This window comes from Periplaneta americana, chromosome 14, assembly GCF_040183065.1.
Source record: "Periplaneta americana isolate PAMFEO1 chromosome 14, P.americana_PAMFEO1_priV1, whole genome shotgun sequence".
NCBI classification, from domain to species: domain Eukaryota; kingdom Metazoa; phylum Arthropoda; class Insecta; order Blattodea; family Blattidae; genus Periplaneta; species Periplaneta americana.
In genome coordinates, this window is record NC_091130.1 from 71,837,440 (window position 1) to 71,909,528 (window position 72,089).

The 72,089-nt window shown below is 35.8% G+C and overlaps 1 protein-coding gene across 2 annotated transcripts; it reads left to right on the forward strand.

The window, feature by feature from the left end:
* The first annotated feature begins 1,215 nt into the window (after window positions 1-1,215).
* LOC138713448 (trypsin alpha-like) lies at window positions 1,216-42,361 on the forward strand. 2 transcript variants are annotated; one of them, XM_069845557.1, is made up of 7 exons: window positions 1,216-1,293; window positions 9,888-9,976; window positions 13,996-14,087; window positions 16,305-16,446; window positions 21,814-21,927; window positions 27,839-27,997; window positions 41,831-42,357. In XM_069845557.1, the coding sequence occupies exons 1-7, from the start codon at window positions 1,233-1,235 to the stop codon at window positions 42,011-42,013; spliced, it is 840 nt and encodes a 279-aa protein (XP_069701658.1). In that variant the 5' UTR covers window positions 1,216-1,232; the 3' UTR covers window positions 42,014-42,357. The 2 variants fall into 2 exon arrangements, with proteins under 2 accessions (XP_069701658.1, XP_069701659.1); XM_069845558.1 differs by lacking the exon at window positions 21,814-21,927 and having other exon boundaries at window positions 41,831-42,361.
* The last annotated feature ends 29,728 nt before the right edge of the window (window positions 42,362-72,089 follow it).

The following is a 72,089-nucleotide window of genomic DNA, read 5'->3' on the forward strand; positions in this document are numbered from 1 at the left end:
TCCAAACCGCTTAACTGTCATGATATTTAATGCCAGGCATAATTTATTAAATTGGCTCAAATCTTTAATTGTAATATTCACTTCGTGTGCACGTCAAAAGTAAATTTATTTAACATCCCTGCGATGGCTGAGTAGTCAGAACTCCAGCCTGTTACGCAGGCTGCCCGGGTTCAAGTCCCGGTCAGGTCTGGGATTTTTCATAGAAAATCCATAGTGATACTTGTGGCGGATAAGGTCGCAAATGGGTTTTTCTCGGGATTCTCCCGTTTTTCTCCATTTTAGTCATCTACATAATTCTGTCACTATTTCTCCTTTTCGTCATCATTCCATAGCATTCCCCGATCGCTGGCTGACGGAGGGGTCTGGCCTAGGGACGAGGGATGTTACCTGCTTGAAACCTGGGTGCACAGCGAACCTTAGTGTTGTCAGCCGGTGTGGGTTAGAGAATGCGTCTAGCTTGAGAGTTAGTGCAATAGATCGAAATAGGTCGCAGTACTGGGCCATAGTGCCCCCTCCCGTAAATTCCATTCCATTCCAACTTTATTTAACAGTTTATTGCAAGGGGGAGGACGAAGCATAGAGATAACCCCGAATGAGTGCATTCTCACAGACATGATTTGACTGTGCTAAGGTTTGCGGCGTATCCAGTTTTCATCCAAGTATCTCTACATGTTCCTAGAAAAGCCCTTACATACGTCAACTACCAATGTTAAACAAGTAATGTTTGTGAAATGAATATAATATGAAGGGTACACGGGAAAAACGATCAAGGTCCATCAAAAATCGAAATTGAGTTAATAATGCCATCTTATAGTGGAAAAGAAGTACTATCATGTAGTCTGGCTAGTAATAAGAAATCATCGTTCTTGACATTCCACTACGTCAATTTCTAATAAATACACGCATAACAAAGTATTACGTGCTTAAACTTTAAAATTAGTTTTTTTTTTCGAAACTTTCTAAAATGGACCTTGATCGTTATTCCTGTGTACCCTTCATATATTTACAACCCGTGTAAAACAACCATATGTTCTCTATTAAATAATATAAATAATCTCTTCAGTTATATGAAGCTCTAAATGTCAGTCTTGCAATTTATTATGGAAAGAAACAGTTAATCACAATTGGAAAGAATTTATATCTATCATAATTCATGTCAGGGACCTACGTTTATTTAAAACCATTATATAAGTAACCAATGTGCCAAACTTGCAGTTCGCTTACATAGGGTGATGTTTAAAACGATGTTGGTATCTATTATTTTGTATTTAATTGCCGTCTTTGGATTATCAGGTTTGTAGTAGTAGTAGTAGGTTTATTTTTCCTGGCAGAGTTAAGGCCATGAGGCCTTCTCTTCCACTCAACCAGGTTTCAATAATATACATGAGATACAAATTTGATTAAAAAACAACACAAAAGAAAATACTTTAGAAATTACATAAAATATAGTAGGAAATTACAATAGACAAGATCAGTTACATAATATAAAATTACAAATGGTCAAGATCAGTTACATAATATATAAAATAAAGTAGAAAATTACACATAATCAAAATCAGTTACATAACATAAGGGGAATACACACACACACACACACACACACACACACACACACACACAATTTATAAGACCTAAAATGCCCGTGACAAATTGGACGATTAATTTACTTAGATATATTATTCAGTTAATATAGTAATTGGAGAATACATATGGGTGACAAGACATAAATGTTGATTAGCAAAGTCCTACTAAATGGCATACAAACACAAATGATTAAGTAATATATGAAGATAATAAAAAAAAGAAAAGAGAAAAAAAGAAGAAGAGAGAGGAGAAAAAAAATAACTTGGTCATTTAAGACTATTTAGAAACTTCCGCAAGAGTCTAGTTCTGTTCATTAAAGACATTTCTAAGTAGAGTGTACTTAAAAGATTTTAGACTCCGACTGCTCCTGATTTCCTGTGACAAGGAATTCCAGGAACGGGCTGTGTGTATTGTGAAGGAAGCAGAGTAGAGAGATGTTTGATGGAATGGAATTGATAGAACATGGTTATGCTGTGAACGTGTATCACGGTTGTGGTGGGATGCTAAAAGTGTGAAGCGAGGAACTCGGTAAATAGGTGTGGAATTATTTAAAATCTGATACAGCAAACAGAGTGAATGAACTGAACGTTTCTCCCGTAAACGAAGCCAAGATAATCGAAAGAAATACTCGGGACATGATCATAGCGACGGCTGTTAAAAATGAAACGAACACAAGCATTATGAACACGCTGAAGCCTCAATGACAATTCAACACTAAGATCACTATACAAAACGTCGCAAAAGTCGAAGTAAGGCATCACCAGTGTCTGTATCAAGATCTGTTTCAGTTTAGAAGGAAAGAAATTTTTCAGTCTTTTCAGAGAATGCAAGATTGAGAAAGTTTTCTTACAGACATATTTTACCTGTACATTCGAGCTGAGATTCGAGTCGAAATGGAAACCTAAGCTTTAACCGTAGTACTGAATGGTATTATAGTATTATTTAAAGTCACTGGCAAAAGTGTATTAATGTTGATGGAGAATAGTAATCTTTGATGTCCTAGTAGAATTACTTGCGTTTTCCCGGGATTAAGGTTCAGCCCGCATTTTCTAGCCCAGCTGCTAATTAACGTAAGATCATGATTTAATTTTGATAGGCTATCATTAAGTGAGTTTGGTCGTGAATTTATATATATCTGAAGATCATCTGCATAGAGATGATGCTGACAATGTTTAAGGGTAGTAGAGATGTCGTTAATGTAAATAGAGAAAAATAGAGGCCCTAGTACAGATCCTTGAGGGATTCCTGCCTTCGCGTCTCGCCATGAAGAAAACCAATTATTGTGAGATACACATTGATGGCGATCGCGAAGGTAAGAATCCATCCACATGATTGCCGTGTCTGACAAATGCAACATTTTCAGCTTTGCAATAAGAATATCAATATTTGTACGTAGTCTACAAGCAGTAGTAGCCGTACTTGAACTGTAGATATCACAAAATTATGTCCATTATCTCTGAATGCAGATATATCACCATCACCATCAGCACTAGTACCACTTTCACTAATACCATCATTATCACCATCGTGATACTTATTATTAAACAATATACTCAATGACATAGGCTAAGAAAACAATTTAGTTTCTTTCGTTAATTATTAAGCACAGTCTGAACTCTGAAAAACTTAGCACAAGACTCATATGACCTTCAATTGACGATGAAAAAATTACGTCAAAATTATCTGAAATGAGGCTGAAAATGAGTCTAAAATAGTGACAGGAGATTTATGAAATCCCTTGGATTGAGTAAAAACGTTTTTATTGTTGGAGGCCTTTGTAATTTTTAGATAGGCTGACCAGATATACCCCGTTTTTCGGGGACAGTCCCCGGTTTTAGTTGCTGTCCCCTGGAAGCAAATATCTCAGTTTTTGTTCAAGGAAATAAATTTTGTCCCAAGAAGTTTTTATCTTGTTTCAGTAACATTTTACACATTAAATATTTAAGTATCATGATGAAACTGCTACAATTCATGCGCATTTCTGGACGATTCTCAGTACGAGACAGAAGAACCAGCGAGCACAGTATGGGAAGATATTCTGCACTTTTTGCGAAAAACATATCATATTTGTCTTCATTAGCGTTGAGCGGAAATATTAGAACTGCCGCAGTGTCAATGTTTAAGTAGTTAAAAAAATGAGAAATTTTGTGACAAACCGACAGGCGAAAAGTGGTATGATGTTTTTTTCAACATTAAAAAATCCATTCCATTTGAAAATCTTCTCAAAATAGTGTCATTAATCATGTGTCTTTCAGTCGGTATTCATCATTTGAAATACTTTTCTCCACAATGAACTCAATCTGGACTGATGAAAATTGAAAACTGAAACAGTTAAAACTTTGTTACAAGTGGAAACAAACTCTCATTTCTCATGTGAAGAACTTAGTGAAGAACTCATGTGAAGAACTATGGGAATGAAGAGATCCTTAAAAAGATACATTCTTCAGAAAAGTACTTGTAAATTGTGTATGTTAGAGTTCAGTGTGTGCAATATTATGTGAAAGACGTCCATGCATGCGTCAGTACTAAAATTGAATTCTTAGTGAATGTGTTTATGCATTTAATTAAAACAGTTAAGATATTCTACAAATTTAGTGTACAAAGTACTATCATTGTATCTACTGTTACATGACTGTATTTTATGCAACATTTCAACGGAGAGTAACTAGATAAGCGTTTGTGGTTTTTCCTGAAATTGCCAATGTCTCCTACTGAACCATAAAAAATCTGGTGAGCTATTTTTGGAGTAAGTAAGAAAGTATTTTAGGATTAAATAAATACCACCACAGATATAGTGAACATAGAACAACTATGAACATGAGGTCGTGCTGGACGCGGTGCCTATTCTGCAATCAGCCGCTGAGATTGCTACAACATTGTCTAGTTAACGAAACGCTCTAGCTCGCTGAAGCGAAACCTTTTTATTTACTTCTTTACGCGCACAAAACGCATTACCATATAGAACTTTTTTGATAATGTCATGAGAAATAACTATTTTTATTGAGGATGACCGTCCAAATGCCATGTCTGATCCTCAGCTAGTGAGATAAAGACAGTGGAAGAAATAGCGGGGACTGATCATTCAACAATGGCGAAAATATTCAATAACGCAATGATGTTATTTTGGCCAGAGGGAATTAGCTATGAAAATGTAGTTTTGTTCTTATCTGATGCTGCCCCCTATATGGTTAAGGCAGGAGGAGGGCTAGAACTTCTTTATAATAAATTCATGTAACATGCACCGCCTGAGTAAAACTGTGGTCTTAAATTTTTCTACTGTTAATATCAAGCGTAAAAAAAGTTTTCCTTAAATCTCCGAGTAGAATCAATTTGTTTAAACAGTTGGCTCCAGAAATTCCACTTTCTCCTGAACCGATCGATCATTACGTGATAGGGGACCTGGTTACAGGCTGCCATAATACACCGCGTCCCTTTCAATCCTCCCACATTTTAATTAATCATTGCTAACAAAGTATGCGGAATTATGAAATGAAACTGGTATTACAAGAAAGAGAAACTCAAAGAATTGTTATTTCATTTGTTTGAAGTAGTTCATCTGTTACATGTTGAGCAACACTGTCATAAAACAAAATGGCGACTTCGCAGCAACGCGTATACAAACTGTTTTCTGGGTTACCAGTCATAAAATCCAGGATTAGAATGTCCTTGCGTCTAAATGGTCATGAAATAATGTCCATGTTGAAAATATCCATGATAAATTTTCCAGAGTCAAAATGTCCACTACACCCTATAATGTCCACTATATCCATTGTTCATGGTAGTTATAGTAACCTATGTAAAACGTTCAAGTACAATGGATAGACCAGCTGAAATTCATTGTTCATGGTAGTCATAGTAACCTATGTAAAATGTTCAAGTACAATGAATAGACCAGCTGAAATTCATTGTTCATGGTAGTTATAGTAACCTATGTAAAATTGTCAAATGGATAGACCAGCTGAAATCTTGAATTCATAAAAGGGCAAGCCTTTCCTATGTTTTCGTGGATACTTGTACCACTATCACGACTACAACAGAGGTAGAACAAAAATTTACTGGAGGTGTAGCGAAAGAAAAATTTGTAATGCTTCTATGATTACCGGCAGCAATCTTCAATTTGGAGGCTACAATGCTTAAAAATGAAGAAAACCAAGTATGGACGCAAATCATCCAAGTAAGAGTTGGACACACACAAATAAGGGGAACCTCTAAATAAAACATACATCACAAATCAAAGACAAATACTGCAAATTGTGAGGAACTATGGAAAAATTCTTACATATATACGATGAATTGGATATCACCTTTAATCTGGAGCTGTGCCCCAAGATGAAGAGCAGTAGTCCAGTTTTGACAAATGTAGGCAATAAGGTAAAAAATATCCTTTTCACATTTTTTCTCATTTAGTGTTATGAATATTATGATCTCATGGATATTTTGTGTATGGACATTTTGATCTCATGAATATTTTGTGTATGGAATTTTGATCTCATGGACATTTTGTCCTCTTGAAAATGTTGTCCTCATGAACATTTTAGTATATGGACAATATAAGGTGTAAGAGTTTTCTGATATGCAGAGACGAAATCAATATACAGTGCAAATAAATTACGGAATTTAATGTACCTCATGGGAAAATTATTAAGGCGTGGTGTGAGAAGTTTCTGGTGACTGAAAGTGCGAACAAACAATCCGGGCATGATCACGATAGACGTGTGGATTTTGTGCCAGGATCTTACATCCCACCGATTGACAGATCCTGATACATGAAACGCTGCCTCGTCTGAAAACAAGACGTTTCCAAGAAATTGAGGGTCCCTGTCAATACGATCCAGCATGTCAATAGCGAATGTCGTCGTGGCCAGTCATCTGGTTTTAATTGTTGAATAATTTGCACCTTGTAGGGATACAAACGAAGTTGCTTATGAAGTACTCGATGCATAGTTGATCTCGGCACATTGAACTGCCGGGATGCAAGACAATTTGATTTTTTAGGACTTCTCTTAAATCCTTCAATCTTCTCTTCTGAGACACGTCGACGAGAACCTCGAGATTATTTGTTTACACTTCCAGTCGCCAGAAACATCTCACATCATGACTTAATGGTTTTCCCACCAGGTGCATATCCTCTATATTCTCTTTGGTAATTTCTTTGCACTGTAATTATTGATTTTCACTCTTCGCGTTACTGCGGAGTCGCCATTTTGTTTTATACCAGTGTTGCCCAACATGTGACAGATGAATTACTTCAAACAAATTAAATAACAATTCTTTGAGTTTCTGCGGAGTCGCCATTTTGTTTTATGCTATTGTTGCCCAACATGTGACAGATGAATTAACCGTAAACAATTAATGAAATAGCAATTCTTTGAGTTTCTCTTTCTTTTAATACCAGTCTCATTTCATAATTCCGTACACTTTGTTAGCAATGATTAATTAAAATGTGGGAGGTTTGAAAGGGACACGGTGTATTATTGTAATAATTTTCAAATTATTGAGAACATACTAAAATAAATAAATGGAAATTAAGCAGTAAGCATTGTTGAAGCGAAGGGTGTTATATGTATGGATGGAATAAAGGAGAAATGAAGTCACATTTAAATTGTATTTCTACAGTCAACACAACGCTCGAACGAAATGATGTACCACTTGTCACAAATATAAGTCTAATAGAAAAGCTCTTACTGGAGATTAAATCTGCGCCAGATGAAATTCCAAAGAAAGTAGTAGAAAAATTTGATTACAGTATGTACTACAAAAAATTCGGGATACCATACATTGCACCATATTGCCAATATCTTGTTTGGTAAAACGAAGAGCAAATTATTGGACATTGAAGAAACATTGTCGCTGGAAGAAATAGCAAATTTAAATATACGCCTATAACGTCTGTTGTAGCCAAACGTTGTTTTTCTCTTAGAAGCAAAAATCGTATAATTTTATTACATACATATTTTACGTTTTTTAATGCATAACTATCAGAGCCCTATTTATAACTTAGCTTGTGATGCTTTTTTCCCTACTCCCATATTGCGTAAATTATTCCAAAGACACCGTGAAGAAATGGACGGGTCGACGAGACTCAGGGCATGATGACCTTTAGCATTTCTAATGCTTTGTGTGGTTCTGTTTCTATGTTTTTTTTTTTCATAGTTGTTAAATTTTTCGTCAGATTTGTTGTGTCTGTACTTTCGGAAAGAATCGTTACGTGCAGTCATAAGGTTACCAACACTGTCATAGAACCAAAGCTGCATTTTGTCGAATAATTGTATTACCATGTAATAAGTGGCAACTTTTCCGTCAACTGTGATTAAATTAAAAATAGTATGCCGTGGCATTTGTAGGGCGTCATAAATCGGTTGGTCGTTGTCATTACATTCTAGATCTCTGTAAGTAATTTTCTTAGCTACTGTTTTCGGGCACGGAAGAGAGCACTCGGTAAAAATAAGATCATAGCCAGATATTCCTGAAATTGATCAGATATTCCTGGAACTATATAGAATATCAGAAATGTAATAATGGACGTCCGTAACATGGGAGAAGATGATGCCTTGCACATAGTCTTGGCAAGAAGGAAAGACTGAATCGCAAGATGCTGACAACTGGAATACTCCTAATAGGTGTAATCCGATTCTATCCGAAATAATTATTACAATTATCGCCATGCAGGGCCTAAAAGCTAAATGTGTTCTACCTCATCCACAAAATGTCTTCTACGCTCGTCTATACAGTGCCATATCTTCACCTATCTCTGATCTGGTTTCTTCCCATTTCTGGCTGTTTCCAAAGCTAAAATCTTCGTTGAAAAGCAGAGGATTGCAGATCGTGGACGAGATTAGGGAGAACGCGATTAGGCAACTGAAGGAGACTCCGAAAGAGAGTTTTGCAGATTATTTTTAAAAGTGGAATGGACCTTGCGATTTGTTGTGAGGTTCCAATGGGAGGACGTTGAAATGGATTAAGATGCCATTGTCCTAGAAAGTTTTTTTTTTTTTTTAATACTGAATGGCTGGGTACTGTCCGGACAAACCTCGTAAAGACAACCAAATACACACACAGCCCCAATAGAAGTCAGATCCATTTTCATCACAGAACTCGAGCCAGTTCTCTGGATTTGCACTAATGTAAAGCTACGATTTGGCTACGACGATCTTCGCCGAACGAACATCGCTGACGATTGAAATCGCCAGCGTTCATCGTCAGAGAGTGGTTTTTTTACCGACGAACTTCATAGGTGGAGAGTATAGTGTTTTATATAGTTGACCATGTCTGATCAGTTGATAAGTGGATGGTATGATAACGTTATAATATAACTGTGGATCTTTAAAGTAGCTAATGTCATGTTTAGAAATAGATATACAGAGGGTTCTTTTAATTCGTTGATATTAAGTCATCTTGAAAATGATCCCACCAATTTTAAGGAATATTTCAGACTTTCTCCCGAACAACTTCATTTTGTTTTAAGTTCAATTGAAAATGATATTGTAAAATTACCCACAAAATTTATTCACAAACCAATAAGTCCAGCTGAAAGATAGGCAGCAACTTTAAGGTAAAAACCAGTTATATAAACACATTATTTTTACTTTTTACAATGTTATTTTTTTCATTTAGGAGCATTTATTTAGGAAATAATGTTACAAATAAAAAAATAGTGTGAGAAGGAGGTTATTGCACTTCTCTTCTTTGCTCGGAATTCCACTTCACTTACTATTTCATACTCAAACTTTTGCTTCAGTAGCTAAATCTGCCGCATCGTGTGTGTGTTCTTCAATTATGAATCACTTTATTCAATTGTATTAACAGTTCTGGTTGTTGCAAAATATAGATTTGTTATTGTTTACGTTGGTTCTTCTTTTTGGCTCATGTCGAACAGGGATTTGTGTTTAATCAATTAACATCTCGTCTTTATTAGTGTAGAAATTGCAGAAAGATTTCGGTTTTACCGCCATTATGGTATGTATGATGTATAAATCACATGTTATTAAATGATTTAATCCATCACCTACTGTAATTTTATAATTGGTTTCTCGGCGATGATCGCCAGGTTTTTGCCTCCAAGGCAAACGCCGACAATGTTCGTCGAGCCCAGCGACGTTCGTTGACGTTCATCGCCGTAAAGAAGCCATGCACATTCAAATCAACGGGACAGAATCCCAGCGAGGATCGCCAGCGATGATTGTCGGCGAAGATCGCCGTAGCCAAATCGTAGCTTTAAAATAAAAAATACACGTCACAAGTCGAACATCCATACAACTTGCAAAAGTTACTTATATATTCTGAAATGAATAATTTACTTCCAGATGGCAGTGCGACGAATGAAGTAGGAAGTCCACTACAGCCAAGAATAATTGGTGGAAGGAATACTACAGTGAATGAGTTCCCTTTCGTGGTAAACACTGCAAAGATCCCTCTATTCTATACATTTATCTCAAATTTTTCTCAATTAAATAATCAGATAATGTGTCTGATAAGACTCGCAATAGTTGTCGTAACGAAGACTTTTCTAAATTGCTCCTGTGTTACGTATAGTCATAGCCAGAGGTAAGTCACGCCCGCATATAAACTCATCGCTCTTCACTTCGTTTTTTTACTTGGTTATTTAACGACGCCGCATCAACTACTAGGTTATTTAGAGTCGATGGGATTGATGATAGCGAGATGATATTTGGCGAGATGAGACTGAGGATTTGCCATAGATTACCTGACATTCGCCTTAAGGTTGGGTAAAAACTCGTAAAACCCAACCAGGTAATTAACCTAAGCGGGGGTCGAACCCGCGCCAGAACGTACTCTACTAACAGATTTAAATTCTAACAGCCCAAAGATTGCAGCGCGTTCATAATGCCTGCATACGTTCCATTTACAACATCCGCAAATACGACCACATTACACTATCCCTTGAAACGCTCCAAAGGGTAAGATTACAGGACCGAAGATATTATATCCATTCATTAATTTTCCTATATCGCATCATCAATACTTCTTCGCCTAACTATCTCTCGGTACGTTTTAATTTCTTGTCCTCTATCACAGCCTGGGTATTCGTTCTAAAAATGACCCTTTATTATCTATGCCTTGCCATAAAACAGCTCCTATTCTTTCTCTTTCTCAGTATCAGCAATTCGTTTCTGGAACTCCCTACCCAGCTCTCTCAGGAACTGTCGAACGATATTGCACTTTAAAAGTAAACTGTATAAACACGTGACCAGTATTCATGTTTAATTCTCCTTTGTGTGTATGTATATATATTAGATATATGTTATTTTCCTCAGTGTTGTATAGTTATAATTTACTTTGAATTTGTTATTCTTGTAATTTGTAAAATTGGTTTTACTTACCGCTTGCATATTCATCGATTGTAACTTCGAGCCTTATATTATTTTGTAATTACTATTTGTATGTTTGCATTAATTTACTCAACTTGTGCTTGTACGACAGTATACATTTTTTATTAGTGTTCTTTAAATATTAGTAAAATTGTATCAGCTTCTTTTGTTTCTGGCTAAGTGGAAGAGAAGGTCTGATGGCCTTAACTTCGCCAGAATAAATAAATAATAATTATTTTATTATAACGCAACTCCAGATCGGCAGGAAAGCGCCTTAACCAACTGAGCTACGTCGGTGGGTTCATCGTGTTTCAAGGCATCTCTGACAACTGTGAAAAATGCACCGTGTCAGTGCTAGAGGTATCAAGAAATAATAAAATTGTTCATTTATTAACACAAGGATATTTTATTATTATATATTTGGCACAGGATGCAGAAACTCTCAAAGATTTTATGTTTATAACAACGATGTTATAAATCTATACAATAAAGAAATGAAATGGAAGAAAACAAAAAATATATGATTTATGTCACGATTTGCTAACAGTCAACATTAATCATTTTAATTGAACGTAATATATGGACACCATAGCAAAAAGTAAAGTGCGTGCTTTGGCTTGCTGAATTTAAATCTGTTACTAAAATTCGACTCCAATTTCGTCTAGAATTTAACTTGGATCCATCATGTCGAAATAAGTTTTGCAGTGGATTAGAACTCTTAAAGAGTAAGGATCCTTGATTCCACAAACAGGCAAACATCCTAAGGAAAAAAATAACCGAAGAAACGGTCGTTCGTATAAGAACTGCGTTCAACCGGAACCCAAGGAAGTCAATAGGCAGACTAGTCATTAGTTACAGATTCCCAAATCAACTGTTCATAAACGACTCAAACTTCGTACATACAAGCTTCAGCTTCTTTAGCCGTATTCAGCCGAACAATAGAAGATTAAGACAAAATTTTGCGACTGAAATTCTGCAACGCATTGACGAAAACCCTTCATATCTTGAGGAAGTGGTATTCAGTGATGAAGTTACATTCCATCTCTATGGTAAAGTTAATCGCCATAACTGTCTCATATGAGGGTCCGAGAATCCTCGTGCTGTAGTGGAACACCAAAGACACACGGAAAAAGTTAATATTTGGATGGGGTTAATGCACAATGCAATTATTGGTCCATCCTTCTTCTTGGAGAAAACTGTGACTGGGAACAGTTACCTTGATATGCTAGAAAATTTCGCTTTGCTTCAAATCCCCCTTGGATCAACATTTGAACAAGACTGTGCTCCATCACATTATCACCATGATGTCAATAGTTTCATTCATAGAAATTTTCCTCGTCGTTGGATTGGAAAAGACAGACCCAAAACATGGCCACCTAGCTCTCCTGATCTGACTCTGTTTGATTTCTTCGCCGAGGTTTCATCAAGGACTTTCTATATCAACAATAACCAATTCAAAATTTGTTAGAATTGAGACAACGCATCAGATTAGCAAATGACCGCATAACACCTCAAATGTTGCAAAACACTTGGAGGGAATTGGAATATCGTTGAGAACATTTAAAGAGCAATAAGAAGTGCTCACATTGAGATATATTGAACTGGATATATAACATTAAAACAAATTTTGAATCAATTATTCTCATGGTTAAGTGAGATTTTTTTTTATTATTTCTTGATACCTCTAGCCTGGACACGGTGTACTTTTTATAGAAGAAAATATTATATACACGGTCATGTACTGTGTTACACCTATATTTTGAAATATATGTCCTTTCTTATTTTATTCAATGTGGTATAAAACAGTAAATATCCTGTTGACAGCTTCCAGGTCTAGTTTTCTTCGCTTGGCTTCATAACGCATGATTTGCTATTTATTGTTATTTTTTTTAGAAAAAAACATTATTGTAACCATTCACATTTTAGTTGAACAAAATACATACTGTATAAAATATAGGCTGGATCATGTATTGAGGATGTTCTCTTTCATTTTGTAAATATAATGATCTAAGTTTAATCTGGATTCACAGAAATGTCCACATTTTACGTCTTTTTCAATTATAGTTTTCATAATACAGACAAGGTTACACTCTCCACTTAAGCGTATTGAGATGGAAATAAGCTCGGTAGTGGAGCGTATTGTAACTCGGAATCTTAGTTAGACTTCCCCACGTAGTTCAGCAAGATATAGTGTGTGAATTTTGAGTAGAAGTGACGGGCGTTGTCGTAAAGAAGGATGATTCCTTTAGACAATATTCCACGTCCTTCTAAACCTTACTTTGATAGTATGATTCATTCATTACTTGTTGATTTACGAGAAAATCTAACAATGACTATCGTCTCTTCCACGCCCCGATAAATCATTGCCGTTACTTTTTACTCAAACATTTTTTTCATAATTGTGAACATAAATCTTTCTGTTGCCTGCAAACAATCTTGTTTTCAGGAGAGTACTGGCATGCCAAAGTTTCATCATTTGTCCCAAAATCATTCAAGAATTCTTCACCGTCTATAGGGATGCCAAACATGCGCCCCATAGAGCGCAAACATTATTATCCCTACGTCCCCCCCACCGTCCGCGACTCTGTTTTCATTCTGTTTAGTCAGTCGTTAGCTGTAGAACATAAACATTCTGTGGCGATCAGTTTACAGAATATTTGAAAATGGCAGTATCTAGAGTTGCGTTTCCCAAAGTGTGGGTCGTGTAAAGAGCTGAGGGGGGTCGCGAGATGATTTACAAAATAAAACAAAAAATGTCTTATTAACACATTTATTTTGTATTCAGAAACATAAACAAAATTGAACATAAAAATAAAATAAAAAGTTTCAATAGTTATAGCTAAAATAAAAAATAATTAATGCTATAAATGTGTCTGGATGGGACGGGATTAATCACATGTTTGCCGCTGGGATAGACCTGAGATATGCAGAAGCACAAGTTCGGTCTTCTTCCGCATCACTGCCATCAAAAGCATTTCATTTATCTAAACAATTACTGTAATTGTCACCTATGAGGCCGGACATTTGGACACTCTGTATATATAACATTTCGGCATAAATATAACTTTTTTTCATTTTACAGGTGGCTGTTTTATATAAAGGAAAAAGTCATTGTACTGGTACGATTCTGTCCAGACGTTTTATTCTTACAGTGGGTCACAGTGTTATAAATAGGTGAGTAGTGTAAATCCCTGCTGTAAATGTTAATCTATTGTCGGCTAATTTTTTTTATTATAGAAATGCTCATTTGTGAACATAATGCTTGAAGCTGTATGTTTTTGCTATATTTCGAGGAAAGTGACTTGTATGAGATATATCGCAATATGTGGGACCAGAATCACGCAGTAAGTGGATAGGCAGAGGATATACACAAATCTCTGAAGTAGAATAAAGAAATATGTATTTCCTTTTCATTTCTTTTTGTGATTTTCGATATAAATATTTCTGAACCAAATATGACGGCCCGTAATCAAGAAAACTACTTATGCAAATCTGCCTTTCAGGTAGAAGCTCCCTGTGAAGTAGGCTTCTTATTTATAGCCTACCATGTAATTTGTATGTTATTGTGGAACATTATGATTCCAATAAAATGTCCTGATAAATTTATTTAGGAGTTATTCGCAGTACATAATTACGAAATTTACTCACAAAAATAATTTTAACACCAATGGAGGTACTAGCAACAGGATACAACCTGATTGGGCAAGCAGAATGAAATTTATATGAAGGATTTTATGATTATAGATTACAATATTAGAATATATTACAATATACGGATAACAATTTCATGTGAATTTCTGAAAAAAAAAATGCTTACAGCTATGTAAACTGTAAAATTTATAGAGAAGTTAGACGTTTTACATCTTGGGATTATAAGAAAGTACTTGTGTGCAGTAAGGAAAACGAACGTTTGTTAATCTGGGAGTACAATGAAGAATCTAAATTAGCTAGTTCTGTTTCTTGGATGGCAGTTCAATAAATGGAACAAACAAATAGGAATATCAGTGGAAACGTGATAAAGAACGCAATTTTTATGAAATGCATAAACTGTACACGTAGAGCAACTTAAAACTGGCCCGCTGTACGTAGCCAGGAAATGCTACAAAACGCAAGGAAAAAAACCTTTATTACATACTTTATTAGTTGAGTTTAACGTGTTAACCCTTACAAAAATTCTGTATGACGTGAGCTCCTGTCCAGCGATAGAAGGGGAGCACGGATTACTACAGACAGTATCAGCATAGCTTACCAGGTTTATGTTGTTCAGCCTGTATAATGAACAAATATACGTTATCACAATTGAGGAGTTGGATGTAATAACAGCTTAACTCTATTTAAGACGTTATTCCGGCGATGGCATTTTCATAATATCCAATATCTTCTCTATCGACTGTAAAAGTTGTATTTCATTTTGTTGACCCTAAATGGCAGGAGAGGTGATTGTGTGAAGTGCTGTGCTAAATCAAAAGGTTCAAAATTCGCAATACAAAGATATGTTGCACACATGTTTTATACATCGGGGTTTTGTGCAGTATTATGTAGCCTACTTACAATACCGTTTTCTAGCCATTCAGTTTTTCAGGACATAATACACCACGAAAGGAAGAGCTTAATCTAAAATATCTCCCTCGTCCTGGCTTAAAACTGTTAAAGAAAAATGATATTATTTCATTACTGAAATTCTTGAAACCAAAAAATGCTTGTTCTCTTCAAAATATTTTGGATTTTGAACCAGTGCTGGATGAAAATCATCCTAAAAGTGAAATCAGTGAACATGAACAAGAATATTTTACACTATAGGAGAGAAGTTTTCGTCTGTAGCATACTTTCAGAAGTGATTTTCCTAATACATATTCTGTTTTTGTTATTAGAAATTTAAAATAAATGTTATTTTGTTTGTACAGTATATTTCCATAAAAAATGTAATAGCTCATCGACTAAAATTTTTATTTTGTATTTGGTAAGCTGAAGACTTAATGTACTATTATTTCTTATTATTCAATCAATAAAGTTCGTGTATGTTAGTGAATAACACTTTTCTACTGGTTTTAATGCCTAGGCAGTTAATAAAATAAATATTATGAAGTCTCAGACTTTCTATGCAATAACAATTTAAGTTTTCCATACTTTATTTACAAATACCTATTTAAAAATGGGTTGTTTTTAAATTATAACTGATATTGGATTTCAATAATTTATACAGTCTAAAGTATTATACAAAACAAATGATGTGAATATATGTAGGCCTACTAATAAAATTTCTACAATATTCTAAAACTCTGACATTGTTTTTCTGAAAACATAGGGTCTCAACTTAAGCTGTTATTGCATCCAGCTCCTCAACTATATGTTATCATTCATCTCTCTTGTGAATAATTCTTAATGTTTAAGGAACCGTGACGATATCACCGTAAAGGCCGGTTTCTACGTTTGGAACGATCCAACTGCTATTTTCAGAGACGTGAAATACAAGAGGGTGCATCCACAGTATAGGCTTAAGAAGAGAGTAGGGTATGACATAGCATTGCTAAAGGTAAGCACTGTCGCGTAATTTAAATCCAGTACCAAATTTAAGTTATACTTATGTTACGCTCATCTCATGAGTAACTAAGCATATGAGGTCTGTCCGGAAAGTATCCAGCCATTTCGAATATCCCGAGAACCGGTCGCGTGGCATGGATGTCACATGGTAGCTAGTCAGGAGAACATGACTGCGTATGAGTGAACAGTTACTTTTCCGTGGAGCTTTGCGGTAGGCCTATGTTGGCGATAATTCAATGATTTCTTTAATCGAATGATTATTAGTTTGTAGGATTAAGCATTGAATTAATGAACGTCATTTATTCGAATGAATTGTTCAATGAATGCAATATCCTGAGAAGAACTCTCTCTATACGTATAGCCTAAGCGATTAAAGAGAATGGAATCTTTTGAAATATATCACGTAATATCGCAAGATTCAGTTTCAGAAAATGGAGCTGTTACAGCGTTAGTACTCAACACCCACACACAACATATAAAGCGTAGTGCTTGTATCTACGTTTGTGTTTACGTCATATGAACCCGAATGTGAAGCTCTTATTGTGTGAAATAAAACATGCATTTGTTTTTTCTCAGATTCAGAGTAACTCTTTCAAGAACTGAAATAATGGTTTGGTAGTTTTATTGAAAAGTAGTGATTCCATTTTATACTTTATATTGGTATACTTACCTATTGCTACGAATAGCTAGGAGATATTTTTTATTATTTGAAGAGTCCACTGCAAGAATGATGGATGTCACTTTCTTGTCGAAAATGAACCAAGACTGTCAATACATAGCTTAAAACATAGGCTATAGAATGTACATACAGAGTTATATGGCATTAACACCGATAGTCATTGTCCAGTAATGATCGGAAAATCACAGTTAAGCTTTGAGCGCTAAGCATTTCAAACTTTCAATTGCTTCTCCTGCAAAATGTATTCCAAATGACATCCACCATTCTTGCAGTGGACTCTTCATTTATTTATCTACTCGTAGTAGCTAAAATATCTTAACACATCAGACAGAGCGTAAATTCAAAAGTACAAGCCCCGATTGCTAAGGCATGCCGAAGTTTATGTCCAGACTATTTTAGATTTTATTATTTAGGCAGTGGTTCTGAACTTTGGGGTCTCTACCGGGTCTCTACCGTCTGCGGTTCAAAGAATCGAAAACAAAACAATAAAAAGTAATAATATTTTTACATACTGTATTTCAATATTCATTCATTCAGTGTTCTGCCCAAGGGCAGGTCTTTCACTCCAAAACCCAGCTTTCTCCAATCTTTCCTATTTTCTGTCTTCCTCTTTGTCTTCTCATATGATCTCAATATACAGTAATATTGTTTAATTATTTCTATGATTAACAATATAAAACATGTTAGAAGTTACTCCAGACCTACATTTATTAGCAACATCGTAACGACCTAATCCTAATTCAATTAGATAGTTATATAACATTTTATCCACTTTGATTATGTAATGTGAATTTTGCATCTCTAACAAAAATGTTGTAAACACATTCATTACGCAACTAGTTAGGTAATGATACCTCTATTACGCAACTACTTAGGTAATGATAATTTTATAACGCAGCTAGTTGGGTAATGATACTGCTATTACCTAACTGTTGCGTAATGTCAACCACACATCTAATTAAATAAAATGGATTATTGATTTTATTTATTACATATATTAACAACAATATATTTACAATTTATTATATTAATCCCTAATAATAATACAATTGCCTCTCCGCTAAAGACATGCTCAAAACTAATAAAATCAATACAATTACTTTTGCTTAAAGATTATGTTTCATCGAAGTGGATAAAACATAGTACCATATATTGTACTTATCGTCACTTCATATTACAATACTCGATTGGTTATCAAACTCGGCTGTGGCTTTGTTTCACAACTTTCTTGTATGGTAATATGAAACATTACGATACTCGTATCGTTAATAACTATCAAAATAAACCGAAAATTTACATTAATGTATTCTACATTCTAAACTTTAGGCCAGGAGGCCGCACTAAAGTAATGTGAGGAAAAGAGGGGTGCCATCATCAAAAGGTTGAGAAGCACTGGTCAATGCATTTGTGATTTGCATTGGTCAGCAAAAGTTATTTTTACATGAATCTTTTTATGGACACTCAGGCACGCTTTGGCCCATGTGCGCCCTATATACGCGATGATTGTTCAAGTTCGACAGGGTGTCTGGGTGGCATTCATGAATCCGACGCTGACAAGTGGGCCAGCCTGCTTCAGCGCCTCATACAGCTAGGTCCCATTTCGCGGACAAGTAGCCTGATAAGCCTCAGGGGCCCGGAGCCACAAACCCAACCCGTACTATCCCCAAACCTTCACCCCAGTCCAGTTTCACTATTGTAGATGATAGATGAAATGAGGGAAAGTGTTGGTGGAATGATAGAGGGAAATGGAAGTACCCCGAGAAAAACCTTCTTTAACGTCTGCTTTGACCACTGCAAATTCCGCCACGACCTGCATTAGTCGCTTGTACTTGAGCTACAGGCGCGGCTAAATCATAGCCATAATTGATAGACAATCAGAAATTTATATTACGTGCATGCGCAAAATGTAAGTTTCCTATCTGTCAGGTTCCGGCTAACTAGCTCCTAGAATCTGATAAACTTATGGGAAAATCTGACAGGAAAATATTTTGAAATTCATTCTATACCTCTGTTTACAGCAAAAAAAAAAATAATAAATAACTAAAAAACTAAACTTGCAATTTGACAAAATTCACACATAATTTATCAGGTGAATGAAACATTGTTATTTTTTCAATCCGAGTTCCTTTTTATGCCACTCTTTATAACAGATGTGGCACAAATGATCTTTTATCCATGAATTAACGTATACTTCCAAGTGACTGCATACAGAGTAAACCATAATTCGCGCATATACAAGCCACCACGCAATTTTCCATTGCAAACTATGTCCAAATTATTATTTCCGAACATTGCGCCCGGGCCCTAATTTTCGAGAAAAACTGAGTTAAAATTCCACAATTTACAACACATACTGTAGTAATGCATCATAATAAGTGTGGCTTCTGAGTAACTGCCTAAAATATAATGTGATTATATCCATTTTAATTCTTACAGTATAGGACTTCAACAGAAAAGCATAATATGCTAAACTATGTAAAATACAAACAGCGAATCGGGTGTTTCGAGGAGACGCCATGGTTGTTTGTCGATTTGACATTCAAATCAACAGATGACATGCTTTTATATGCCTATGTAACAAGCACATTAGTCATACATAAAGAGGTTTTCTTTTTAATTCATGGCGCTACAGCCCGTAAAGGGCCCAGACCGACCAGCCGGCTGCTGGCCTCACTCCCACATGCCGAAGCAGAGGTGGACGATCATCCAACCAGAATGGAGGTATCGTGTGGTTAGCACGATGATCCCCCCCCCCCGGCCGTTATAGCTGGCTTTCGCAACCGGATTTCGCTACCTATCATAGCTCCCGAAGTGCATCACGATGCTGGGTGGGCACCGGTCCCATACACTGGCCGAAATTTCATGAGAAAATTTCTTGCCCCATGAGGACTCGAACCAGCGCGCATTCCGTAACACGAGTCCTGGGTAGGTAGACCGCGACGCCACGGCGCGGGACACGTAATTAGGTTGTAATACTCAATTGAGGGATTAGCTGAAAGAAGGGTGTAACTCAGAAAACATAGTTTTGAGATAATCAACAAAAACATCTGTACTCTGCATCTCTTGCTGGAATATGATACTATTCGTATATAATATATTGTAGGGTAATACGTTCTCTTGTTAGTACAATGAGTTCCATGTTTAATGTTTAAATATTGGACGAGAACGAAGCATTCAATTTTTTTTTAATTACGTTCTTCTTCCATAGAAGAAAGTAGAAAATACTGTTAAGTTGTCCATATTTATAATATTTCTATAGGAAAAGTCAGATATAGGTCTATACTACAATAATGAAGATAATTACAATGTATGTTCGTTTACTAAACTGTTATCACACCATTAAAAATAATTAATCCCACTTATTTCACGTTATCATTTTGACTGAAAGTACCTAGAATATAGGCTTACAAATACTATACCACTTTAACTGATCTAATAACCTAACATAAACAACATCTAGAATCTTGTGAGGCCTATTGGAGTGTTCGCCTCTCATATCTGTCACCTAGTTTCACTATATTTTATACAGTTATCACTCGTTTCTTAGATATTTTAAACAATGACAGAATAAAGGACTTGCATAAAAATTCTTCTCAGTCGTGACACTGTATAGCCAAGAACATTCTCGGTGCTGTGGTTTTACAGTTGTTTGACGTTGCTTAATGGTCCTCCTCTCCAAATATCCCGTAAGAAATGTATCCTGTTGGTTCTTTATTTCAATTTCCCAAAATCCTCAATGGAAAATGGCTTGTTCCTCTGTAGACATCTCATATTTCTTCTGGCAGCAACTGCTTAAATGTTTTGCTGCTAACCTGTCAGAAATATGGTCGTTCCTAAATGACTGACTGCTACCCTGGATCTATCATTTTATAGCACTGCATACGCCTATATTATTAGCCTATACCTTATATTCATTCTCCATTGACAAAAATAAATAGTAATACTGTATATCTTTCACCATTTTTCCTGACCTACTTGTGTAAGCTTTGCCGTAATTTCGTCGTCGCTTGTTAGATTATTCTTTCATATTTTGTTAAACCGTTCCCGTTTTCTACCTTTCCGTACGTAATTCATTTTCACTGACACTTTCAACATCAGAAAGATTATATTTGCTTCCATTAGACGAAAGATATGATAGATCAGAACATTCGTCAGACAACGCGAACATCCTTGAAGTTACCTTCACCGGTTCTCGAACCACAGTAGTGAGATGGAAGACGGCCGCAATTTAATAATACCTATCTATTACAAACTATTGGGAGTAGAGGTGGTTGTGGAAACGCCGCCAAAGGACGCATATAGCCATTTTACGGATAAACGCCGTAATTCGAGTTACGACCTTCTTCCAGCTAACCCCTCAATTATATATTACAAAGTCTTTGGGCATACAAAATTAAGTACTCGGGTTCGTGACTGGATGCTCGATATGCAAATGTTATTCGTCTAGGAGAAATGTACCGGTATACAATGCGGCAAAAAGACGATTAGTAAAATGTTACGATTATCGAATTTAATATTAAATAGGGAATGTGTGTCAGTGGAAACCACAATAATCAAATGCTGTTACAATCAAAGGTTTACTGTGTTACTAATTAACACAAAAATACACCTTTATCAAAATATTAGTGAATTTTGAAAATAAAGTTAATTAGCAGCCCTGAAAACTCTTTGTTGATATAGTTGACAGCTCCATTGGATTATGATCCAGCAATTCAACCCGTTATCCTTCCAGCGTTTCGCGACAACCTGCCTGATGAAACACAAGGCACATTCGTCGGTTGGGGCTACATTCAGGTACGTTTATGAACTAATAATTACGAAACCTCATTAATAATTTTATTACGATTATACAGGGTTATTAAAAATTAGGAAAAAATATTTTATTCTCACAGAAATTTCTGCGTCAATTGTTTCATTATTGTTGCTGTGGCAAATTAAATAAATAAACGAACATTTCAAGTTATTCTTAAGTGTATTTCTTCTTGCAAAGTCATACAGAATAATTGTTTTGTTTCTGCAAATATTAATTGTTCTTATTCAGTGATAGGCTACTATGATTCATAGGCGGAGTAATGAGAGGGCGTGGGGGGGCACTGCCCTCTCCAAACTCGGCCGAACTTTTTTTTTTAACGTTAGAAAATATTGAATTCAAAAGATTTTTCTGGCTTTTGTTTATGATTAAGTTTCTGTGCTTAAATTGACGAATTAATGTCTTCAGACCATGTGCCTCGACTATAACATTTATTTTAAATTTCTGAATCTATAAAAATTTCTATACCTCATCTGAGAAATGGAATCACTATAATGTTTTCTTGTAACAGCCTGTATTGATGTGTTAAAACTCTGCAAGTGTTCAAGCAGCCACTTGGAGAAATATGAATAACATACTGCACAACAATGCAGAAAAAATAAAAGTGATTCCGGTATAATGTGTAAACTTAAAGACGAGATTAAATAAAATAATTATTAGAATTTACATTTCGTATCATATCTTGTTTTTTTAGATAAACAGATAAAGTAAATGTAAAATTGGTCCACCGCTGTGGAGTAACGGTTAGCATGCCTGCCGTGAAACGAGCGGGTCCAGGTTCAAATCCTGGTTGGGACAAGTTACTTGGTTGGGGTTTTCCCTAACTAATTAAAGCAGAATTGTTGGGAAATTTTCGGTGTTGGACCTCAGACTCATTTCGCCATCATTAATTCACATATCACCCATACAATAGCCCGGATTAAGTTCACGGTGCGGCGTGCTGTACTTGTACAAGAGCGCAGCCATTCGGTTACCCAACCATTCACAAAATAGGAGTGGTAAGCACAATAAGCCTCAGGCTGCAGTGCAAGCCTTCGGGTCCCTCCTCCATAGAAGAGGGAAAAAAAAAGTAAAATTGTCTATATATTTTGTTACAATTTTACTTAATTACAAAACCTTTATTAAATGATCATATTCCGATATACTGTACCAAGGCCAAGCTATAACGGGGGGAGGAGATAAACGATGTCTCCCATAATCTCGTTATATCGGGATTCTATGGTTTTGCTTTGCCCTCCTCCCCCCAAGGAAACGGTTCTATCTCCGCCTATGCTGTGATTGTAAGAGAGATTATTTCAGCGCAGTGATAAGATTCTGAGCCCCCTTAACTTGCCTTGCTCGCTACGACTCTACGAGCGTGCTCATAGATGTCGCCAGTTCTGAGAATTGTACAGTGATCTCAACATTATAAACTGGATACACAACTCCTGTAGAGAAATTCTGAAAAAAACGTGACGTGTAACTTCCGTACTATTGGCACACCTGAGGCGTATCTTTCTCTCTTTCTAACGCACGTGGAAAATGGTTGTTTTGTTGAAAAAAAGTATACATATTAATTAATTTCTTTAATTTTGCTGTTATAATGGTGAAATATTGTGCAGCATACGACTGTGCCGCAAGACTGAGTAACAAAGAAGTGACATATACTGTAGGCTTACTTTATTTTTCCATCCAAGCGCGGATATAGAGATCCAGAGACCCTAGGCAGTTAACAGAGTAGGATTTATTTAACATAATTTGAATTTAGAAAAACATACAAGGAGACTTATAAATGAAGTAGACAAGTACCAATTGTACTTTTTTAATTAATTGATTAACTAGTGGTGCGTAAGCACTGAAACAACTGTAAGCCGGACAAATCTTACATAATTAACACTAGTAAGTCCACTAGTTAATCAATTAATTATATTCAAGTGTTAAAAGTTGTGTACGCAAGACTCAAGAATCAAAATGGATATACTTTTTTATATTTATAATTACAAGATTACTTCTGATTGAAGTTCTGGCTGATACGTGTATATATACATATATATACACCGTGTTCCGCTTATAAGTATAATAAAAGAAATAGTTATAATTTCATAACAATGCATGCAAATGGGTTAAGATTGGTACCATTGTAAAGAGGAAATTGGGAAGTTTTAATCCATTGTTGTTACTTATTTTTAGAAGACTCACGCATGCGCAGATCATTAAATAAGAGAATTCGTATCGTATCTTTAGTCAGTCAGCATGTGGACGCCACAGCAGAAAGCCTTTTGTGTGCTGTCATTAGCAGAACATAGATCCATAATTCGTGTACAGCGCTTGTTTCGCCGTCAGTACAATCTTAGACCGAGGGAAGCTGTACCGACGTACGTCTCAATAATGAAATGGGATAGGCAGCTCAGAGAAACAGGAAGTTTGTTGTCTAATGCAGGTAAACATTCCAAGCGTAAAGTGTCTGACGAAAATGTCGAACGCATTCGCGAGGCATTTCAGAGAAGCCCGCGGAAATCCATTCGACAGGCTAGTGTGCAGTTGAACATCCCACCAACAACAGTGCATACAGTGCTCCATAAAAGATTGCGTTTGCGAGCGTACAAGCTGCAACTTCATCAGATGATTACGCCGAATGATAAACTGGAACGAAAACGCTTTGCAGAAACAATGTTGGATAAAGTGGACGATGACGACACATTTCTAACTCGAGTCTGTTTCTCAGATGAGGCAACCTTCCACGTCAGTGGAAAAGTAAACCGACACAATTGTCGCATCTGGGGGTCGGAAAATCCAAGTGTCGTAATTGAACACCAACGGGATTCCCCTAAATGGAATGTTTGGTGTGGGATCATGCGTGACAGAATCATTGGTCCCTATTTCTTTGCTGAAAAGACATTCACTGCAAACACGTACCTGGATATGTTGCAACTGTATGCTGTGCCACAACTCCCAGATGGAGCAATTTTCCAGCAAGATGGGGCTCCACCACACTTTGCCAACATGGTTCGCACATTCTTAGACGAACAATTCCCTGCAAGATGGATCGGAAGAGGATCACCGTACATCACATGGCCTGCCAGATCACCAGATCTAACACCACCTGATTTTTTCCTGTGGGGGTTTGTTAAGGACCAGGTCTACAGGACGCCAGTACGTGATTTGGCAGACTTACAAGAAAGAATTTATGCTGCTGTCAACAATGTTACACCACAGATGCTTCATAACACTTGGGTCGAGGTTGAATACCGGTTGGATATTTCCCGTGCCACCAATGGAAGCCATGTTGAGGTTTATGGAACATAAGGTAACAAAAATTCCCAGTTTTCATTCTTTATAGCAGTTGGTTTCAACTATATACTTGTATTAATTCAGAAGTTATAGCTATTTCTTTTGTTATACTTATAAGCGGAACACGGTGTATATATATATATATATATATATATATATATATATATATATATATATATATATATATAATATATTAACAAACAGTAGTACATCACTTATATGTCAGAGGAAGAACATGTTTGTACACATCTGATTAGTCAAATATGTTACCAGTCATCGATGAATACAATAGAGGGGGAAATGAGATGGAAAAACCTATCCAATTATGTCCTGGCTTAGTTGCTTCATGAGTGATGCCTCATTGTGTAACTCATGAGGTTCAAATTCAAATCTGTCTTTTGACAGTTGACTAAACAACAATTTATAACAAGATTTATTGCCACGCGAAAGTTTGGCACAGCAAATAGCATTATTATTATTATTATTATTATTATTATTATTATTATTATTCCTGGCCGAGACCTCCTCGAAGTTAGAGTCCTAGGCAGCTGCCTAGTTTGCTTAGGTAGAAATGCCGCTGTTCCTATATAAAGTTTATAATTATTTACTTTATTGGGTAATTTTACGACGCTGTATCTACATCTAGGTTATTTAGCGTCTGAATGTTATGAAGGTGATAATGCCGGTGAAATGAGTCCGGGGTCCAGCACTGAAAGTTACCCAGCATTTGCTCGTACAGAGTTGAGTGAAAACCCCGGAAAAAACCTCAACCAGGTAACTTGCCCCGACCGGGATTCGAACTCGGGCCACCTGGTTTCGCGGCCAGACGCCCTGACCGTTATTCCACAGGTATGGACTAAAGTTTATATATTTCATATTTAACTATTGATATTTTGCTGCGGTACCGTATGATGTAATATTTTGTGTGTATTGTTATTTTGATAAATTGATGTAATGAATTTTTCTTCTATTGTTCATGTACCGTTATTTAGTATTTATTATGCTTATAATTGGCTTTTTTTACTGATATGTATGTCTGTTAACAAGAGAATAGATTTTAAAGGGAACTCAGCTCTTATATCACATACAATTAAGTATATCGGTAACAGGTTTTTATATTCTGAGGTCGAAGTATAGGCCTACATACCGGTACCTATAAAAATCGGTAAATTTAGTTACATTATTTTATATTGGGTGTAAGGTAATTAAATTTGTGACAAAACCAAAAATTATACAATTTTAATGGCGAATAAATCTTTCTAGTTCAAAATATATGTTTCGGTTTACTACTAGTACTACAGTAGCCTACAGTAAGCCTATATATTTAAAACTCCATGAATATAATTGTCTACTTTTATTTTAATTTAATCTTTACTATATCTAACCCATATTTATCCTGATCGAGAGAAGTGCATGTAAATATGTGGCCTAGATAAGGCAAGAGGTTTCTTTTATATACTGCATTTGTCTTTGGTTTTCATATGTTTATATCGGTACGGTATGTATTTTTTTAAAGTTAGAAGTAATGTAGAGCACATTATATACTTAATTTAATTTATAATGTTTACGTACAAGTTTAGGGAATTCATAGCTCATATTAAATTGAAAGAAATAGTTCAAGATAACCCACAATATAAATAATTTCAATATGCATACACGGGCTTGGGAGGTAACATCATTGTAGCAACTGTGTTAGAAAGAGAAAGAGATTCCCTCACCAACATAGCGACGCGCGAACCTAGTGGCACGATATTTTAACATACGGTGTTTCCTCCACATTAGTATAGAGCTCAATGGAAGTGTACACCACCTAGTTCGTCAGAGACTATCCAGAGTGCATCAAAGGTGATGGATCTACACTGCACTCGTAATGAATGAAGATGATTGTTGAATGTCATAGGAGAATCGGAATATCCGGAGAAAGCCCCTGTGTGCCCTGGACCAGGGCTTGCCCAACACAAGTAGTAAATTTAGAAAAGAGCGGGATTTCAACCCGGATCCCTGGCTTATAAGATAAGCGCTCTAGCATTGAACCACACGGGTCTAGGAATTCTCGTCACCAGAGATGTAATTATACCTTCTTGTCACCGAATACATTTTAGTCACCGGCATTCTGGCCACCGATTACATTTAGTCATCGGCATTCTCGTCACCGATTACATTTAATTATTAATGCTTTATTGGAAAAATTTAATGACATTTAAATATCATTGTAAGGTTGTTTCCGTGGTTACGCATATAAGTATAATGAAATTTAAATATCTTTGTATGAGTGTTTCCGTGGTTACACATATAAGCATTTGGCAAAAAAATTTTATGTGTAAGGTGCTGTTCTTACTAACTTTAGTTATTACCAAATTTATTGGTCCTAACTGAGAAATAATTCACGCCATTGAAACCGTATGGTATAACTACTCTTTAAGGAAGTTATATAATGAGTAGAAAATGTAGATGAAGTTATTAATAAGTGAAGATACATTGCTAACTGCTAAAAGCAGTGTAGGAAAATGAAGGAGTGTAGAGTTTTGTTTATGAAACAGAATTTTCCACACTGTTAATTACTATATTTTACAATCCTAATAAGAAGTGTTTTTATTGAACAAGCCTCCGTTTCTACTTTATTAGTACGAACCTCACCCAGTAGACCCTCTAATACTGCAAGCCTTGGATGTGACTAAGATCTCGAGAGACGACTGCAAACTCAGCTGGATCAAGTTGCCCAGAAACACGATGTGTGTTAGTAGTGAGACCAGTTCTGTCACACCCTTCAAGGATGCCTGCTTGGTAAGTTAACTTTCACAAATTCTCTAGTCCTCATTTTCAGTTCTTCAATACTCGAAGTATAAAGGCTGCATACTACAGTGTAAATAATCTACTTTGGTAATTTCATGCGAATACCCGTTTTTTAGCATGACAGGTGCACAATTGTGACTTTTGGCATTTCGTATGTACGTATGTCTTTTAAAAGTGATTTTTCTCAAGTTATAGTACCAATTTTGCTGCTATTTGCTATGCAAAATCAATATACCAGGGAATATTTTGCATGAAATATAATCAATTTAGTAAAAACTAATGAATATTTATTTTAAATCAAAATATACAATCGACTTCAAGATTAGGCAAACGGTTTTTTATTACGTAGAATAAATTGGCATATGTAACCAGCAACGATACTTAGTAGTAGTAGTAGTAGTAGTAGTAGTAGTAGTAGTAGTAGTAACAGCAGCAGCAGCAGCAGCAGCAGCAGCAGTAGCGTGAAAATTAGTCCGAATAAGCAATACTGTGTATCTAAACTACAAGAATAATTACAATATAACTGATGTTCAATATACCTCAGCAATTTCTGCGATTCTCTTGTTTCTAATAACACCTTTGGCACCATCTGACATGGATTAACTAAATTTTCACAAAACTTCTTCATTTCTTCATAAAAATGGAACTTTAATGAGGGGAAAAATCATTTTTTATTTTGTAGAACAATCTAGTTTTGTCATTCTCCTTTTAAAAATTTACCATAAGTCCTCCAGTGGTTTGATATAGGATAAGTTGCTTGGCCAGAGGAGTGCATGGATATTGTCGTAATCGTAATAATAGTAGTAGTAGTAGTTGTAGTCCTAATCGTATTCGTAGTAGTAGTCGTAGTAGTCGTCGTAATCGTAGTAGCACTAGTAGTCGTAGTAGTAGTAGTCGCAGTACCAGTATAGGAATCATAGTAGTAGCCGTAAACGTAGTAGTAGTAGTAGTAGTAGTAGTCGTAGTAGTAGTAGTAATCGTAGTAGTAGTAGTAGTAGTAGTAGTAATCGTAGTAGTAGTCGTAATCGTAGTAGTAGTCGTAATCGTAGTGGTAGTAGTAATCGTAGTAGTAGTAGTCGTAATCGTAGTAGTAGTAGTACTAATCGTAGTAGTAGTAATCGTACTAGTAGTCGTAATCGTAGTAGTACTCGTAATCGTAGTAGTAGTAGTAGTAATCGTAGCAGTAGTCGTAATCGTAGTAGTAGTAGTAGTAGTAATCGTACTAGTAGTCGTAATCGTAGTAGTAGTAGTAGTAATCGTACTAGTAGTCGTAATCGTAGCAGTAGTAGTAGTAATCGTACTAGTCGTCGTAATCGTAGTAGTAGTAGTAGTAGTAGTAGTAGTAGTAGTAGTAGTAGTAGTAATCGTAGTGGTAGTAGTAATCGTAGTAGTAGTAGTAGCAGTAATCGTAGTAGTAGTCGTAATCATAGTAGTAGTAGTAGTAGTAGTAGTAATCGTAGTGGTAGTAGTAGTCGTAATTGTAGTAGTAGTCGTAATCGTAGTAGTAGTAGTAGTCGTAATCGTAGTAGCAGTAGTAGTAGTAGGGGAGACTGTTGTACCTTTAGCATAGTGTACCTTTGAACATTTTTTGTGTTTAATTTTTTGTTACTACCTAGAGGACTCAAACTGTAGTAGATTGTAGAGAAAGCTGCTAAGTAGCTCTGGTCGTAGTTTCGGTTTCATTTATTGCGAAGTGTGACTTCTGTGAACAAAATCTTTTTTAGTACCAAAAGTAAACATTTCGTTCATTGATGTATGTTTTCTAACACAAAACCAGATTGCATTTGTTACTATCCATCAAGTATACCTTATTTTATTTCAAGGAGTGCAGTTCGGTGGCTTATTTGAACACCGAACTGCACTCCTTGAAATAAAATAAGGTATACAGTGTGTTCCCTATTATCTGGTGAGTAATAACATATTTTAATTTCTATGATTTATTCGAATCTATAGTTTTAGGAGCCATATTTGTTTAAACGTGCACCCTCTTGTACCTTTGAACAAAGAACATCTTCCAAGGTGCAGGATACTATCGGTTTTTGTCTTCTTTTATTTTAAGATCATGTCACGAAGTAAGTCTAGAGTTCAGAGACCCCCAATTGATCGGGATGTCTGGAAGAAAGCTATTGAAGCAATTCTTGTTCCTCCAGGAAATCTAACCTAAATCAGAGAAGCCTGCTGTGGTTTATGATGGCAAATACATTTTACATTTGATTGTCAGTTCTTACAACTGTATTCCCACCTATATTCCATGTGTTGCAACTTACAAGAGGGTATGTTCTAAGGTACAGTTTCCCTGAAAAGAAATGAGACGATTGAATATTCCTAAGTCTCAGATGTAAAACACTGCGCATGATCAGAGACCAGAGCACTGATACACAAGATAACGAATATTGAGTTACTTAAATTCAGGCTATTTGGTTTGTTACTAGCATCGTTCCGGAATTCACTTCAAAAACTGCAAAAAATATGATAATATTACGTAAATAAGAGACAAATATATACTTAATTCGTGTAGTTAAATCGACAATGGACCTTCATGACTAGATCAGCACTCCGCACAGAAAGTAAAGCTTCCGTGTCGTTGCAATAGCTCAGACGCTAAGATCTCTGCGTGTTGTGCAGAAGAGAGCGAGTTCGATTCTTAGTCTATAACAACGATTTTTTTTTCTAAATAACGTTGAAATAGAGTTTTACAAAGTCCTCAGATTAAGTGTTAATGATCACAGAAATTACAAAATTACAAGTTATAATATTATAAACTTTAATCTAATGAATGCATTTATACACACACACACATACAATGTAAATGCACACTCACACACACACACATATATAATTAAAAACTAACAATTAAAATGAAATTAAAAATATATTCCTAAGCCACACAGACAAACGATTACAAAGGTTTAGAGTCCTTAGGCCATGTCATTTGTTGAGTAATTATTACAATATTTTATTAGTAGCTTTCCCATATGTGTAATAAATGCACTCGCACAAAACAATTTTTGTTAAAAGTGTGGCTTTGGATTATTTCATTCTCACCCCTTCAGTTGATTTTAACTATTTTATCTACGTGTTTAATTTAATGTGCATTCAATTTAATTCATATTATGATTGAATGTATACGCACTGTTGCAGTTATTAATTACATATATTAATGCTAACTATTAAATGCATGTGTTAAGTAACTAATTGCAGTATCTTTTGCAAAATCTTGAATTTTTAAGTTGTCAATAATATTTCTGTACTATATACTATAAGACGTTAAAAGAATTTGCAATACATTTGGGATTCTCTACTTTAAAATCACTAATTTTAATGAAAAAATATTTTCTTTCTTAGGATATCTACAAGTTTAACTTCAATAATATTCCGAATAGCTTTAATTGCATTATCTGGATTTTGTGCTTTTCTATTCAAATGTGTTCTGTTTCCCTCTTTCATAAATTTTGATAAATTACACTGTTCTTCTTGTAGTATTTAAGAATATGAGGATAGTTACATTGCAGCTCATTACATATAGATTCTTCTTTTTAATACATGAGATTTGTAAGTCCCTGCATTATCTACATGATTTTACTTCTGAATTTTTTCACTACATTGAATGGAGAACATCCACTGAAGTGATTCTGAAATGAAGTGAAAAATACAATACATTTACTCTTAATATCAGTAGTACCAGAAACATATACGTTTTTCCAAGATTCATTTTGTAGACATAAATGTAAATAATCACTAGATACAGCATTTACGATCCTTTTTTAGTTTTTAAATTAATATTTTGAAATTGTTCAGTAACATTGGAAACAGAATTTGTTTATAATGTTCATACAAGCCATTTATTATAGGTGCTGCCGAATAGGAATTCAGTCTAATTCAGTGTACAAAACTTTTATCAATGGCTGTGCTACTTCAGCTTGTATGCTGGTGGGGAAATGAGTCTACGACTATGATTTTCAGTTCCAAGGAGCGAATTTAATATATTTTTGCGGAAGAGTTCCGAGAGATAATGTATGTCTATGTCGCTACAGATCACAAATTCCATATGAGATTTCTAAAGTCTTTTCTTTACAAATTCAATGTTGGCTATAAATATTAATAAATATTAAGAAATATGAGTGATTGTAGTTAGAAGTCTGATTTACATTATAAAAAGCAAGAAGTTACATTCCTCGGCAAGATTCGAACTTTTCGATGTTTGGTTTTGTCGTCCAATACATAAGCACGGACCTATTCAATGCTTATGTTAATAACCTACAATTTAGCTGTAGCAATGTGGTGTCATAACTTGGGGTTTGTATACTTAATGTAATTAGATTTAATTTGATTAGCTTCGCAACAATTGGACTTCCTGTTACATCCTGTTATTTAAATATTTAAGTTAGAGTTGATTTATTAACTCTTACTGTGTAAGATGACCCTTATGTCAATAATTCTATATCACGTTAAATAGTCATTGTCTACTCTAAAGTATTATCATCATCCCTCATTTCTCATCTTAATGGCGAACCGACGTGACATGAGACAGCGAGTTATAGCTTTAGTTGAGGCTGGATATGGGGCTAGATCTTCTAGCCGTTTGGTCGGTGTTTCTGGAAGTACAGCCGAGAGGTGGGTTCATCGTTACCAAAATTCAGAGGAGGTCGAAAATCGCCCTATTCCTGGGCGTCCCCGGATTTCTTCATTGGAAGAGGATGCTCTCTTATTCGAGGAAGTTCGACAGGACCCCTTTCGGACTGCTAACGGAATAAGAGCAGCGTCTTACTTTCCCAGTTCTTCACAGACTGTGATCACCAGGTTGAGGAACCGCGGTATTAGGAGCCGGAGGGCTGCGCAAATGGAAATATTGGGGGAAGCACAAGCTGTCGACCGTCTTGCCTTCGTTACTAATCGAGTGGATTTCGATTGGAGAAATGTAATTTTCTCCGACGAAACAACCATCTCGAGTGATTACGAAGGTCCTGTCAGTGTCTATCGTGAGGATGGTCTCCCACATGATCAGCGCTATGTGCAGCGACGTGAAAGATCAGGGCGCTTTAGCATATTGTCATAGTCTAGTATATACAGTCGCGAAGCTCAATACGTAGTAAATATGCAAACATTAGATTGTTGCTCACCACTGGGATCGCTAATATCGCCTCATTACAGGCAATTCAAAATAGTACCGTCACAGTCTATTGTTTCTAGCACCCTCAAAACTCAAGCTTCGTGACTGTATTGTGATATCGTGTTGGGGTGGATGTCTTACGATGGACCTGGCGTTATAGAACGCATCGATGGCCGATTTAATACGGGAACTTACGAGCACATTCTGGAAAATACTCGTATATTCCTTCCGCCCCTAGAACGTTTTCCCGAAGGAACATTGCTGTTCCAACAGGATAATCATCCCGTGCACTATGCCGCAAGCATTCAAAGGTGGTTTCAAAGTAGACCCGAGATCGAAATCATTAATTGGCCTCCGAAGTCATCTGATTTGAATGTCATCAAAAATTTATGGGCGGAATTGAAAAAGAGAAGGATAGCCACCTATGCCCACCGACGCCCTCGAAATCGAGACGAATTGTGGAATCAAGTTGTTGAAACCTGGAAAGATCTCGCCGGGGATTAGAATTTATTCCACAATCTCGTGACATCCATGCCGGACCGACTTAGAGCTGTAATAGAAGCTGATGGCATGTGGACAAGATTTTAAGGTGACAGGTCTCTTTTTGTTTCTTGTGATTTTTGTTTGAGGAAAAATACTCTTAACTTTCAAGTAAGATTAATTTTTTTGACGAGGTTCAGCCCACTTGTAAGACCCAGAAATTGGGCATAAATTATTCATATTTTTCGACAAATTAGACAGTCTAGGAACTCTGAAGAAATTAATTACACCTCAATAAAAATAAGTTTCACCTGGGATCGAACACGAGACGTTTCGGTTAAGCAGTGGAACCGACACGCTACTATATGAGCTACCGAAACAAGACAGTGACAACAGAGTCTAGAATGTAGATCCCATAGCAGGCATTTGCCATTCGGTACAGAGAAGCAATGATAGCTTGTGACCCTAGCTATGTTGTGAAATCGTGGCCTTAAATGGCTGTCTTCTTCGTGATTCTTATTTTGGTCCTTGTCCTTGTTGTGGACGTCACAATTCTTGCTGTATTTCTCATGTTATGTATCATTACGTCGATATCGAGTGAACCGCGCTGTAGAACTTTAACTTCCGACGACCAAGAGTCGTCTCATTCCTTTTAAGGGTAACTGTACATGAACCTGTTGTACTTTTGAACATATTACATTTTATTTTTTCCAGCCTTAATAGATGTGTAGAACAGAAAAAAAAACATACAGGAAACTGTGAAAGAATCTTCAATAATTATTTAAAGCATTTTTTAATTTAAAAAATGTAATTTCTCAAAATTAAAAAAAAATAAAATGTGAAAAATGTTTAAAGGTATAACAGTCTCCCTTAGTCGTAATCGTAGTAGTAGTCTTAGTAGTAGTCGTAATTGTAGTAGTAGTAGTCGTCGTAATCGTAGTAGTAGCAGTAGTAGTAGTAGTAATCGTAGTAGTAGTAGTCGTAATCGTAATAGTAGTAATAGTAGTCGTAGTAGTAGTAGTAGTCGCCGTAATCGTAGTAGCAGTAGCAGTCGTAATCGTAGTAGTTTTAGTAGTAGTAGTAGTAGTAGTCGTCGTAATCGTAGTAGTAGTAGTAGTAGTAGTAGTAATAGTCGTAATCGTAGTAGTAGTAATCGTAATCGTAGTAGTTGTAGTAGTCGTAATCGTAGTAGTTGTAGTAGTCGTAATCGTAGTAGTAGTAGTCGTAATCGTAGTAGTTGTAGTAGTCGTAATCGTAGTACTAGCAGTAGTCGTAATCGTAGTAGATGTAGTAGTCGTAATCGTAGTACTAGCAGTAGTGGTAATCGTAGTAGTGGTAGTAGTAGTCGTAATCGTACCAGTAGTAGTAGTCGTAATCGTAGTATTAGTAGTAGTAGTCGTAACGTAGTAGTAGTAGTAGTCGTCGTAATCGTAGTAGTAATAGCAGTCGTAATCGTAGTAGTAGTAATAGTAGTAGTAATCATAGTAGTAGTAGTAGTCGTAACGTAGTAGTAGCAGTAGTAGTAGTAATAGTAGCAGTAGTAGTAGTAATCGTAGTAGTGGTAGTAGTAGTCGTAATCGTAGCAGTAGTAGTAGTCGTAATCGTAGTAGTACTAGTAGTAGTAGTAGTGGTAGTAGTAGTGGTAGTCGTCGTAATCGTAGTCGTAACGCAGTAGTGGTATTAGTAGTAGTAGTCGTAATCATAGTAGCAGTCGTTGTAATAGTAGTAGTAGTAGCCGTAACGTAGTAATAGTATTAGTAGTAGTAATCGTAGTAGTAGTAGTAGTCGTAATCGTAGTAGTAGTAGTAGTAGTCGTAATCGTAGTAGTAGTAGTCGCCGTAATCGTAGTAGTAGTAGTAGTAGTCGTAATCGTAGTAGTAGTAGGGGAGAGTCGGGTAGTATCGGACATCGGGTAATATCGGACAGTGAGTTTCTTTCATCTACCACACGATGATAGTACCTGATTGACATGGTTACGTTTCTGTGATGTCGCATAGAGAAACGTAACCATGTCATTCAGGTACTACCATATGGTGGTAGATGAAAGAAACGCACTGTCCGATATTACCCGATTCCGATATTACCCGACTCTCCTCTAGTAGTAGTCGTAATCGCAGTAGTAGTAGTCGTAGACGTAGTAGTAGTAGTCGTAGTAGTAGTAGTAGTAGTCGTTGTAGTAGTAGTAGTCGTAATCGTAGTAGTAGTAGTAGTAGTCGTAGTACTAGTAGTCGTAGTCGTAGTAGTAGTATTAGTAGTAATCGTAATCGTAGTATCAGTAGTAGTAGTCGTAATCGTAGTAGTAGTAGCGTAGTCGTAGTCGTAGTAGTAGTAGTCGTAGTAGTAGTCGTAAGTGTAGTAGTAGTAGTCGTCGTAATCGTTGTAGTAGTAGTACTCGTAATCGTAGTAGAAATAGTAGTAGTAGTCGTCGTAATCGTAGTAGTAGTAGTAGTAGCCGTAATCGTAGTAGTAGTAGTATTCGTAGTCGTAGTCGTAGTAGTCGTACGTAGTCGTAGTCGTAGTACTAGTAGTAGTCTTTGCAATCGTAGTAGTAGTCATAGTTGTAGTCGTAGTCGTAGTACTAGTAGCAGTAGAAGAAGCAGTACTGTTGTCACGCCAGAAGGCGGCTGAAGTACTTAGAAGGGGGCGGAGGGGAAACGGTCGCTCATGCGCACCGCGCTGTTCACTGCAATATTCCTGTTTCACAAACATCTACTGCACGTGTCTAAGAATCTTTGCGACTTTGTGAAAATAATAGTGGGGTTTTTACTGTAGTGTTTTATTAGTTTCAACACGACAATTGTTTTCATTATACCACAGATCTTGTATTGCTTTAGTTATCCTTTGCTTTTCGTGTTAATAGTGTTGATAATAATATAGTTAATAGAATTTATGTTATTGTATACTGTTATTTAGGTTTATAGCAGTTTTTTGTTTATTGTAAATATGTCGACAAAGAGGAAACAAGGATTGACAATCTATAGCGAAGAAAGGAATATTATTAGAAGTGCAAAATAATTCTGTGATGAAGAAAAAGAACAACAGTGCCTTTGCATTCCTCTTACGAAAACTACAGCAAAGGTAGAAAAGTACTCTAATCTATCCACAAGAACAATACAGCGTATAAGGAATGAAATGAAAAACTGCGCAGAAGAAAGTGCGTTGTCGACACCTGAGGGAGAAAAAAAATGTAAACGTCCAGACTACCGAAACGCAAATGTAGATGACTTCGACGGGAGATTGACAAAAAAAAGATATAATTGAGAATTTTTATTTGAAAAAGAAAGAGGGCCACCGGCGTAGTTCAGGAGGTAGCGCGTTTGCCTGCTGATCTGCAGTTGTGCTCGGGAGTGAGTTCGATTCCCGTTTACGCTGGGTTGGGTTTTTTCCGAGGTTTTCTCAAGCGGAAGGCGAATGTCAGGTAATCTATGGCGAATCCTTGGTTTCATTTCGCCAAATACCATCTCGCATCATTAATTCAATCGACACTGAAGAAGCTAGTAGTTATTACAGTGTCGTTAAATAACAAGTAAAAAAATAGTACCAAGCTGCAACAAACGTCTACCCTTTTACAAGAGAAAATTGATTTGAAATGAAAGACAACATTAAGACGAATACTGAAGAAAAAGGATTTCAGGTGGAAGAAGTGTGCAGCAAAAAAAATTGAGGAAAACACTGTAAATTAGAATACGTGAAGATATCTACAGCAAATAAGAAAGCTTAGGAAAGTGGAAAAACCGATTTTGTATCTGGACGAAATGCGGATAGATAGGCCTACCAATTTAACGTTTCCCAAGTTCTGGCACGATAAAAATGTTACGGGAGTTTTGATTACCGTGAATGTGTCCAGAACACTCATTGTTGTTCATCAGGATGGGGGCGGTGGGGCTAATGGCTTTGTTGAGAGATTCGAATTAATATACACGGCTGGAACATAAACAGACGATTATCATGGACAGATCATACTCTAGAAATTTTGAAAAATGTGATAATGATAGTCATAGCGACAGCACCGAAGATGCGGAATCTTTTATGTCTGACTCCGTTCCCGTGTAGCCAAGTAAGTGGACGAAGTTTTCAGGTCAGAGTGTAGCGTAAAGTTCCCCCGTCCCGCCTATCTACTCTCCGCGCCAACTCGTAGCGCGAAGACAGTAGCAATAATAGTAGCAGTAGTAGCACACAATGTCTGCAAATTATTCACATGGTTGTACAATGTATTAATACGTATTTTATTTATAATCCTATCTATGAACCTTTTGCTACGATAAATAAAGGAATTCAGATTAATTTAATCTTTTACCAGAGATAATATTATTTGATGATTACATCATTTCTGACTAAATTGACACATAGTGACTGAATATTATTGTAAAAATTTAATTGTCATTGATCAGAATGATACCATCATTCACTTCAACAATGTAGAAGCTAAAATGTCGTCACAAGGCATTGTCTGCCTGTGTATGTGTGTGTGTTTGTGTGTGTGTGTGTGTGTGTGTGTGTGTGCGGGGGGAGAAGGGTTGTAGGAAAGCAATCCACCAGTGGCTATGCAGAGACTTTTTAGAGCCAATTTCAGAAATATCCATTAAATGCACAATCGCCTGCACGATGACTGAACCAGTTTCTAGTATGGGTGTGTGTTGCATCGGAGAAGTGCAGTTAGACCTGCTGTTTCAGTAGAAACTTGAACAAACATTTACCAGTGGTCCAAGGAAATGAATACGAAGAGCAACTGTGGAATAGAGCGTACCAAAATCAATGGTATAAGGTACTGGACAAATAATTATTGAAACAGCATGCTTAAACCCTATTCCATTATCTAATGGCTTAGTTGCCTCATGAGTGATGCCTTATTGGTGTAACATGTGAAATTCAATCCTGTCTTCGGACAGTTGACTGCAACATGCTGTGACGCGACGGTACCCACTCCCGTCCGCGGATCGTAAGAATTGTGAAAAGGAAGTGCCCTTAATTGGAATTAGGGATATCTTGTGGTTACAATCAAGAAACACTAACACCATTAATACCCAGGCATGAAGGCCGCTTTAATTAAAACAGAAACAAAAAACGGAACAAGACTGCCATCAACAACGTTATATAGAGAAAAAGTCATTTTCCTCCAACACCCAGGAGGCGGACAACAATAAATACTACGAGTAAAACATTCCCGTAATTACCATGACAAACACATCAAATGTGGCGTCGGATAATGAAACTGAAATCCGTACATATGAAGTAACTATCGGTCCTCACATGACAGGCAACGGGAACCCAATGTAAAACAGATGGCGTAGGACTAACTACTTGCAATATACCCTGAAAAGTTCCACACGACACACGGCTACAAAATGTTGCAGGTATAACAAGTCGGTGCCGCTGGGTCAAAACACAAATCTAGCTGGACAAAATTAATAACTTATATTCCATCTAACAGATTTTCATGAAATTTTACACAGGAGTTACAGGTAGCACATATTCGAAGGGTTCATAGCTATAGTGGGCCAAGCGCCACTTATTAAAAAAGGAGAAAGCGAAGGTTAAAGTTAAGTGAATACCATAGTTTAATGAAGATTGACATCATATTTAGTTTTAATGTGTATACTTTATGTTACTTGCTATATGTTTCCATTGAATTACGGCAATAACTTCATTTTAACCCTAGTTTTCTACGGTTGTAGTAAATGGCGCTTGGCCCATTATGGTTCTGAATCCTTGATTTATTGTGTACGAATTCTCATTACGTTTGTGTTAAAGGAGCTACCCCTTTATAGGGGATGGTTTTAGACAAAATTAATAACTTTACTGGCTTCTCAAGTTTGAAGACATGCAACTATAGGCGAAATTTAAGCTAGATGAGACATCATCACAATTCGGTAATGATGTGCATAAATTTATGAATAAAGAATTCCCTGCTTGATAACAGCCTCACTTTTCTTACATCTCACAAATGGTCTTTTACTTATGAGGATATGTGAAGGATCGATTGTTTGTAAGGAAAGTGAATGACATGGTGGAGCTAAAGATCAGGATTAAGTAATCAGTGGCTTCTATCATATCCGACATGATTCACAAGACTTTTACCATCTTGATATCTTTCGAGTTGGAGGAAGCGCTCATGGAGAGATTTTTATACAATAGTTCTTTGTGTATATTATTTTAGGGTTGTTATATTCGTCGTAGCAAACAATTTTTTTAATATCGTTATTAATAATAATTTTATTAATAACATAATGTGGTGAATAATTTGTAGACATGGTGTATTTAATTTAATGACGCTTTCACTGTAAAAGTTATTCAGCATCGAAATTTAAATGGGCAAGAAATATAATTATAAATTTTAACTGGAGGTTAGTATGAAGAACAGAGTGATAAATCAACAAGGGCTTCTAGACTCCTGATCCCACTGGCTGAAACAACTAATCAGATGTTAGGGATGTCATTGTGACTTAGTGATGATTATAACAAAGGCCATAATAACGATAATATTCATATGATGAAAATAGGCTAAAAAGAACATAACAACAGCAGAATAAGTTGATGTTGCATATATGGGTAAGTTAATGTTGCTGAAATCAAGAGGAATAAAATTGATGAAGATGAGTATGATTTTAATGCTACTGAAAAAAGGAATATTTTTATGGAACTGAAAAAAGTGGAAAGATTGATGATAATGATGATGATGATGATGATGATCGTGATGATGATGATGATGATGATGATGATGATAAAGAAACTTGATAAATATGACGTTGATGGTTAGGAAATTAGAAGAAAATAATGATGGGTACAAGATGACAGTGAATTAGAGAAAATTATTGAATATGATGATCATCATGAAAGTAGAAGAATTTGCTGAAATAGAAACATTTGATGATGGAGATATTGCTGTTGCCGGGAATGTTTATTATTAATTAATTCATTCATTCATAATATTCTGCCCAAGTACTTCAAACCCAGCATTCTCCAGTCATTCCTATATTCTGCCTTCGTCTTAGTCTCAGTATATGAGCAATACATACCTTAATCTCGTTTATCATCTGATACCTTCTTCTGCCCCGAACTTTTCTCCCGTTCACCATACTTTCAGTGCATCCGTCAGTAGGAAGTGTCTTCTCAGGCAGTGACTCAACCAATTCCTTTTTCTCTTCCTGATCAGTTTCAGTACTATTCTTTCTTTACCCACTCTTACCAACACAGCTTCACTTCTTATTCTGACCGTCCATTTCACATGCTCCATCCTTCTTTATATCCATATTTCAAGTGCTTCTAGTCGCTTCTCTTCACTTCGTCGTAATGTCCATATTTCTGCTACACACAAAGCACTTCACTAGTCTCTTCCTTAGTTATTTTTCCAGAGGTCAGCAGAAGAAGCTCTTTTTCTATTGAAATCTTCCTTTGCAATTGCTATCCTCCTTTTAAATTCTGGCCTCAGCTCATGGTACTGCTTATAGTACACCCAAGTATTTGAAGCTATGTATTTGCTCTACTGCCTCATTTAGAATTCGCACGTTTACATTCTTTACTTTTGTCTTATGACCATGGTCTTCGTCTTGTTGGCATTTATCATCTTATACTGCTCACAGCTGTCATTTAGCACCAATAGCATATCCTTTAGTATCATCTGCTATTCCGCTAATAACGTCATATTATCAGCAAATCTTAAGCATTTTATTCCTCTTCCTCCTACTATTACTCCTCCTATATTCTGAAAACATTTCTTCACTAAATCCTCCAAGTAGGATAGGTGATATATGATATTGATTATGACGATCATGATGATGATGAAAAAAGTTAAAGTTTTTGGTAATTATGTTTGCGATAAATGCAACATTTATAATAAATATGACTTTAATGAAAATGGCTGTGCAGAAGTAAATAATGCGACAATTTGACAGTGAACAAGTAGAAATGGGTTACTCAGAAGGAAACCGACACAATTCTTTTCCAGTACGAATCTTGTTTATAAATATGAATTATGGATTATGAATAATTAGGCTTTCATTTTAATTGTTGATTTTAATAAAATTAAAATTATTTCATGTTGGGCTGGCTTGAGTTTGGTTTCTAAAGCATTTGGTAAAATCCAACTCCGAGAGAGGCCTGTTGTCTTTCAAGAACACTTTTTCTGGGATAGTGACGCTAAAACCTATTTAATTGAAGATTTGCAGTTACATTCTTAACAATTTTGTGATGCGATTATTGGTTTCAATGCTGTCTTTTTCATGATGTGTTCAAAGGGCGATTCTGGAGGTCCGCTGATGGTAGGTAGCGTGCAATGGGGAATCGGCGCGGCCACCTCGGTGAATTGCAGCGGCTTATACCCCATCCAGCTTATTTCAGTGTCGCGTTTCACGAGGTGGATCAAAATCACCATCAGCAGAGATTATTTCAAGAGGAAGAGGACCACTGCTGCGGTGTGATAGAATTTCATGTTTGACTGTTTGCACTTGATTGTAATTCAGCTTACATTCAGTGACATAAAAATAAAATTTACCAGAATTGTAAATTATTTCCACTATAAAACAATACAATTCAATGTGAATATTTTACAATTTCAATGATAATCTGACATAACTACACTTCCGGAAACGAGAAAAAAAGAGTTGTCTATAGGCTTAAACAGCAATGTTCTTATTGTAGGATATGTAACTAGAGATAAATAATGTGTCCGATATAATAAAAATGGACCCTCTACAAGAGAGACAAACGAGACGCTTGCATTCATGTCTTTGCAGAAGCTCAGATAATAAGAAGGATCTTACAGTTTAGATAGAAATTGATATAGGCTATGTAGGGTGTAGGTTTAAATATCGAAATATACTGAAAGTCGGCGAACGTACCTTTTCTACTCCCGATGTTTATTGTCATTATTATTGTCATTATTATTATTATTATTATTATTATTATTATTATTATTACATTATTACCGTAATTATTGGCATTACTATTATTCCTATCAACTGCAAAGAAACAAGCCTGCGATGTTCTTTCAATCAATTTGAAATATTAAACAAAAAAATATTATTGTGAAAGATTGAGTATGAGACCGTATTTTGTATTAATATTGCTTTACTTCACTAAGCTACTGAAAATATGAAAGTTTTTGCCTCTGTGTTGGTCTTATGAATTGAGAATATATTTCGTATAATATGTTTCACTTCAAGGAGTGTTTTTACTCGACAATTTGTATTCCAGCTTAATTGTTGTCTGGGTATGCCAACAGAATTTGCGTAATGGCATAATATGTGGTTGTTCCCAACGAGGGGTGTCCAGAAAGTAAGTTCTTCTGGGGCTGTTTACAGAAAGGAACCACAGTTTCATGGAAAGATGTATTGGAACAGATACAGCAATTGTTGAGTTATTTTTTAAACATATTCGCCACCGGAATTGAGACATTTCTCATACCGTGGGATCAACTTTTGTATCCCTGTGTCGGTCACATACAGCTCTGCGCACAACAGAATGTTCTTCTGCAGAAGTTCCGCTGGGAGGTGTTTCAACATCCACCCTATAGCCTGGATCTCGCTCCGAGCGATTACCATCGATCCTTACACCTCGAGAAATTCTTGTCCAGTCAGCATTTTCACAGTGACAGGGAGGTGCAGACGGCAGTCACACACTGGTTCCGATCCCAGGCGGCAGACTTCTACGACACAGGGATACAACAGTTGATCCCACAGTATGACAAAAGTCTCTATTCCGGTGGAAAATATGTTGAAAAATAGCTCAACAACTGCTTTATCTGTTTCCAATAAATCTTTCCATGAAACTGTGTTTTCTTTCCCTGAACGGCTCGAGAGAAATTTACTTTCTGGAAGCGCGTCGTAGGCCTATATAAGGAATAATATGGAAATTAATGTAAATGAGCAATATTTTAGATGTTGACTTACTTCAAATTGTGACATCTAGCCATAATAATTGGTCATGATTTGTGCCCGGAAGTGTAGTATTTTCTTCTTCTACATATTTTCTTAGAATATGTGGCAGTACCTGAGACTTATGATTGCTAATCAGTATTATTTTCCTTATTTTCCATAATTCCTTGGATCTCATAATTTACGTTATCTAAGGCTAAGTTTTTAAGTAGGTTATTTTACGACGCTTTATCAACAGCTTAGGTTATTTAGCGTCTGAATGAGGTGAAGGTGATAGACTATTGCTTCTAAATGACCACCAATTGAAAGACTTTCTGCACACAGTAGCTGACTACAGTGCAACACTTTGGTTATATTAAAAACTATTAACTTTCAATCTCTCTTAAATAAAAATCTGTAATATACAGTCAAATTCGTACGAACAATTATAATATTTCCGAAAAGTATAAAGGATTGTAACTTCGTATATAAAGTATTTGATTTGTACAAGAAAATAACAACGATACGAGCTAACAATATAATTTGCACTGTGTCGTATTTTTTCAAAGCAGTGATACGATACAAAATCCCATAACACTTGGACCACCTTCAATTTTAAATTCTTCCACAAACTTACCATCCTTTGCTACTATAAAGGCTGTAGGCCTAACTGAGTTTTGCAGATTCTGAAGGATTATAGAGAAGACAAAAACGGACACATTTTCATTACACACATATGATGTGGGGCGTCATTTTTTAACAAAATCTACAATTTGTGAACTTACAACTATCACAACAAAAAATGCAGTTCATTACTGCAGTCAAATTCTCGTAGGCCTAGTGTTTAGCACATTACATTTACATTCCATCTTCCTGGTGATCTGTCACAAAAGCTGTTGAACTGGAAACACTTAAAATAATCCAGGCTTCACGCATCATGTTTTGACACCACTTCCAGAAGTGTTTGTGATACATAAACGAAAAACCGAAAAAGTAATGCACTCAACTCTCTAAATTGTAATATATTTGAGCTAATACACAACGTTTGTCACGTTTACCAGTGCAATTCCACGAAGTGTTGCTTTCAGTAGGAAGATAACGTTTAAAGCTTTGATTTTTCTGAACCGACGCATGCGATGTGCGAGGTGAGAGACTAATCCGGACTACAGGAGAGATAGTGAGTGGTTTCTATAACTGCGAGATGCGAGGTCTGCGCACCTCGCGGCCATAGAAACCACTATCTCTCATGTAGTCCGAATTAGTGCAAGGCGGGCCTCGCACCTCGCACGTCGCATGCGTCGGTTCAGAAAAACCAAGGCTTTAAGTTCTGATGTCTCTGTCCCTTGCAAGAGGGAAAGAGATTGGTTCTGTGGAACGAGAGGGAAGATGGCACCAGATTCACCTGCTTAATACAGTTATATTACCGGTTGTTCTGTATGGTTGTGAAACTTGGACTCTCACTCTGAGAGAGGAACATAGGTTCAGGGTGTTTGAGAATAAGGTGCTTAGGAAAATATTTGGGGCTAAGCGGGATGAAGTTACAGGAGAATGGAGAAAGTTACACAACACAGAACTGCACGCAATGTATTCTTCACCTGACATAATTAGGAACATTAAATCCAGACGTTTGAGATGGGCAGGGCATGTAGCACGTATGGGCGAATCCAGAAATGCATATAGAGTGTTAGTTGAGAGACTGGAGGGAAAAAGACCTTTAGGGAGGCCGAGACGTAGATGGGAGGATAATATTAAAATGGATTTGAGGGAGGTGGGGTATGATGATAGAGACTGGATTAATCTTGCACAGGATAGGGACCGCTGGCGGGCTTATGTGAGGGCGGCAATGAACCTTCGGGTTCCTTAAAAGCCATTTGTAAGTAAGTAATACAACTACACATGGAAAAAAATTTAATTTAATCAGATTCATCCGAAGAAGTGACTGTCGCCGTATTATCATTACATCACTCGTATCTTAGTATGACTTTAGTAATTTTATTCATATCAGTTATTATTCTATTACACCCAGAACTTTACCATTTTTTGCGCAATAATCTGTCTCGAGTTTTACATAATACATAATATTACAGAATCCATCCCAGCCAACTGCGGTAAATTTATGTCCCTAAATTTTCTCCAAACGACTTTTTTTGTGGAGGTGAATTTAAAAAGAATCGTCTACCAGGTCTGTCCAACGACAAGGGAAGTCGTGGAAGGAAGGATTAGAGCAGTCTGTGTCTCTTTCAATAGGGCTAAAGTCCTCCGAGGAACTCAGGTCGTCAGAAAGAGATCACAACGATGTTTATCACAGGGTGGTGGACATTTTGAGCACATATGTAGAATGATGTGAGAATGGGTATTCCCACTATCACAATAAATAAGATACTGTATTTACAATTTTGTTGTTTTGTTTCTTTGATTGTTAATATAGAATAAAATTTAGATAATAAGTTTTTCTTAGAGTTGTTTATTTTTAAGAATACTAGCCAAAGATAGTCGACACGACCCAATTTCAGTAAATCTACTGACATGAGCCTGTCGCATTTAAGCTCACTTAAATGCCATCGACCTGGCCCGGGATCGAACCCGCAACCTTGGGCATAGAAGGCCAGCGCTATACCAACTCGCCAACCAGGTCGACACGGCGACGGGTTCCTCGACAGGATCGTCACGGGCGATGAGACTTGAATTTCGCACTTCACCCCGGAAACCAAGCAGCAGTCAATGAATTGGCGGCATAGTGGATCTCCGGTCAGGACGAAATTCAAACAGACGCTGTCGGTACGGAAAGTGATATGCACGGTGTTTTGGGACAGGAAGGGGATTCTGCTCATTGACTTCCTTCCAAGAGGTGAAACAGTGAACGCTAACCGTTACTGTGAAACACTGCGAAAATTGCGACGTGCCATTCAAAACAAGAGGCGTGGAATGCTTACTGCAGGTGTTGTGCTCCTCCATGACAATGCTCGTCCACATACGGCTCGGCGCACAGCAGCTGTTTTGACGGAATTTGGCTGGGAGGTGTTTGATCAACCACCCTACAGTCCTGATCTTGCTCCCAGCGATTTTCACGTTTTCTTGCACCTCAAGAAATTCCTGTCCTCCGGTGAGCGTTTTGGCAACAACGAAGAGCTGAAGACGTCTATCACACGCTGGTTCCATTCACTGCTCCTCAGTCACGACAGAGGGATACAAAAGTTGATCCCACGATACGACAAGTGTTTCAATTCTGACGGTGACTATGTTGAAAAATAGCTGAAACATTGCTGTACCTGTTGCCAATAAATGTTTACCTGAAAGGGTGCGTTCTTTTTTTTTAATAGGGAAACTTACTTTCTGGATGCGCCTCGTAATTTTGAAAGGGAAAAGTTGCGGTTGGTAAATAACAGGGACATATGCTATGTAGGTTACAGACAATTTGTTTACTGGATTAATTCTTAGAAATTCCTCGGAAAAGGAAACAGAAAAGCCATACCTTCATGTGTAATAAAAGAAATTCGTTGGGAATACCCCGACCCTGATAATGAGTATTACAGAAACTTTCAAAGTGCTGATAGAATGGAAATTACGTATATTGATTAATCAGAAATTGTTTTTAATTTAAAAAATTCACCACAATTTATTATATTTTGCAAGCAACACTCAGAACATTAAATAAAGTCTTAACTATTACATTTTTTTTTTATCCTACCAATGTGTTTCTTCCTTTTATAAGGTTTTAATAACTTTATCTACAATAAACATATTGTTGGTCATTTATAATTGTTTCAATGTTGGTGATAACTCGATCAAGAAAAAAAAAGTAATCAATTTCAAAAACCTATTATAACCTGCATTTTGTTTTAATTCAAAGCTTTAACTGATAAATTTGTATCAATATAGGCCTACACATCGAAAATTTTATTGGATATTGGACAAAAGTTGACCAGAGTGAGTAAACATTCGCACACAATAAAAAATATAACACTCTTGTCCATTTTTAAATTGTTATATTTCGGTAAAACCGCTTCTCCTATAGAGTCAGTGCACTCGTCACTACTGCTACAAGTCGTTTCACAGAAGGACATATCCTTATCATTTACTTCCTCACTTTCAGACGCTTCATAGTTTGAAATACCTCTGAAAATTTCACCCTCCAGCTCACATTACACACCTAATTCATTGCAATTTGTATATATATTTAAATTAACATCAGAGTCTAGTATATACTGTCACGAAGCTTGAGTTGATGAGGTTGCTAGGAAAAATAAACTGTGCAGGTACTATTCCGCATTGTCTGTAATGAGGCGATAGTAGCGACCCTAGTGGTTAGCAACTATCTATGGATGCATATTTATTACATATTGAACTTCGTGACTGTATATACTAGACTGTGTTAACATCATCACTTGTTTGTTCTTGGATATCACTGGTTTCTACTTCCTCGTACACTGTCTCACAAAGTTCGCTGTATGAACTTGTAAATGACTAGTCTATTGCTTGTTTTATGATCTCCTTCCATACATATGCACCAGTCTTTCACTGACTTTGATGACGTCCGTTAATTTCACCCGGTTTCAATTTTAAAGAAGGAATTTCACTTTTTTCAACCGGTCTACTTATTTTGATACGCAGAAGTTAATTTCTAAGCCGGGATGTAATTTCAAAATATTCTGGAGTGTCTGTTCAGAACAAACGACGGAATTCTGGGTGGGTTCGAAATTACGCCGATTTATTCAATTCTCCTACGCTGTGAAACTAATCGGTGATCTTTGGCGATTAGGATATACATGAATACTTATTCCAAGATCTATGTTTGTAGTATTTGAACACCCAAAAACACAACAATGAGGCATTTCCGATAGAACAGCACACAAACTTATATACAAAATAATAAGATACTAGTTGTTTCACCGTACGAAACGCTAGTGAGTGAAGCTCTAAGGAAGAATCGCAGTGAACTACTCGTACCTGGAGTTGTGACGTCACGACTACAGCGGGTGTATCATTATACACGCAGTTTTGAGAGAACGGAGAAACTTGCAGTTTTCACTGTTACATCGTCGGCTTAGAGTGTAAACCTGCTAACCGCCAAAAAGAAAATGTTACAAGAGAAGCAAAAAACCAGGTTTAAATTAACTCTGAAACTTCAGGACCAAATCCAAAGTACAGGTGGCATTTGCCTCTGTAGTTTGGATTTGGTCCTAAGTTTCAACCTTTATTGTCAGTACCACTTTATTTTTAAGTTGACAGGACCTTTGATAATGAAAGTAAATGAAGTTGGTCAATGATAAAACGTTTTAGATTAATGAATTTCATAATGCAATTTGCATTTCATAGCATATTACTCACTGTAAAATATGGAAGATGAGCTCTTGAAAGCGGTACTATCTTTAGAAATCCTCTTAAGGGGATAAAATAAACCTGTGAACACATACATAGAGTAAAATAACCCTGTCCCTAATAGAATGTCCAATGAAAAAGTGTCTATTATTTCTCCCTCAAGTTGAATTTAGACACTAAATAATCTCTGAAGTTGAAAGTATAGTTAGATTATACTGTATTACCATCGTTACTATTAATCATGGATATACACTGAACGTAAAGCTATATTAACAGTTCACACTGAACAAAATGGATTAATTTAATTTTATGTTTGCAACAGAAAATGCTGGATAACTTTCGCGCTGGACCCTGGAGTCATTTCGCAGATACTATCACCTTCATTTCACTCAGACGCTAGGTAACAATCGCAATTCACAAAAAAAAAAAATCAATTAAAGAAAAACAGCTTATAATCGACCTCGCTGGGATATGTCTGATGCATGTGATACCAATTCCAGCAACGATCAGTAAGGTATCTTGCGTGATTTTTGCGCAAAAAGAATGGGCGTTGTGATGAATAAGAATGATGTCTTTAAGCATTCTTCAACGTCTTCTGAACCTTATGCCTTCTTTCGATGTTCATCTCAAAAGCGTGTTATGTAATAATGTTCTACACTTATTTTTCATTATTCTAAGGGAAAATAAATCGATTAATATCGGTCTTCCACGTCCCCAAATACCATGGGCATTACGATTACTTTTTATCAGAAACTTTTTTAATGGCGACGAATATAATATTTCTATTGCTTTCAAGCAATCTTTTTATCAGGAATTTACTGGCATGCCAGAATCTCATTGTTTGTCCTAATCTCATCCAAGAACTCGTCACCCTCTTGCTTGTAGCACTGGAGATGTTGGGAACAGAGTTATAGACTCGTCTTGTTATCTTGTCTTCAGCCACAGTCTTCTCGCACCTGATTTAAAAAAAAATTAGACGTTGCTAAATGATTTTTCCGGTGCTATTTCTTATTTACAGTATTTTTCCAATTCACAGATAATTCATAGGTTTTCTACTGCTAGTTGTTAACAGAACTAAAAGACGGTAATGGAAAAATTAAAGTTTATGTAATAGACTGATTCCGACTAAAGTTATGACGAGGAGAAAATATTATTTTAATCCAAGGAAGAAATAAATTCAGAATAAAGTATGAACTACACATGTGATGAAATAGTTCCTTAACTAATGTGAACACTATTTTAATTTTATGTCAAAAGGAATTCCAGAGGTTTATTGTCTTACTTTCGTAGTCATGTATAGCGGATGTCCCAAATCTCCGGTCTCGTAGATGGAACATAGTTATTATAGTGTAAAGTTACGTTCTATTGTAAAAGGAAAGTATTACTCCAACAGACATTCAGATTGATGCCCTCATGAACCTTGCCGAAATGATACGAGCATGAAAACTTCTTTGCATTTTGCACAATTCAGGTGCTGTAAGGCGGCACGCAGCGCAAATGTTTGTAAGAGATCCGCAATTGAAAATGGGCTTGTAATGTTTGAGAGACTGTAGGGGCCATTGAATTTCGTTTTGTCTGAATGACGATGATGAAATTCATCACATGTTTTACGTTAGGAGAGACCTCAACATAAAAAACGATCAGTTTAAACTTATTCAGCACCGTATACGTTACATCATTGTCATCAACAGCACACTCCATTTTCATTTACCTCGAACAATGACGGTAATTATCACATGTGAGGCCGGACATTCTGTATATATTATATTATATCGTAATTGTTCCTGCAATAACTCCTATGTGCAAAATATAAAATTTTTCAGTAGGAAGAAAAAACACATTTATTCATCCTATGGCAGCCGTACATAGGAGACTGTGAAATCTTACATTTTCGAAACGAGGAAATATAATTACATATTAGCAGATTTTATTATTTGCTTTATCACTATTTAAGTTATTTAATAGAGCAAAAATCTGAAAATCCATAAATATGTCATATAGGAGTTATTGCAGGAACAACGACGATACATATGGTGTGTGTGTGCATCTAAGCGGGATAAATGTAACTTGTTTCATTTTACAGGTGTCTATTCTACATAAAGGAAGAAGAGTATGCACTGGTACGATTATTACCAGAAAATTTATTTTGACAGTGGGTAGCTGTGTTAAAAACGAGTAGTGTAAATCTCTGCTGAAAATTAATGTAATCTAACGTCGACTAAAGGTTTTTAGCTCATGATAGAAATGCTCTTTTCTGAATATGATGCTTCAAGTTGTATGTCATTTTTATGACATTTTTAGGAAATTGACTCGTGTGAAAATGTATAAAACTTATTTGATGGCATTGAGATGAATAGCTACTTTATATTATCATCATTCATTATTATTATTATTATTATTATTATTATTATTATTATTATTATTATTATTATTATTATTACTAAACTGGACAACTGAATAAACTACAGACTGTGAAACATCTCATTATGCCTTAACGTCTATGTAATAATATTTTGCTTAAAATGGTGCTAATGTGTACTAATTTAGTCTACTATGTTGCAAGTGCAATAGCGAAAACATACATCCTTTCGATTCTAAAGTTGGATATTGGAATAGTACTGACCCATGCAAGAATTTTCTTCATGTGCATAAAAATTCATTTCTTGAGTTGAATATGAAGTGTTCGGTGCAGGAACCTAATATTTCTGAGTGCCAGAAGTTAATTCAGTAATTAAAAGAGGTGGATCAGAAGGTGTATTGCTTAATGTCGAAACCGAATAAAAATAGGCATTTCGAACATGACTATTGAAGTAAAATACATAATGTAGAAGTCTGTTTTAATTATTATATGCGTGTTTTTCAGTAGTTCTATATTTAAAAGGAACAGAAAATAGTAAGACATATAGTAGTTTCCACCGCTGTGAAGTAACGGTTAGAGTGTCTGACCGTGAAACGAGCGGGCCCAGGTTCAAATCCTGGTTGGGACAAGTTACTTAGTTGAAGGATTTCCGGGGTTTTCCCTCAACCAATTGAAGTAGAATTGCTGGGTAACTTTCGGCGTTGGGCCTCGGACATATTTCGCTCATTAATTCACATATCATCATCATCATCATCATCCATACCATATCCCGGGCTCAGTTCACTGTGAGGCGTGGTGTACTTATACAAGAATGCGGCTGTTCGGCTACCCAATCATTCACAGAATAGGAGTGGTAAGGACAATAAGTCTCAGACTGCAAGCCTTCGGGCCTCTCTTTGGCACAAGAGAGAGAGAGAGAGAGAGAGAGAGAGAGAGAGAGAGAAAGAGACAAATAGTAATTTCCACATAAGAAATACTGAAGTGAAGAAAATGAATGACGAGTTTATAACAGAAAATGGTGAAGTGGATGTTTCTGGTCCAGAGACGGTTAAGGAAGAGACGACTAAGGACTTAGTAAATAAATTGAAATATGAATTAGAGAAGTTTAATAAGAAATTAAATAAGACGATAGAGGTAATGAAAATAGGTAAGGAGTATGGTGGAGGAGGCTAACTAAGATAGCGAAGTACATATAATATGTAGAAAATTAGTGAGATCTGAAAATGAATTGTACACAAGAAACAGACATAGTAACGAACATATTGGACAATGGTGTAGTATATTTAGTAACAAGTATTATTAGAAACAGTGTGTGTTCGATAGAAGTGTACAGAAAATCAAGAACAGAGTCGTAAAAGTGTCAATTTTGAATGTCGAAATTTAAATTATAAGAGCGTCTACAAAAGGCATAATACTGTAATGAATGCAATTGTGGCACCGGATAGAAATTGTGAAGTCCACATTACATGTTGACATCAAATGTATATCATATACATACATAAGAGAGTCCACACGTGTGGAGTAATGGTTAGCGCGTCTAGCCGCAAAACCAGGTGGCCCGGGTTCGATTCCCGGTTGGGGTAAGTTACCTGGTTGAGGTTTTTCCGGGGTTTTCCCTCAACCCAATATAAGCAAATACTGGGTAACTTTCGGTGCTGGGGCCCGGGCTCATTTCATGGCATTATCACCTTCATCTCATTCAGACGCTAAATAACCTAAGATGTTGATAAAGCGTCGTAAAATAACTTACTAAAAATACATAAGAGATACAGCACACGTACGAGTCAAAATTTAAATCCTCTACAATGTTAAGTTCGTTTCTAAATGGATCACAAATATAAAATTCATTTTCACATTTTAATGTAGGTAATGCTTTCTGTTAGATATAAGAGTTCAGGAGCGGATCCATGTCTTTACTTTGTTTTTGTTATGCAGATCTTTAAGGTGTATGCAAACTGGCGAACACAGCGTAGTTACGGTAGCATTGCTTCCTAGGACAGTTCTGTGAGCATAATGGAATATGTCATTCTAACGAATAATCTATTTTCTGGACTGCTTCTTGAACAAAGTACGTAGATTATTTGTACAATCTGAATGATGCGTGTACGAATAAAAGAGAAACAATGCAATTGTAACAAACATAAACTACTGACGGAAACACGAATATTTCGGGTTATTCGCCATACGTCCTATACGTATGTCAGTCATACACAGGGTGAAATGAGCCCATTGCATTTGTTTACAAAAAAAAATAAATGTTTGACATTTTTTCTTTGTAATTATTATAAAAAATATTTTTCAAGCAACTCTGATGGTTCCTGATCCGTATGAAGAAAATTTCTTTATGATGCAGTCTGTATGGTATTGTGGAAATTATGATTTCATTAAAATGTTCCAATGATATTTTTTATCCGAAATATATAACTTAGCAGTTATTCGCAGTGTATTATTTACGAAATTTACTAATAAAATTAATTTTAACACTCGTGAAGAAACTAGAAATAATACTGCACACAAGCTGATTGAGCAAGCAAATTGAAGACGGAGAGTAAATGTGAAGGATTTTATGATTATACAGCGTTAACCGTAAGTATTTCAAGAGGTTATTCTTTGAGATATTTCAAACAAAAAAGTTTAACACAATTTTGCTCGTTTTTACTTCCTTTTCGAGAAAAAATACATTTTATATCAAACATTTCATAGCGTATTTTGGGAAAACTATTGAATTAATTCCCGATATGCTCAGTCAATTTAAGAGAGGAGTGTATTATAATGACTATTACAATTTTACTACGTCACACTACTTTTGACCAATAAAACGGTACGAAAGGACGTCTTTCAACCAATCATGGCTGCTTATCGCACAATTTTATCGCGTCCCTAGCATTTGTTTAATTTTATCGCGTCCCTAGAATTTATTTATTTTTATAATAATTACTCTAGGATTTGTTTCTTTGTTTGCCAACATTTCAAATGCACTAATCTGGACGCCAAAGAAAAAAAAAAAAAAAAAAAACAAAAAAATTACTAATAACTCCAGTCGATGCACAGCACTTTCAAATATGACTCGCATTGGCATTCAAGAACAAGAATTAATAAAGATCACTGGTCATAGCTATGCATCTTCCCTGAAACCCTATTTACAAATAAATGAAGAGCACCATTCGGAAATCCTGAATAAGTTGAGGAATACACCATGTACATCAACGAGTTCACTTTTTTTACGCACATGTCCAATATAACATCAACTGAACCACCAACCACTAAAACATTCAAATTTGAAAATTGTACTTTCAATAATTGTTTCTTTTAAAATTATTAACGTTTATTTTTTATTTCATCATCGTTAATTAAAACGTTTCTTGTTTATTTCATCATCCCTAATTAAAACTTTTCTAACACTTGTTTATATTATTTAGGTTATGTTTGTTATAGTTTCTGCTATATGATATTATGGATAATCACGTATCAGAGATTGTTTAATACTAAGATTTATTGAACACCATTTGTCAATTGACGTTGATTACTGGGATCCGGATGATTGAAGTGGAATGCAAATGTCTTAATAAAAGTGAAACTGAATCAACAAAGCCTTCTTGACTAGTAACCGTCCACAAAGTTCGATGAAGATTCCATAGTTGGTACAACTGATAACAAGAAAATAGCTAATCATGACACACTACTGCATCTAGCGTAATGTTGAGATGGTACAATAATATATTTGAAGACAGTTATACTTTCGTAAGTCAATTAATAGTTTATTGTATTGGAGTACTTTGTTACTTCCAATCTTTATATACTGTCTTCTAATCGTTTAATAGTCAATTATTAAATCCCACTCGAGTTTTGATTTTCTCTAGATAAATCAAAAGCTCTAGTGAGATTACTGTTGATAACTGATTGAAAGAATTTTAGTTTTATCCTTTAAATGTGCAAAAATTTGATCCCAATAAATGTAACTTTTCGTTCTGCAAGAGAATTTTAAAACTTGATGCACTCTGACAACCCTGTAAAGATTACTCTCTGTGCAGATGCAATTCGCGTAATGCAAGAGATGGATGAGACAACGAGAAATATAAACATAACACAATAAAAATGCTTTTAAGAAAAATTTCATTTCTTGTATGTAAGTTTACCGGTTACTACTTTAAAAATTAAAGTGGAAGGGAGGGAAGCTGAAGAAAATGCTTCTAGTAGGACAAACGGAGATTTTTTAAATCATTAATTAGATTTGTATACAGTAAAATAAGCTTTTTTTGTTGTCTGTGTTCACCGAATATTTAATTAAAATTAAGTCGAATTTAAAATTAATATTTTTTTATTTAGTTTGTTTAACGTAAAATAAGCATGTCGTATTTTTATTTTTTCATTTGCAGTTTTAAACGTTTTAAAATTTTGTTCTTATAATGTTACAAAAGCATTCTCTAGAATATTCAATTGAAATGACAGAGTAGAATCTTTTCAATTTAATTTGAAATAATTATATCTTATTGCCTGCGTTTTCTGAACATTTAATTAAAATTAGGTTGTAGAGTTTATTTTAAATGTTACAATATATTATTTAACGTGAAATGAGCAGTGTTCATTCTCCGCTTTCTAACATAGATTAAACACAAAAATTAAACGGTATATCATCTGTATCATCTGAGTTTAAAAACAATGTACGTGACAATGATCTTCAACTTCCCTGTTCATAACAAGCCAGGTGAAAGGGTTGTTCAGATCAACATAACAAACATAACCTTATATGCACTCCCTGCTGATAACACAGCGTTGCACGATCTTGTAATTAAGGTATTTTAAAATGCACATTTTTCTGGAAAACTATTCAAAATACAGCAAAATGGTATTTGACTTTTTTGTTGCTCTCTACTAAATGAATAATCCACGAGAATTAATTACATTACTTACGGTTCATCTTGTATATTACTTACAAATAGCTTTTAAGGAACCCGAAGGTTCATTGCCGCTCCATCGGTCCCTATCCTGTGCAAGATTAATCCACTCTCTATCATATCTCACCTCCCTCAAATCCATTTTAATATCCTCGCATCTACGCCTCGGCCTCCCAAAAGGTCTATTTCCTCCGGTCTCCCAAATAACAGTCTATACGCATTTGTAAATTGGTCCATACTTGCTACATGCCCTGCCCATCTCAAACGTCTAGATTTAATTTTTCATCTTTTATATTACAACGTTAAAATATATTACAGTACGAATAATATTTATTGTGAATTTCTGAAACAAAAAAAAGTTACAGCTACGTAAAACGTACAATTATTTATAGAGAACTTAGACGTCTTTTTTTATTTTATTTGGTTATTTTACGACGCTGTATCAACATCCAGGTTATTTAGCATCTGAATGATATGAAGGTGATAAGCCCGGTGAAATGAGTCCGGGGTCCAGCACCGAAAGTTACCCAACATTTGCTCGTATTGGGTTGAGGGAAAACCTCGGAAAAAACCTCAACCAGGTAACTTGCCCCGACCGGGATTCGAACCCGGGCCACCTGGTTTCGCGGCCAGACGCGCTGACCGTTACTCCACAGATGTGTACTAGACGTCTTACGTCATGGGATTATAAAGAAAAGACTATGTGCAACAGTGGCGGCCGGTGAGACATTCTGGTGGTGGTGCCAAAAATGTAAAAAGGTTGCACGCAAATCACCAAGTGAAAGGTGATAATCACAGCTCATGTTTACATTATGTAAAATAAAACAAATTAATTAAGCGAGCTATTTTACCAGATGTGCAGTTAATAATGCACCTAGTATATGAAACCAAAAAGCAGCAATAAACGCTTTTCTAGCTTAAAAATATGCTTATATAAAATTTATCATTTGAATGTTAAGAGAGGAATTTAACTAATCACTAACATTTTAAAATTCCAAGCAATGTACTCACCAAAGTGCCAATCCAACGCCGAGAGACATCTGCATCTGGATTAAAAAGAACGGTACTGGAAATCCATTCGTCGTTCCTTTTTGTTGGCAAACAAGTCTATCACTTTTGCATTGAAACCTTCAATCTTGCATACAAAAGATTTTTCGCACGATAACATTCCTAAAGCACTCAATCTTTCTTCCTTCATAGTGTTTCTAAGAAATGTTTTTATTCTTTTCAGCATAGAAAAGCATCGCTCAGCTTCAGAAGTGGAGATGGGCATTGCAATTAACAATTTCAAAATTTTGATTGTCTCCTCGAAAGTATCACATAGTTCATCTTCTAGAATTAAGGAAAGAAATGGAACTGCTCCAGAAACTGCTCTTAATTCAGGCCTACCATAGAAAACTTCTAGCTCGCCCTTCAACTTTCGTTTGTCCAGAAATGAATAAACTTCTGTCATTTCATCAATATATTTATCCGGAAAACTTCTAATGTATTTATCAAAACTTTTAACCTCAAACAAGTTGGTAGCAGTGAGGTGTCCCGTGAACCGAAATCGGGTTTTTATCTCAGAAAGGATAGCATCACATACTTCCAACGCATCTCTTTTTCTGAAGTCATCATCAGTTCGCGATCTCTTAGCAGGCACTACTTCGTCACACTCATTGAAAATTGCACCAATGTCGTCTCTGATTCTCTGAATTATGATTTCAAAATTCTGAATATCTTGTTTTATTTTAATTGGCTCAGCGATTTTCTTTTGTAATTGATTAAAAATTATGTCGACATGAGGCATTATCTTATTAAAAAATGTCAACCAGAAAACAAAATCTTTATCTTGAAGTCTTTGTTTGTAGGAACCTTCTTTTTCAATAGTAGATGACGACTTTATGTTTTCATTATTTTCAATAGTTTGCATCACTTTAATAAGGTATTCTCTGTTCTCAAAAAGATCTTTGACTACACGTGAATGGTAATTCCATCTGGTGGGTGATACTCGGGGCAAACTTTTCTCTATGATTTCTCGCATTACTTTTGATCTTTGTGGTGAATTCGAAAAAAAAGAACAAATTCCTGAGAGATGTGCAAAAAAAGATGCGAGCCTTACGATTAACAGAGGCAGCTGTGGACATAATGAGATTTAGTTGGTGCGCATAGCAATGGATGTAATTTGCATTCGGGTACTTGTCTTTAATCAACTTTTGTACTCCATTTAACCCTCCGCTCGTGACATTTGCTCCGTCGTAACTCTGAGCAATAAGTTTTCCTGGATTATCACCAACTAAGGGCTCGAGTTCTTTTAAAATGCAGTCTGCAGTAGCATTCGCATTTTGAGCTTCTGGATTAATAAAGTTCCAAAATCTTTCCACTGGCTTCCCATTGATAACATATCGTAAGACAATTACCAATTGAAATTCACAAGATACATCGGTGGTTTCATCAGCTATTACAGCTACATAGTTGGCACATTTTATTTCTTTGCGAACTTCTTCATGATATATCTGCAACATACATTCGAGAAGCTCATTTTGTATAGTCTTGGAAAGGCCTTTAAAGACTGAAGACTGAGATAGATGAACTTTCAGATCTTTATCCAATTCAGCGCTGAACTGAATTAATTCACGAAACACTCCTTTATTTTCGGATGTTTCTGTTTCATCATGTCCTCTGAGCGCCAACTCCAGCGCAGCACAAAACCGAATACAGTTTATAATTAAATTTAGAATATATCTATTCTTATCCACTTGTTTATTATGGTTGATTATTGTTTGCCTATAGTGCGTATCCAGCTTACTCTGAATATTGGTTTTCCCCAAAAATGAAAGACTTAAAAACATTGTCCATGTGACGCTTAGATGATTCGTGCACTTTCATTTTAGACCATATGTGCACTATATCAGTAATTCCGGTCTTACACCAACTTACATCTCCACCGAACAACACACATGCAAAGCAAAAGAAAGCATTTTTCTCTTCGCAACCACAAATCCATTTGTTCTTGTAATAAATATCAGGATTGAACTTGCGGCATCGACTTTTTGTTTGTTGATGAAGATTCAGATTTGGAAGCGGTCTACCCAAATTCTTTATTGCAATTTTTTTTGCGAGCGTCCTACTACTAAATGGAGTTTGCAACAATTCACTTATTTTATTCATCTCTCCACTTTTTCCACACCAAACTCACGTATTACTTACACCACAATCACTATAATTAACCAACACATAGGTAGTAGTCTGTTGTACTTTATTTATAGACGTCCTATTCGGTAATGATACCGAATTCTAATGTCTTTGTTAAGTCATATTCCAGAAAATCGTTACAATAACATTTCCGCAACTAATAACAAAATTTGTAAATACAGATAAACGCAAAATTTTCACAGTATGGTTAAGTCAAAATATAAATAACTTTTAGAACTAGTAAAGTTACTGGCAAAAACAGACGAAATGAACGGTGATACAGATAATAAATGGAAACGTTTACACTTCACTTAAACAGACCGATGAATCCAAGGCAGCAGCTTGAATAACACATGTTCATGTCCTGCACAAATCTCATATATCGTTAACAAAAGCATCAATACTAGCAACAGTGTAACGATATTTAGTTGCCGCGAAATAAAACAAATAACACACAAAATAAACAAATAGTGTTACATAATATGAGAAAATACGTAGTTATCTTTCTAAAAATAACCATGACTGATTTTCTCTGCATTCGATATAGTTAAATGAATAGTAATTTGTACTTTCAAATCCAAGTTGTGTGCATTAGTTTTGAATTGGTAACATTGCATTAAGATTTGGCGCCGAACTTTTCGTGTAAGTCTGCTCTTGAGACGACGACTTCCTGCCAAACTTTTCCAACAAACCCTGCCATCTAGCGGAATTCCTGGATTACTGCGCTCTAGCGGGCGGAATTTTAACCTACTGAGTCAAATTGAACTCGGCTCAGTCTCCACCATAAGAACCGCATATGAACTAAACCAGTAGCCTTTTGTACAGTGTTATATGGGCTTACCCGGTGCCACAGAGAACTGGCTCCAACGTTCGAAAAAACTCTGCAAGAGTGCGTCCCGATCTGTGCGCGCACTCGTTCAAATGAAATTGGAATAAAATACGTAGAAATAAATTATTACAACTGTTTTTTAGGGTATTATTTTTTGTTTCTTTCATTGGTGGTGCCATGGCACACTGGCACTGCCCCAAAAGCCGCCCCTGAATTGTGCAATGTGGAACACGAAAGCTCGTTTCAATCTTTGCGAAATAAAATAAAATGATTTAAATTAGTTCTGCTTCTTGAGCGGTAATTCAAGAAATAAACCACAAATAGAATTATTATCAGTTACAACGTTAGAAGAACACAATTCTTTCGAAGTTCATGAAACTTGTAGAATGAGCAATTTAAAACTGGCCGGCTGTATAGAATCACACCAGGAAATGTTATGAGAAGGCAAAGAAAAAAAAAACTCTTTTCTTTTTACTCACATTAGAATTGGACATGTTTTCTATTCAAAATATTATGTCGGATGTGTGCACCGATCGTAGCGCAGCAAAGACTAGCAGACATAATAGTCCGCACAGCTAGCTAAAGCGGACCAGTAAAGTTTAAAGTTGCTCATCCTGTAATGAACCAATAAGTGTTATCGCAATTACATGTTCTTACCATGTTTTGAATAATAATAATAATAATAATAATAATAATAATAATAATAATAATAATAATAATAATAATAATAATAATTCTTTCTTTTTTAAGGAGACGTGACGATATCGTTGTAAAGGCTGGGTTCTACATTTGGGAAGATAAAAACGCTATTTTCAGAGACGTGCGGGGTATAAGAGTGCATCGACAGTACAGGATTCATAACAGAACTAGTTTCGATGTAGCATTGTTGGAGGTAAGCACATATTTATGTTGTTATGTACTGAAGTCCAATATTATATGTATGCTGCATTCATATGTAAATGTATGAGTTTCATAAACACAGAATGGATTTCTATGTAAATACACATATATTTATGAAGCTAATATAGATTATATTTTATATTATCCTTGTGTAGCACTATGTGTAGAGATGAAAAATGCTATTTTTATTTTCTAAATTTTCTCATATTTTAGAGTTTGGTACATTATAATAAAGTTCAATATATTTTCTATATTCTAAAATATTAAACAGAACTAAATACAGTCCATATTAAGTCTAATTAAAAATTGTGAAATTCCATTAAATACAAACGTTTAATAATATATTTAGACAATAGAGTCTTCGGTAATTCTGTTAAAATTGGTTTCTCTTATTTTAAAATTAACTGTACTCTCAACAATAGGAAACCAAACGAAGTTTATAGATCTAGACATCTTGTCTACCGCAGTTGCAGACGAAACGTCTGGTAGAAAATCAACCAACAGACCACGGCCTCTCAGCCCGGAAAATGAATCTAAGTTAGATCTATAGACTCCGGCCGTGAAAGCCTACACTACAAGATCAAATGAAGTTTGTAACTGATGTAGCCTACATCTCAAGAATCATTTAAGAAATTTTTATTACTTATTAGCAGGGAAAGGATTTATATGTAAATACATATTTACTTATAAAGCTAATATAATTTATATTTTGCATTATCTTTATGTTTCACAATGTGTAGGGTTGAAAAATCCTACTTTTATTTTCCATATTTTTCCATATTTTAGAGTTTAGTACATATTTTCGTTAATTTCCATATATTTTCCATATTTCATATAAAACAGTCCATATTATATTAGGTTTAACAATAAAACAAAACAAAATTCCATTAACTTTTAAAAATACATTTCAACAATAGAGATTTAAACACATGTTCAGTAATCCCTTTAACATCAGAGTTATTTGAAAATTAGCAGTCCTATCAACAATGGGAAAGTAAGTTACAAAACTGTATTAATTTAATTTAAAATTTTTAACAGACTTCAGTTGTGCAGCTCAACAGTTAAATGCCAGTCAGAGTACACATAGGTTCAGTTTTGTAAATCATACTATAAAGACGGTAAATATGCCGAAAGTACGTCATTCAGTCAATTTAAAATCAAAACTAACAAGTTACATTTCAGAATTTAAAGAAGATGGTTTATCAACTGACAATAAAATATTATTTTGTAATTTGTGTCAGTGTGCAGTATCATCTACACAAAAGTTCCTGGTGCAACAACACATTACAACTAGTAAACATCAGGCCAACAAACAACTAAATTCCAAGCAGAGACAATTGTTTTTAACACAACCAACAACATCGAATGTAAGATCTGAGTTTAACATCGACCTGTGCCGTTCTCTCATCTCTGCTGATATTCCTCTCTACAAACTAAAGAATAAGGTCTTCAGGGAATTCCTTGAAAAATATACTCAACATACAATCCCGGATGAGTCAACACTTAGGAAGACGTATGCTCCATCCATCTACGATGAGACAATACAGAAGATAAGAGATGAAATTAAAGATAGTTCAATTTGGGTTTCCATTGATGAGACTCCCGACAAAGAAGGTAGACTTGTTGGTAATGTAGTTATCGGTTTGTTAAGTGAACAATATTCTGAACGAATTCTTTTACATTGTGATGTTCTAGAAAAGTGCAATAACAAAACTATAGTTAAACTGTTCAACGAAGCTATGGGTATCCTGTGGCCAAAGGGTATTATGTACGATAATGTGTTATTCTTTATTAGCGATGCTGCCCCTTATATGGTCAAAGCTGGACAAGCATTATCTGTTGTATATCCTAAATTGACTCATTTTACTTGTGTGGCGCATGCATTTCATCGTGTGGCAGAAGTGGTCAGAGACAATTTCCCTAAAGTAGATTTGTTGATTTCATCAGTGAAAAAAGTATTTCTCAGAGCTCCCAGTAGAGTTAACGTGTTGAAAGAAATGTACCCTGAAATTCCATTGCCACCAAAGCCAATTTTAACTAGATGGGGTACATGGCTAGAAGCAGTTGAATATTATGCCGAACATATAGACTCTATTAACAATGTTCTCCTTGCATTGGACTCTGAAGATGCAGTCTCAATTGATACTGCGAAAACAGTTACCTGTGACATAAGTGTGAAGAATGACTTAGCTCACATTCAGCATACATTTTCATGCATCATAAAAACGCTCAAAAGTCTCCAAAATAGGCACCTTTCACTATCTGAAAGTTTTGAAATTATAAATAGTACTGTGGAACAACTGAATCGTGGTAGAGGTAAAGTTGCAGATGCAGTAAGAGCTAAGGTGGACACTGTACTTTCAAAAAACCCTGGATATGAAGAACTACAAAAGGTTGTTGCTGTGATGAGTGGTGAATCAACAGTGAAGATTAACTTGGACTTATCCCCAGCAGACATTGTGAAATTGAATTATGTACCAGTTACTTCTTGTGACGTCGAACGCTCTTTTAGTCAGTATAAATCTATCCTCAGAGACAATAGAAGAAGATTCACTTTTCAGCACTTGAAAGAAATGTTTGTAACCTATTGTTATGGTAACAGACAATAAAAATTGTGTTTTGTTGAAACTACATTGGAAGATAAGGTACGTCCATTATATTTTTTGTTTAGTTTGATTAAAATGTACCAATATTTAACGTACATAGTCATTTTTTTATAATTTTAAGTCCATATTTAATTCCATATTTTGGTAAAAATCCATATTTAATTCCATATTTTGGTAAAAATAACTACATATATATTTACATATTTCATATATTTTTAGTCCATATAAATCCGTTCCCTGCTTATTAGTCAAGACCGCAGATCTTTCAGAAAAAAAAACTATTTTTCTATTGATAATGTATGGCTTTGGTACTTAGTACTTACACGTTTCACGAACATTTACACTTTAAAAATACTATTTGAGAGTGCCTAAAACGCCTATTTTGATGTGTTTACCTATTTTTTCTATTTCAAAATAGACAGCGAAATTTTATTCCCCCCCCCCCACCTTTGTGAAGTGATATTTAAAAAAAATCGACGTTCTACGTTCTAGAAACTACAACAATGACTTTGAAAAGTCATTCTTCTTCTATTCTCTCTCTCTCTCTGAATGGAAGAGCGCTTCTATTATTGACTGAATCTGCCTAGTTTTAGTGACAACAATGGGCACAATCAAAACAGTTTGGTAATTTAAATAAGCTAAGGATTTCGAAATTCAATATCCAACTGCATGTAACATTCTTTCCTTTAGTTGACTTCAATTTTTATGTCAGTGCAGTGATGACAATGCCAAAAATAGCAAGTTCCAAACCAAGCCGTATAAGTGGCTTCAAGAATTTCCGAACTTTTCGACAGATGGGAAAATTATATTGTGCCAAACATACAACAAAGACGTTAGTTGTTGTCTTTTATTTTTTCTTGATTCAATTTCAGAGTTAAGATTTTCTTTTCACGACATTATTAGATGAATGCGTTAGGCCTAATACTGTAATGATGTAAGCAGATTATATTAATTTAAAATTATCTGAATTATTAATTATCAAATAATTTGCTATCTGCACTGGATTCTTCTTTTTGGTTTCGAGTGTTAAAAATTCCCGTTTAATTCGTCATATACAATGAGCGTCACATAAGGCAAATGCCGAACACAAATCTAAACTTAAACTCTTTTGACACAATCACTTGAAGAATCTATCAAAAAGAATCAGTCGTACAGTGACTTCGTCATTCCGTTGTGGTGGCTAACATTTCATTCCGGAAACTAGAAAATCCAAAATTCAAAGCTTTTTTTTAATATTCCTACCCTTCTGAGTCAACGGTGCGCAAAAGTACTTGGATTCAACATAAAATACACTAGAACCTCTATTATCCGTGGTAGTGAAGGGGATGGACTGAACGGTTGATCGAAAAAATCGGATAATCCGTACCATGAAAGATTTTGTAATTTCCTCCGTGATCTTGTATTTAACTCGCTAGGTAGTGGATCAGAAGTCTATTAATTTATGTCTGATTGTCAACAACGAGTTTTAAGGGCCAAAGAAATCTCATGTAATGAATGTCTAAGGAAAAAATAGGAATAATGGAGGTCTCATGTTGTAGATTTTAGATAATTTTTTACACGTTAACCTTGTTTCTGATTAAATCACGCAGTTGCAACTCCAATATCGTATTCTGATGCGTGATAAGTCACAGTTTTCCTTTCCCAAACCATTCAATTATTTACACTTTTTTCGATATTTGGCACAACGCGTTTTCTGTTGACACTCGTGTAAGACATTTTATATACAAGTTATGTTATTTCTGAAATAAAAAAAAGAAGAGGGAGAAATAGACAGTCGGATAATCCGTCAATCGGTTAATAGAGTGACGGATAATCGGAGTTCTACTGTAACGCAATGAACAGAATCCGACAAGATATTGGACACTCACATACCTGGGTATCAGTTCACGAAACGACTGACGATCTTGGTCGATACATAGCGAATTTAGTTGTCGGGAAATTGAATTCAGATGCGCCAGCCCGAACTTATCTGATATGCACACAGCAACTTCTAAGACAAACCTGGAAACAATTGCACAATTTGTCAACAATGGACTGAAAGTACTAATAATGTTGAAGAAAACAAAGTGCTGCTCGCCTACACAGATGGTTATAGGGTAGAATTTCCTAGGGTCAATAAATTAATCTCTACAATGAAGAAAAATTTTGTTAAGTCATTGTCAAGGATACAGACTTTCAGAGAAGAGCTCCCAGATATTCCTCTGTCACCTCAACCAGTTCTTACCCGATGGGGTACATAGTTAAAAACAGCAGAATACTACAGTGAATATTTCTTAAAGATCCAGAAAGTTATATAAAAAATGTACCCGAGGATGCTGCTTGCGTCACTTCGACAAACCAGTTATTCTAAGATCCCTCCATCCACCGTGATTTGGCTTACACTAGGTCCCATTATACGTTTCTTGCGGCAGTCATTTCAGAATTGGAAGGTTCATGGAAACCTATCTAAGAAAACATGGCTTTACTGGAGGAGTTAAAAAGAATCAAGGAAGCGCCAAGAGGTGTGGGAGAAAAAGTGCCTACAAAAATGGAAAACGTGTTACAAAAGAACAAGGGCCCGAAAAAAACTGTGGGCAGTAGTGGATATTCGATTGGAAAATCCGATGTAGTTGATTGTAATATTCCAGTTGAACATGTGCCGAAATTTAAGTATGCCCCCGCCACGTCTGTTGATTTAGAACGTTCTTTTTCTGCTTATAAACTGATTTTCACCGATAAGCGCTAAAATTTTTCTCTAGAACATTTAGAGAAGACTTTATTGCGAAGCCAATTATGGTTTTAACAGTTGAAACAATTTTTGTGGAGTTTTAAATGCATTCAGGTGTATACATATTTTAAGTGACAGTACCGGTGGACACTCAATTACTATTTCCTTTAGTTTACAACTATGTATAGTCTAATGTTGGTTTCCTTGCCTTTGCCATCAATTCGCTAATTTGTTAACATTGTAGTACTATTTGTTTTAATATCCATAGTGTTTCCTATCCCATACTTTTAGAGCCTTTTTAATGTTTACTGAAGCCTAAATGAGTTACTGAAAGAGCTTATTGTAGGCACCTATTTAGAACTTAAAAATCCCCGGTCAGCATTACATCATATTATGTTTTACGCATTTTCAGTCAATATAAATCTGTCATTAAAGACATCAGAATACACTTTCGAGTCCTTGAAAGTCACTTTCGTAATGTTTTGACTTGGTAGCAGGAAGCAAATGATGTTATTTGAATTTCATGTTCAATAAATTGAAAGTAAAACATTACAAAATATTGATCATTTTTGGTAAGTTTAGATCCATATTAATTATATTCTTAAGATAAAAATAACTGAACATATATTTAAATAATTATACATTTTTTAGTATAAATCCTTTCCATGCACATAAGTAACTTAAGCATACGAGGTCTGTCCGTGACAGCTGGCAACTGTTTCTCGGAATTGCCTATCTGTGGACCTGTGAAACTGCAGTCTCCTCTCTCACCACAAGCGAGAAGAGCTGGCATCACTAAAAAATCGTACTGTAACTGACACACATAAACACTGATATGTCATTTAGGAGTGCTTTGTAAGTTATCATAACGCTGATTTAGGTAGCAATTATAATTTTATAAACATCAGCTACCTCTGAATAATTTCGAGGGAAAAATTGTTCCGGGGCCGGGTATCGAACCCGGGACCTTTGGTTAAACGTACCAACGCTCTCCCACTGAGCTACCCGGGAACTCTACCCGACACCGATCCAATTTTTCCCTCTATATCCACAGACCTCAAAGTGGGCTGACAACAGTCAAGCAACCAACATTTGAGTGCACACTAACTCTGTGTGACTTTAAATTGTGGTTTTCCCTCGAAATTATTCAAATTAATTATACAGGGAGTTATTCCTGAAAGTGTAATTTGCATAAAAGACGTCACTGTACGTAACAGAAAACCACAATTTAAAGTCACACAGAGTTAGTGTGCACTCAAATGTTGGTTGCTTGACTGTTGTCAGCCCACTTTGAGGTCTGTGGATATAGAGGGAAAAATCGGATCGGTGCCGGGTAGAGTTCCCGGGTAGCTCAGTGGGAGAGCGTTGGTACGTTTAACCAAAGGTCCCGGGTTCGATACCCGGCCCCAGAACAATTTTTCCCTAGAAATTATTCAAATTAACTTTACAGGGAGTTATTCCTGAAAGCGTAATTTGCATCAGCTACCTCTGTTTTCGTTTCCATTCATAAAAATGTCTCTAGGAAGAGCATGTTGTTTCTCAATGGCCAGAGTGCTCTTTCTTCCAGTACAAGGCAGTGTTCCGCGATAATCGTCAGTAATTTGTGATGGACAACTTGAGGATGAATCTCATTGTGCACTGTAATTCTGAAGCACTTGGCGAGACAGCATAATTTATACTGGTGAATACTGCATATTGTTTAAAATCACATAAAATGATTGAAACATATTTAAATATTTTTTTTGTCACATTTTCCCTATTTTTAGCACATAAAAAATTAATATTTTCTCGACTTTAAGCACCAAAAAATCCGAGCCCTAATTATATTATTATATATAAAATCTTAGTGAATCAATTTCTCTCGGGCGCGTTCTGTTTTTTTTTTTTTTCAATCTAAATTTATGGGTCATCGTGCAGCATGTTCAACAAGAAACGATTAAACTGTCAAACTAGAAGTATTAAACCAATAAATAATTTTTGAGATTATGCAAATAATTTGTTAATTAGTGGACCCTGCAGAATTATTAAATTATGTAATCATTATGTAGGGTAAACATTGGTAATTTCGTGATAATTTCATGAAAATTAATTTAAAATGCAAATGTGTAAATATATTCTTATTCCGATGTTTTCATCTAAAAGATGATAATTTGAAGTACAAATCTGGAGACACAAAAGTTTGGACACGTTCTTGAACAAGTGCCAAAAACCACTTTTACAACTTAAGCTAAAAGGTTGGTTATTTCGTGATAACCTTGGTAATTTCGTGATATTACATTGATGATTTCGTGAGAGGTAGAAGAATTGTGGAAAAATTCATTGAAGTCAAATGAAATTCTCATTTATTGTTACAAGACTTCAAACATAGTAATTCTGTCTAATATTCATAACAAGAAAACATAGAAATACATACCAACACATAATAAGAATGAAATCAAAGTAAAAATTGAAATTGAAAAGGATCTTCTTTGCCCTGAAAGGGTGAATACTTTTATTACGGACTTTACTATAGCCTATATTACTAGGGTAACTCCAAAATTAATGTATAACATTTGTTTAAAAATTATATTTTTATCCGTCAGCTTTGCTATTTTCACAGAATGTAGCAGAATGTTCCTTTAGGAACAAAATGTCACTTTTCCCCATAATCCCCGTCCCTTTCAACTGCCTTACGTAACCTAGGAACGACGGTCTGTAGACCAGCACGGTAAATGTCTGGACCAACACGTCTGAGCCACTCTTTAGCAGTGTGCACACAGGAGTCATCTTCTAACCTCGTTCAGTTTACCGAAGAAATGTTAATCGCACGGTGCCAGTTCAGGACTGTAAGGCGGATGTTTCAGTGTTGTCTATCCGAATTTTTTTATCTGGTCTGTGGTCTTGTGACTGACATATGGCTGTGCGTTGTCGTGCAATAGCAGAACATCCTGCTTCACCCGATGTCGTCGAACACGACTCAGTCGAGCTTGAAGTTTCTTGAGAGTTGCCACATACGCGTCAGAATTAATGGTGGTTCCATGTGGCATGATGTCCACAAGCAAGAGTCCTTCTGAATCGAAAAGCACAGTAGCCATAACTTTTCCTGCCGAAGGTGCACTTTTGAATTTCTATTTCCTTGATGAATTTGCATGATGCCACTGCATTGTCTGCCTCTGTCTCCGGTCCAAATTGTTGGAGCCATGTTGCATCTTCTGTCACAATTCTTTCAAGTAAGTCATCTAGCACTTATCATTGGCATTTAGCGTGATAACAAATCAAACAGAAGCTACACTGAACCCATTGCGTCCCCCTTTTATTTTTTGTTATCACATCTTATCTTCAGACTTCTAAAATTCGTATTGTAATACAATTTTTAAAATATTATAAAATATAACGCTTAATGCTCAACAAAATTTTTCCTCAAACAGCTAAGATTTCCATCAGTAAAGCTAAGGCTATATGGCGACTACAGCTGTATCTAAAATTCCAAAAGCATTTCCTAAAATTTCATTAAGATATAATAAATCATTGTACCAAATATCATATGCTTACCTTTAGTAATAAGCCTGTAATGTAATTACAAACATCCACAAAATTTGTACGCCTGAGAAGACGACGCTAACTTGCTCTCTCCAAACATAAAAGCTCACTGAAGCAGCTACAATATTCACACAAAGCGTAGCTGTATGTTTCTGGAAACCGGACAATATATGCAATCCCTTGGCGGAAATTTGAATCTCGTAACACCATTGGTTAGTTCACGAAAAAGCAAAGAAAAAGTATCACGAAATAACCACTGCCACGAAATTACCAATGTTTACCTTATTAAATGCGTAAAATGATCAGGATAAATTAATTAATTACAATCATTAATTTTCAATATAAATACAGTAGTGTCATGAATTGCGCGATGACGGGTACACCATAGAGTATTTGATATTGTGTGTTGAAAAATGCTTAATGCATGACTCATTTTTTGATGACAGAAATGTAAGATATGACGAACTGTATGGTAACGACTTCATAATACAAAAGTACAAATTGTGTGATGGATATGTAATGTGTGACGAATTCCCCGTGTGACCGGTAATTTGTGACTAATTCGCCGGATTCCGTTTTAGAGTAAATGCATAAAATATAAAAATAGTTACATACATTTTAATTCTTGTAGGCCTTTAATAGAAAAACATAACAAGCTGAACCATGTAAAATTAAATAAACACCAAATTGGATGTTTCAACGGACACCATGTTTCTTTGCCGACTTTGACATTAAAATTAATAGATGACATAATTTTATACGCCTGTGTAACAAGGACGTTAGTCTAGACCAATGATCATCAACTCGCGTATGAACAGGCGCGAGCAGTGCTTTGCTGATGAGTGCTTTCTGTAGCGGGCAGAGGAACAGTTTGTGACTGTCTTGTAGTGAACAGAGGCGGTTCTTGCAATCCATTCAAACAAGAGATGTGAGGCGCAGAAAACACTTCGAAACGTAGGCCACACTGAAGAAATACAACTTACAGATACATTGTACAACTCATAGTAACGAATATGACAGATACCAAGGTGAAGAGCGTGCAGCATTAAATTCAGCAATTGAAGAAAAATGAGCTAGAAGTTGTTTAATATCACAATTTTACTGAATCGAAAATATTTTGGACTTCCTTGGAATAAACTTGTATTCTTGGCAACCAAAGGTGTTCCTTCCATGATTGGAAGTTTTTTTATTTTTTATTTTATTAGATTATTTTACGACGCTTTATCAACATCTTAGATTATTTAGTGTCTGAATGAGATGAAGGTGATAATGCCGGTGAAATGAGTCCGGGGTTCAGCACCGAAAGTTACCCAACATTTGCTCATATTGGGTTGACCGGGAATCGAACCCGGGCCACCTGGTTTTCTCGGCCAGACGCGCTAACCGTTACTCCACAGGTGTGGACTGGTTGGAAGTAAAACGGGTGTAATAATAAATCTAAGGAACGAAATGAAAAGAATTAATTTATCCCATGAAGTTATTTCTATTCACTGTATTATACACCAACAGAATTCATGTGCGAAACAAAAAAAATGTTGTTATGGAAGTAGCCTAGTTGAAAAAACCACCAACACAATTATATCGAAAGGTCTCACTCATCGTCAATTTAAGTCTTTCTTGACAAATGCAATAGTGAGTATGGCGATCTGTCATATTATAGTAGAGTGCGGTGACTAAGTCACATTATCATTCACGAGGAAAAGAGAAGTTTGCATCATAAGTGGAAAACGGAAAAAATGGCTTTGTGAATTTGCCGTCTTAATGGAATTATCTGAGTGCTTTAAATAATTGTTTTCTACAAGATAAGAAGAAGATTATTACACAGATATATGACAGAGTGAAGGCGTTTAATATGAAACCATCTCTAATTATGGAACGCTAGCTTAACTAAAAGGATACGTTAAAGCACATTTTTGAAAATTAACAACGATATAGGCATACTAGTTTCTTAAGACATCACATAGTCATTATATATAAGGTCTTGCCTACCTCATTGAATATTACACGATTACTATGAAGTAGCCAATGTGCACTATCATCATTTAATTCGAGAAAATTCCGGCACCGGGAATCGAAGCCGGGACCTCTCAGCTCTGCGCGCTGAGTGCTCTTTCCAACTGAGCTATGCCGGGACACGATCCACGGCGCCGGCCGAACTCCTCTCGTTGTAATGTTTTACGGCCTTACTACCTGCACTTTAGACAATGTAAGTCATACATGTAGGAGCGCATATTTAAATGACTTTATGGCCATATTCAACATCAGTTTGTGACAAATGCTAACAGTTAATACATCACATATTTATTATATATAAGGTCTCGCTTACCTCATTGA

What these genes read in the sequence shown, in the direction of transcription:
- LOC138713448 (XM_069845557.1), top strand. Translation starts at nt 1,233, where the DNA reads ATGTTTAAAACGATGTTGGTATCTATTATTTTGTATTTAATTGCCGTC. An exon ending in TGAATGAGTTCCCTTTCGTG is followed by an intron (nt 9,977 to 13,995) that starts GTAAACACTGCA and finishes TTCATTTTACAG; the next exon opens with GTGGCTGTTTTATATAAAGG. An exon ending in GGTCACAGTGTTATAAATAG is followed by an intron (nt 14,088 to 16,304) that starts GTGAGTAGTGTA and finishes TTAATGTTTAAG; the next exon opens with GAACCGTGACGATATCACCG.